Source organism: Siphateles boraxobius, unplaced genomic scaffold, assembly GCF_051911475.1.
Source record: "Siphateles boraxobius isolate OS27281-9 unplaced genomic scaffold, OSU_SipBor_1 269, whole genome shotgun sequence".
NCBI classification, from domain to species: domain Eukaryota; kingdom Metazoa; phylum Chordata; class Actinopteri; order Cypriniformes; family Leuciscidae; genus Siphateles; species Siphateles boraxobius.
Window position 1 is genome coordinate 481,846 of NW_027508886.1, and position 69,563 is coordinate 551,408.

At 44.1% G+C, this 69,563-nt stretch overlaps 29 non-coding genes across 29 annotated transcripts; all 29 read right to left on the reverse strand.

Annotated features, from left to right (window-relative positions):
- Nucleotides 1-5,102: 5,102 nt before the first annotated feature.
- On the reverse strand, nucleotides 5,103-5,175 carry trnaf-gaa (transfer RNA phenylalanine (anticodon GAA)). The gene has a single exon. It is a non-coding gene; the product is annotated as a tRNA-Phe (tRNA).
- Nucleotides 5,176-5,484: 309 nt separating this feature from the next.
- trnaq-uug (transfer RNA glutamine (anticodon UUG)) lies at nucleotides 5,485-5,556 on the reverse strand. Its single transcript has one exon. It is a non-coding gene; the product is annotated as a tRNA-Gln (tRNA).
- A 222-nt stretch (nucleotides 5,557-5,778) lies between these two features.
- On the reverse strand, nucleotides 5,779-5,852 carry trnai-aau (transfer RNA isoleucine (anticodon AAU)). The gene has a single exon. It is a non-coding gene; the product is annotated as a tRNA-Ile (tRNA).
- Nucleotides 5,853-5,940: 88 nt separating this feature from the next.
- On the reverse strand, nucleotides 5,941-6,012 carry trnas-aga (transfer RNA serine (anticodon AGA)). Its single transcript has one exon. It is a non-coding gene; the product is annotated as a tRNA-Ser (tRNA).
- Nucleotides 6,013-12,777: 6,765 nt separating this feature from the next.
- Nucleotides 12,778-12,849, reverse strand: trnaq-uug (transfer RNA glutamine (anticodon UUG)). Its single transcript has one exon. It is a non-coding gene; the product is annotated as a tRNA-Gln (tRNA).
- Nucleotides 12,850-13,073: 224 nt separating this feature from the next.
- On the reverse strand, nucleotides 13,074-13,147 carry trnai-aau (transfer RNA isoleucine (anticodon AAU)). The gene has a single exon. It is a non-coding gene; the product is annotated as a tRNA-Ile (tRNA).
- Nucleotides 13,148-13,235: 88 nt separating this feature from the next.
- On the reverse strand, nucleotides 13,236-13,307 carry trnap-agg (transfer RNA proline (anticodon AGG)). Its single transcript has one exon. It is a non-coding gene; the product is annotated as a tRNA-Pro (tRNA).
- Nucleotides 13,308-16,170: 2,863 nt separating this feature from the next.
- Nucleotides 16,171-16,242, reverse strand: trnaq-cug (transfer RNA glutamine (anticodon CUG)). Its single transcript has one exon. It is a non-coding gene; the product is annotated as a tRNA-Gln (tRNA).
- A 402-nt stretch (nucleotides 16,243-16,644) lies between these two features.
- Nucleotides 16,645-16,717, reverse strand: trnaf-gaa (transfer RNA phenylalanine (anticodon GAA)). The gene has a single exon. It is a non-coding gene; the product is annotated as a tRNA-Phe (tRNA).
- Nucleotides 16,718-16,972: 255 nt separating this feature from the next.
- On the reverse strand, nucleotides 16,973-17,044 carry trnap-agg (transfer RNA proline (anticodon AGG)). The gene has a single exon. It is a non-coding gene; the product is annotated as a tRNA-Pro (tRNA).
- A 14,637-nt stretch (nucleotides 17,045-31,681) lies between these two features.
- On the reverse strand, nucleotides 31,682-31,754 carry trnaf-gaa (transfer RNA phenylalanine (anticodon GAA)). The gene has a single exon. It is a non-coding gene; the product is annotated as a tRNA-Phe (tRNA).
- A 309-nt stretch (nucleotides 31,755-32,063) lies between these two features.
- trnaq-uug (transfer RNA glutamine (anticodon UUG)) lies at nucleotides 32,064-32,135 on the reverse strand. Its single transcript has one exon. It is a non-coding gene; the product is annotated as a tRNA-Gln (tRNA).
- A 70-nt stretch (nucleotides 32,136-32,205) lies between these two features.
- On the reverse strand, nucleotides 32,206-32,278 carry trnaf-gaa (transfer RNA phenylalanine (anticodon GAA)). Its single transcript has one exon. It is a non-coding gene; the product is annotated as a tRNA-Phe (tRNA).
- A 93-nt stretch (nucleotides 32,279-32,371) lies between these two features.
- trnai-aau (transfer RNA isoleucine (anticodon AAU)) lies at nucleotides 32,372-32,445 on the reverse strand. Its single transcript has one exon. It is a non-coding gene; the product is annotated as a tRNA-Ile (tRNA).
- Nucleotides 32,446-32,533: 88 nt separating this feature from the next.
- Nucleotides 32,534-32,605, reverse strand: trnap-agg (transfer RNA proline (anticodon AGG)). Its single transcript has one exon. It is a non-coding gene; the product is annotated as a tRNA-Pro (tRNA).
- A 6,382-nt stretch (nucleotides 32,606-38,987) lies between these two features.
- trnaf-gaa (transfer RNA phenylalanine (anticodon GAA)) lies at nucleotides 38,988-39,060 on the reverse strand. The gene has a single exon. It is a non-coding gene; the product is annotated as a tRNA-Phe (tRNA).
- Nucleotides 39,061-39,511: 451 nt separating this feature from the next.
- trnaf-gaa (transfer RNA phenylalanine (anticodon GAA)) lies at nucleotides 39,512-39,584 on the reverse strand. The gene has a single exon. It is a non-coding gene; the product is annotated as a tRNA-Phe (tRNA).
- A 93-nt stretch (nucleotides 39,585-39,677) lies between these two features.
- On the reverse strand, nucleotides 39,678-39,751 carry trnai-aau (transfer RNA isoleucine (anticodon AAU)). Its single transcript has one exon. It is a non-coding gene; the product is annotated as a tRNA-Ile (tRNA).
- Nucleotides 39,752-39,839: 88 nt separating this feature from the next.
- On the reverse strand, nucleotides 39,840-39,911 carry trnap-agg (transfer RNA proline (anticodon AGG)). Its single transcript has one exon. It is a non-coding gene; the product is annotated as a tRNA-Pro (tRNA).
- A 2,863-nt stretch (nucleotides 39,912-42,774) lies between these two features.
- On the reverse strand, nucleotides 42,775-42,846 carry trnaq-cug (transfer RNA glutamine (anticodon CUG)). Its single transcript has one exon. It is a non-coding gene; the product is annotated as a tRNA-Gln (tRNA).
- Nucleotides 42,847-43,248: 402 nt separating this feature from the next.
- On the reverse strand, nucleotides 43,249-43,321 carry trnaf-gaa (transfer RNA phenylalanine (anticodon GAA)). Its single transcript has one exon. It is a non-coding gene; the product is annotated as a tRNA-Phe (tRNA).
- Nucleotides 43,322-43,576: 255 nt separating this feature from the next.
- Nucleotides 43,577-43,648, reverse strand: trnap-agg (transfer RNA proline (anticodon AGG)). Its single transcript has one exon. It is a non-coding gene; the product is annotated as a tRNA-Pro (tRNA).
- A 14,917-nt stretch (nucleotides 43,649-58,565) lies between these two features.
- trnaq-cug (transfer RNA glutamine (anticodon CUG)) lies at nucleotides 58,566-58,637 on the reverse strand. Its single transcript has one exon. It is a non-coding gene; the product is annotated as a tRNA-Gln (tRNA).
- Nucleotides 58,638-59,290: 653 nt separating this feature from the next.
- trnaq-uug (transfer RNA glutamine (anticodon UUG)) lies at nucleotides 59,291-59,362 on the reverse strand. The gene has a single exon. It is a non-coding gene; the product is annotated as a tRNA-Gln (tRNA).
- A 4,185-nt stretch (nucleotides 59,363-63,547) lies between these two features.
- Nucleotides 63,548-63,619, reverse strand: trnaq-cug (transfer RNA glutamine (anticodon CUG)). The gene has a single exon. It is a non-coding gene; the product is annotated as a tRNA-Gln (tRNA).
- Nucleotides 63,620-64,597: 978 nt separating this feature from the next.
- Nucleotides 64,598-64,676, reverse strand: trnai-aau (transfer RNA isoleucine (anticodon AAU)). Its single transcript has one exon. It is a non-coding gene; the product is annotated as a tRNA-Ile (tRNA).
- A 10-nt stretch (nucleotides 64,677-64,686) lies between these two features.
- On the reverse strand, nucleotides 64,687-64,765 carry trnai-aau (transfer RNA isoleucine (anticodon AAU)). The gene has a single exon. It is a non-coding gene; the product is annotated as a tRNA-Ile (tRNA).
- Nucleotides 64,766-64,779: 14 nt separating this feature from the next.
- Nucleotides 64,780-64,854, reverse strand: trnai-aau (transfer RNA isoleucine (anticodon AAU)). Its single transcript has one exon. It is a non-coding gene; the product is annotated as a tRNA-Ile (tRNA).
- An 88-nt stretch (nucleotides 64,855-64,942) lies between these two features.
- trnap-agg (transfer RNA proline (anticodon AGG)) lies at nucleotides 64,943-65,014 on the reverse strand. The gene has a single exon. It is a non-coding gene; the product is annotated as a tRNA-Pro (tRNA).
- Between the last annotated feature and the right edge of the window lie 4,549 nt (nucleotides 65,015-69,563).

The following is a 69,563-nucleotide window of genomic DNA, read 5'->3' on the forward strand; positions in this document are numbered from 1 at the left end:
TTCTTTTCAGCATATCATGATGGAGCGGATCTTTGTCAAAAGTATGAAATATTGTCTTGTAACTTTTGTCAAAGTGGGTTGAGTATTGTCCAAGATGCCTAATAAATAATGTGCTTATAGTGGAACTCAAGACAAAGAGATAACTGAGTTGAATTGAGTAATTATAAGAGTACATTGAAATTTATTGTGAGAAAAATGCAAAAAGTTGCAAATAATGATCAAAAGTCAAATTTATGAAAAACAAATGAGAATATATGGATTAAAGTCCTGCTGTTAATGAAGGCAGAAAGGACACCACTCAGCCCACATGACCTTTCTACAGGTAACATCGAGAAGGACAATGGGACAGATGAGCAGATGATTGAAATTATATGTTGTTGTCACTAACAAAAATAATTAAGCTTTAATTTACAGATAGCAGCAGCTCAATTCCAGGAAGGATTCTGGGACGAGTCTGACAAAAAGAACCAGTAACTATGCTTTGTAATTTCAGAAGAAGTGATCAACAGTGTGACATTTGAGTCCATGCCTCTCAACTTAAAATAAACCAACTGACTTCAGCAAGCCCCCACAACTGAAGTGAGGGATCAAGGACATGCTGACAATGAGAGAAAGAGTCCATTGCAACGAACGACTCACTGCAGACACCCTGGTGAAAGATCTAATGATTGATGACAAGGTTAACAGAATAATCAAATCATGAATGGAAGAAAAGACAAACTTAACCAGAAACACAGGAATGAGAAGAACTGTGCAAAAGAGAGACCCAACAGAGATGAGTACAAGCTCAAACAATAGTCAACATCAACCAACTTTCCTATGATTGAATGTTCAGCCCTTGAATAGATTCAGTAGCAACTTAATAATAACCCCACCATAACAAAAATGATTGAAAGTAAAAATATATTAAAGCAACATAGAAAACAATGATAATGAAAAAAAGAAAAGAAACTAAAATAATGTTAACAATTAATTTAAGAAATTGATATAGCATAATGGGAATTAAGACAATACATGAAGGAAAATTTTAGAACTAAAAATAACTTTAAAATAAATCTTAATGGGTACTCAGATGTAACTTGTCAATACAAGGATATACTTAATTAATTTAAGGCTACAGTTGAAATTAAAGCAAGTATTAACACTGGGTATTAACAAATATTCAATGTCAAAATTGAATTTATAAGATTTGATTCAATATGCAATTGACTAATATTAAGTAGTACTTATAGAAAGTTTATAGACTTACAAGAAGTTATTGAAATTCAGTAACAAACAAGCCCTTGTGAACAATCTAAATGGCACCAGAGGGGGGTCAAAAATAGATATTTGGCATTTCACATGAAGGACAGATTGTCGAACCAATGAATACTTTTGAATATTCTCAGTCCAGATGCGCAATGGTTTTAAACCAGTGCGCAAAGGGGGGAGTAAGATAAGGAAATTAAAAATTAAAATGAAGATAAAATTAAAGGCATTTTAAATTAAAAGGCATTTTTGCAAAGTTTTGTGAAATTTGTGGCAAAAACAAAGTTAAGAAAAGAACAGCGACAAAAATAGGCCATATATCAGTATACCATGTGGACATGATATAGATGGGTAAAAGCAATGAAATCAACAGAGGAGGGCAGGAACAGAAATTAAATCTCTGACAGAGAAGTAATCCTTAGATTGGAAGTCTAAGCAAAAATAACGTCAGATAATGGGTCAACTAAACAGAAGTATTGAAGATTGAAAATAAATTGCATACGAATACAAGGAAGTTTTAATAATAATTAAGTTATAATGCTAATGGTTTAAAAGGATGATAGACAAACTTTTAGATTGTTAGATATAAAGAAAAAGAAATGTACATATAAGGAATATGTAAGAGTGCAAAAAGTTGTTCTCTAGAGTTATTTTTCTAATTGTCTAATAAGTTTATTGAATGACTTTTATGAGATAAATGTAACATTGCTCTGAAGCTTTCTTAGTTAGAGTGATTACATGACACATAATTAGTTTATTCATGATAGTTTATTTAGAAATTAGTAGAAACGAAGAAAATGTATTCAGTTTAGTCTTGAACTGAGGAGCTACAATGAGAATGAGAAGCAACACGCAAGATTAAAAAGGTCAAAATGGAATTTATTGTTTAAATTTGGTAATAAAATAGAAAGTAAGTGAAATGTATTGCAATTTATTAGATGGGTGTAAAGTGTTCTGTTCACTAAAATTGACTGACTAAAAGATGGATTCTTCGAATCTAAGAAATGATATTCTCTCATAAGAAGTGATAAAAATGAGAGAGTTATGTTTACCCAGCCATATTTTGAATTAATAGTCATATGGATCAAGTAGAACAAAAATGCATAATAAATCAATTAGACTACTATAATAAGCAGATATTTATTATAATGCTTTGTCTGCATTAGGAGAAAAACAATTATATAAAAAAAGTAGAATGACTTATGTTTGGTGATCAGTGTTGCACTTTTACTAAATAATATTGCGCAGGGAGGAAAATTTAGCGATTATGATCATGTTAAAAAACCTTAAGAGCAAAAGTTAAGGAAAACTTAATGTAAAGTCTGGAAAATTATGATTTTCTCAATTAGAGATATTGAAAGTGGGTTATTATTCTGTTTTGTACTTTGTATAGTAAGATCACTAGTTGGAAAACCACGGTTAAACGAATGAAAATGCGGAAAAAAGATAATGAAAACTAATTTGAGAGGGCAACCAAATTGATATTTACAAACCCTGGATGTTGATTCCATTAAATGAGGAATTGAGGACGAAGAAGATAATTGATGAGCCAGACCCTAGAGGACATCTGCACCGCAAGAAAACTTTCAATAGTATAAGAGACTTTTATGTTTGATATAGTCTACATAACTGTGACAAATACATGCAATGCAAGAACAAAGGTATACACACACTTATAACAATGTTTCAGTTTGTCTGACTAGGAGACCTCGATTCTTTTACTTTTTCCAATAAACAAAAAAGAAAGAACAACTAAAAGAAATAAAATGTATGGAAGAAGATGTTTGGCTCGAGTGCTCCTCCGGAGTGTGGTGGCTTAATCCAGTAATTGGAAAGGAGAATGAGTGACTCAAATTGAGTCACCAGGTAGCATAACTGAGGGAGCTGGATTTTGAAATTACACTCTGGAAAAAGCTAGTGAAAGTGAGGCTTAGATAAGCCTCAGAGGAGGGAATGTAGAAGATTTTATTATTTAGAAAACAAGTAATTTTGCTATATATTTGGACACAATTATTTCTTCTGTCTGTGACTTTGGATTTCCTCTGTGTATGTGAAAGACCTTGAATGGAATGTTGTTTGCTGCAGAAAATTCTATTCTGAGAAGTCACATGGTAAAAGACCTTTACCCAAAACTATCTATAGGGTGTGTTACCTTCTTTGGAAGAAGAAGTATGTATATAACTCTGAACCAAAATGTACTCGGGAGCGCACTGGAAGGCCAGAGGGCCAGAGAGCGTTAGAGCGCCGTTCTATGGAACGGGACGGCGTTCGAAAATAAAGTCTAATTATTTCTGGCATCAAAGATCTCTGTGAAGTTATTTTTCAGAAAGATTGAAAACCACAACATTGGCCCTCCCTGCCAACACGATCTTCCTCCTATTGGCCTCCTCAGTTGGCCCCATAAGGAGTCGACCCTCAGAGGTTCTTCGTAAAACCGGGTATGCATACATAATCTGAAAGGACACAGGCATAAACAGAACGTTACATAGCTGTCATATTCCAACTGAAAGTATTTTGCTACAGCATTTGTTTTTTATGTAATTAATTATTATAATATTATAATAATTAATGAATATTATTATTATTATTATGAGCATAAGCATTATTGTTTTTTATACAACTGTGAATCACTTTGAATTGCCTTGTGTACAAATTGTAAATAGTGTGATGAACTTATTAATAAGAAAATAAATAACACTTCTTGGTACAATCTTGCTGGTATCATGCCATGCTTAAATCGTTTTGTTTTGTTTAGCTTTTGTGGCAGAGATTACTAAGAAACACCAAATATAACATAAAGGCGTTTATGACAATTCATAATAATATGATCATCAAACAGATCTAAAACTTAAAATGGTATATCAAATCGTTTTGGTATATCTTTTATAACATAGTTGAGAGTCATTTGTTGAAACAAAAAAACACTTGTTTTTGCCTATTCATGTATTTTTAAATATGTATAACATAGTATTTAAAAAGATAAAATAAATATGTATACTGGTGTATAACATAGTATAGTATAACATGAATTAAACTTTTTTTTTAAAAGGTTTTAGTAAAAATCTTCTTGTGCTCAAAATAATGTAATGAATGACAAAAATGAGGATGGAGGAATCGAATGAAAGCTTTTTTATACATTGGAATACTTGATCACTCGAGCGTCACTTCATAGCGTCATCAGCAGCGCTCAAAGGATCTGCCCTCATGTTGTTGCAGTTTGTTTATTTAAGAAATTCATAATAAATAATAATAAAGCAAGATACCCTGTTGAAATATGTGTAATGTGTGGTTTATTTAAACTGCAAAGGTAAAGTACACTTTAAAACAGATTGTGACCGATGTGAAGGGGGAGGAGAATGTATACGTGCGTCACGTTTAGTCAATAAAACACTTCCGCATAGGATACACCTGTGTATCCTCGCTCATGACTCCTCTGAAAGCCTCCTCACTCCTCGATCCTCGCCTCCTCGCGGTGCAATTAGAGAATTGAGATGTCCTTCAAGATGGCTGAGCTCGATCGGTTTCCGGGTCATAGGATGGAGGACAGAGGAACGAGGAGACGAGGAGGGATATTGAGAAGCACCCTATGTTTCCCCAATTCCGACTCGGTTTGAGAGTGCCAATTTCACCGCCACGTCAGCAGTTGCGCATCACCTCTGTTTTTTCCCTCCCTTCCGCGAAGAACCTAAAAAATGTTCTACCGAGATTTGAACTCGGATCGCTGGATTCAAAGCCCAGAGTGCTAACCATTACACCATGGAACCAACACACCCTCCCAGCTGTCTGTCTGAGAGGCAGATAGCGATGAGGCTAGGTGGAATCAGGTAGCCTAAAGGAGGCGGGCGTGGTTCCTCTGCCGAAACCCGAGATTGAACCAGGGACCTTTAGATCTTCAGTCTAACACTCTCCCAACTGAGCTATTTCGGCCAGATACTCGTGCTGTTTAGCCTGGCAAATGAAGGTCCCACCGAGATTTGAATTCGGATCACTGGATTCAGAGCCCAGAGTGCTAACCCTTACACCATGGAACCTCGGCGTGTGTCAACTTTTCCCATGAGGTGCAGAGATTTAAGTCATTCAGTCCAGAAGCGCGATAGCAAGGAGCAAAAGAAGCCTTTGCCTTTTAAGCCCATGTTTCCCCAATTCCGACTCGGTTTGAGAGTGCCAATTTCACCGCTACGTCAACAGTTGCGCATCACCTCTGTTTTTCCCCTCCCTTCCGCAAAGATCCTAAAAAGGTTCCACCGAGATTTGAACTCGGATCGCTGGATTCAAAGCCCAGAGTGCTAACCATTACACCATGAAACCAAAACACCCTGCTAACTGGCTGTCTGAGAGGTGGAATAAGGTAGAGTAAAAGAGGCAGAGGTTGTTCCTCTGCCGAAACCCGGGATTTACGCTTTCAGTCTAACGCTCTCCCAACTGAGCTATTTCGGCCAGGTACTTGTGTGGTTTAGCCAGCATGGATGTATGGGAGACCGCCCGTCATTTTCGAGAAGAGCAGAACGAAGGTCACAGAGAGAAAATGAGTGGCCCGTACGGGGATCGAACCCGCGACCTTGGGGTTATTAGCACCACGCTCTAACCAACTGAGCTAACCGGCCTCTCTCTGGCACATTTTATCCCCAATTGCTCAGAAATATCCTGGTTGCCCTAATCAGGCTGAAGAGATTAAAAGCAAAGCCTAATAATGGGCTCGTCCGGGATTTGAACCCGGGACCTCTCGCACTCTAAGCGAGAATCATACCCCTAGACCAACGAGCCGAAACATACATCCTCCGTGCTGCTGTCGGGCCGCAAACATTTCAGCTTCCATGGCTTAAAGCGCAATTTTCTTATTAAATCAACAATTAAAAGGTAGCCAGTGCAAAGTTTCCAGCACAGAGGAAATGGGGCCTCTTTTTTTGTGGTCATTGGAAATCACGCTGCAGGACCTGCACACGAATAATGAGAAGCTTACTTACAGGAGCCTGGTCTGCAACACTAGACCCAGTTGATGTTGCAGGAGCAGAGGCAGCACTTGGCTGGACAGAAGGCTGTGGAGGAGACTGCAGAGGAGGCTGAGCAGGGCGCAGAGGAGGAGACTGCAGAGGAGGCTGGGCAGGGCGCAGAGGAGGAGACTGCAGAGGAGGCTGGGCAGGGTGCACAGGAGGAGACTGCAGAGGAGGCTGGGCAGGGTGCAGAGGAGGAGACTGCAGAGGAGGCTGGGCAGGGCGCTGCAGTCCTGTGGGTGGCTGTAGTGAGGATGGTCCTGGTGCAAAAGGACAGGGGTTGAAAGCCTTGCTGGAAAGATGGGAGATGCTCTTTCCAGTGGACAGGAAGCTCTGCAGGCGACTGGGACACCTGGCCAGGGGTCCACAATGCTGGAGGAGCAGGATAAGGGGCAGGAGCAGGGGCAGTAGCACGAGCCAGGGCAGGGGCAGGGCCTCTCGAGCCTGCAGTGGCTGGAGCGTAAAAAAACACAACAAAATTATCTTATTGTTTTAGACTTTCACTGCATGACTTTCTCAGCTCTGCTGGACAGCTACTGCGATTACAAGGTTTACTGCAAAGCATGTATGATTAGTAGAGAGATGACATGATGATGAAAAGATGGAAGGAAGCAGTGAAAATCATCCTGTTTTTCATCCAAGCACCATTAGAAGAAATACAAGAAGAAAAAAAGATGGGATCAGCCAAGTGTGAAGCGAAGCAGACCAAACACTACAACAGCCACTTATTCCAAGGGGAGTGTGAGATGACAAGAATGAGCTTTAGTCAGTGATTACGATAAAAAATGAAATAAAACCTTTTACATACACCTTTAAATTATCTTTTTTCCTATCTTTTTTCCACCTGAGAAGTGCCATTCCTCTGTGTTGTGAAATAAAATAATATGTCATTTAAAAAATACTGTTTTGTTTTATTTGTAATTGTTTGTAAAATATTGTTTAAGATTTACATACCTTGAGGAAGTTGTTCCTCAGCTTGCGAGGCTACAGTTGCCATCTCCAGGTCATCTTCCTCCTCAAAAAAATCCGTAGCAGCAGAGTCTGTAAAATAACATAAAACACTAAGCACATGTCACCAACACACTTGTATGCGTTAAGTGATACTCACCACATGTAAAGAGCTGTCTCCGGGCTGCGGACTCAGACGCAGGATGTACACGTGGTCCTGCAGCTGTTGAACACGTATTTTCGTTAGACATATATACTGCATAATATATAATGTAATGATTTTAAAGCTTGCAAATCACTTACAGGGTTTGGCTGGAGCCAAAATCTTCTGTGCCAGCTGTGAAGCAAATAAATGCTTCCCCCGCGCCAACAGGGCCTTCACATTGGTCGCCAGCAGTGGCCTGTTCTTAGTGGCAGTAGGTGGAGGAGGAACAGACACAGTGGCAGTGGGCACAGCAGCAGTGAGGACAGATGCAGTGGGCACAGTGGTGGTGGGCACGTGGGCTGGAGCCTGCCTCTTCAGCACGTATGCTTTGAAAAGGGCCATATTGGTGTTAGGCCTGGTCTTTGCCTTCTTCAGGTAGGTGATGAGAGCCTGGGCCTCCTTGCTTGGGTCCTCATACACCTCCTTCATTGACCTACCCTTAAAATCCCCAAACTCCACCATCAGACATCCAGAGTCTCCTGTCCTCTGGGCCTCCTGCAGCATGGCCTGTTTTATATGATACACCTCCACAGCCTCGCCTACCTCCCTGATCTGCGAGGTGTATCTGAGGAACAGGTGTTTGTTGTCCGACAGCGGGTTGTCCCTCTCCTCCTCCCCCAAAATGCTGCTGACCAGATAGCAGGCATACCCCAGTGAGTTCTCCAGCAGCCACAGGAACCTCTGACCCTGGTGTTTCCCAAACTGGATCTTGCAGTGAGCCAGAACCAGGAACTGGTCTCCAGGATTCCCTCCATTCTGCCTCACAAAGGCAGTGGCCTCAGCCAGGACCTCCTCCTTACACCTGGCCTTCCCTGCCAACACGATCTTCCTCCTATTGGCCTCCTCAGTTGGCCCCATAAGGAGTCGACCCTCAGAGGTTCTTCGTAAAACCGGGTATGCATACATAATCTGAAAGGACACAGGCATAAACAGAACGTTACATAGCTGTCATATTCCAACTGAAAGTATTTTACTACAGAATTTCTTTTTAATGTAATTAATTATTATAATATTATAATAATTAATGATTATTATTATTATGAGCATAAGCATTATTGTTTTTATACAACTGTGAATCACTTTGAATTGCCTTGTGTACAAATTGTAAATAGTGTGATGAACTAATTAATAAGAAAATAAATAACACTTCTTGGTACAATCTTGCTGGTATCATGCCATGCTTAACTCTCTGGGGTCGAGAAACGCGCCGGCGCGTTTTGCTGTTTTTTTTCCACATAGCAGCAACATAGACTTAAAATACTCCGTCATTTTTGGTCATATAAATAAAATCAACACATGATTATAAACTATAGAGGGTCTTCTTTTTTTTGTGTACACTCACATTAACATCAAAACCGTGTGCTTTTGTAAAATGAAGAAAATAAACAGGGTGTGCTTTCTGCCTCTCTGTCTCCGTTAAAAAAAATTCTGGTGCACGTCTCTAAACTTAAACAAAGCTCAGCGAATACTATTCACACAAGCACGAGCAATATATCTTTATTATCATTTAAGTTTGTACTTTTAAAATATCTAATTCAAAACTAAAATAAATATTCTCTGTTTATGTAATCTATTAAAAAAGAGAGAGGTGTCAGCCGATCTCATTATCGTTCTCTTAGCTCATTATTCTGCTAATCTGACACGCCCACGGAGAGCGCGTGTGGTATTCAAACGCAAATGATCTGAAGCAACACATGCAAAGTGTCAACGCCCCTCATAAACGCGATGACACAACAAATGTAATCATCAGATTAATGTACCCTATTTCTTCTTGCGAGGCTGTGTGAGGAATAATCCTGGGACATTTACCTCAGAACATGTACTGTTTTTTTTTCATTTCGAGGAGCAACGGATCCATCTGATAAGTAAGTTTTTTTTTATTATTGTTCTAATCGCGATATCATAGTGTATGTAAACCGCAAAAAGACTGTTTAAATATGAATCGCGTCTGTGTGTGAATGAATGAACTGAACAGTTTTTACCAAACCCTATTGCTATACTGAGATGAGTGAAAATCGACTGAAATATGTTGAAATAACGTTAAAATGTCTTTGTATTAGCAACGTATTAAACTGCAAATTAATATGTATGCCCTAATATAGGCTCATAAAAACAAAAAACGACATGCCTATGTTACAGACGAAATATGAAAGACAACATTTCGTCGACTAGTTTTGGATAGATTATTAACTGTTTACTGTAAACTAGACTACTGCCACATTGAATAAGCTTTTGTTCACCAATTTCTGCTCAAATGTTATATATTAGGCTATGTTTGTTTTGTCAGAAATAAAGTCATCAACTAGGATGCTATTATAGTCTTTGTTCCAATGTAGGCTTTATTCAAACTAATGAATCCTTAACTTTGAAATATGTATGATAAAATGTATACTTTAGTTTTTACAAAGAAATATGAAATATCCATCTGAGAAGTACGTTTTTTTATTAGTGTTCTAATTGCGATATCATAGTGTATGTAAACTGCAAAAAGACTGTTTAAATATGAATCGCGTCTGTGTGTGAATGAATGAACTGAACAGTTTTTACCAAACCCTATTGCTATACTGAGATGAGTGAAAATCGACTGAAATATGTTGAAATAACGTTAAAATGTCTTTGTATTAGCAACATATTAAACTGCAAATTAATATTTATATGCCCTAATATAGGCTATCATAAAAACAACAAACGATATGCCTATGTTACAGAAGAAATATGAAAGACAACATTTCGTTGACTAGTTTTTGGATAGATTATTAACTGTTTACTGTAGCCTAAACTATAGACTACTGCCACATTGAATAAGCTTTTGTTCACCAATTTCTGCTCAAATGTTAAATATATTAGGCTATGTTTGTTTTGTCAAAAATAAAGTCATCAACTAGGATGCTATTATAGTGTTTGTTCCAATGTAGGCTTTATTCAAACTAATGAATCCTTAACTTTGAAATATGTATGATAAAATGTATACTTTAGTTTTTACAAAGAAATATTACACTTGAAATATTGTTATTTTAATTGTTGCTGTAATTGTAACCTTTTTAATAAAATAGCAAATAATATATTTACAAGGTAGATGTAAACAAAATCTTAAAAGGTCAATATAAGCCTTCTCTTCAAATTATTTGTATTGTGTTTTATTAGTGACAAATTTGGGGAGAGGATACATATCCAAAACTTTCTGAAAATACAGTATGAGAATTAACTACACAATTACTAGAGATGTTCACCTTGGATATTATACAATTTGCAAGCAAAAATACAAGTGGAAAAATACTATTTTTTTATAGATTTTTCCAACTGTGAACCAATTTTGTAGTATATATACACATTTCTTTTCTTGTGTCCTTGTATTCTTTCTTGTGGCTCAGTGACACACCTGTGAAAAGCTCATTATGCAGGCTCATTAAGCAGGTCTTTTGTCTTCACAGGTGTGAATCAGACCATTATACATGAGTCACGCCCATTTCGCATATTGCCTTTCCAAACAAAAAGTGTTTTACTAAATTTAAATCAATGTGTTGTTTTATGTGAATGATTTGGAAGGATGATTTTCAGATCATTTTGAAGCAAAAATCCTAGGCGAGAACATCCATTAGTCAAAAGTCTTGTGGACACATATTTAGTATGTGTTTTGTGGCCTTATTTCAGAGATTTTAAGTTTTAGTTTTTTCAATAACCATGCATAAACAATATTCTCTCAAAAATACAAACATGTACATACATCTTGCTAACATATTATGGTAGCCCTGTTTGTGCTATATAGAGTGAATTTACACCTTTGCCATTAACATGTTTATAAATAACTGAAAAAGCACAAATGTTAGAGCATGTCAGAACACCTCCAGGACCCCAAAAACACATAGGACCCCAGAGGGTTAAATCGTTTTGTTTTGTTTAGCTTTTGTGGCAGAGATTACTAAGAAACACCAAATATAACATAAAGGCGTTTATGACAATTCATAATAATATGATCATCAAACAGATCTAAAACTTAAAATGGTATATCAAATCGTTTTGGTATATCTTTTATATCATAGTTGAGAATCATTTGTTGAAACAAAAAAACACTTGTTTTTGCCTATTCATGTCTTTTTAAATATGTATAACATAGTATTTAAAAAGATAACATAAATATGTATACTGGTGTATAACATAGTATAGTATAACATATATGAATTAAACTTTTTTTTTAAAGGTTTTAGTAAAAATCTTCTTGTGCTCAAAATAATGTAATGAATGACAAAAATGAGGATGGAGGAATCGAATGAAAGCTTTTTTATACATTGGAATACTTGATCACTCGAGCGTCACTTCATAGCGTCATCAGCAGCGCTCAAAGGATCTGCCCTCATGTTGTTGCAGTTTGTTTATTTAAGAAATTCATAATAAATAATAATAAAGCAAGATACCCTGTTGAAATATGTGTAATGTGTGGTTTATATAAACTGCAATGGTAAAGTATACTTTAAAACAGATTGTGACCGATGTGAAGGGGGAGGAGAATGTATACGTGCGTCACGTTTAGTCAATAAAACACTTCCGCATAGGATACACCTGTGTATCCTCGCTCATGACTCCTCTGAAAGCCTCCTCACTCCTCGATCCTCGCCTCCTCGCGGTGCAATTAGAGAATTGAGATGTCCTTCAAGATGGCTGAGCTCGATCGGTTTCCGGGTCAAAGGATGGAGGACAGAGGAACGAGGAGACGAGGAGGGATATTGAGAAGCACCCTATGTTTCCCCAATTCCGACTCGGTTTGAGAGTGCCAATTTCACCGCCACGTCAGCAGTTGCGCATCACCTCTGTTTTTTCCCTCCCTTCCGCGAAGAACCTAAAAAATGTTCTACCGAGATTTGAACTCGGATCGCTGGATTCAAAGCCCAGAGTGCTAACCATTACACCATGGAACCAACACACCCTCCCAGCTGTCTGTCTGAGAGGCAGATAGCGATGAGGCTAGGTGGAATCAGGTAGCCTAAAGGAGACGGGCGTGGTTCCTCTGCCGAAACCCGAGATTGAACCAGGGACCTTTAGATCTTCAGTCTAACACTCTCCCAACTGAGCTATTTCAGCCAGGTACTTGTGCTGTTTAGCCTGGCAAATGAAGGTCCCACCGAGATTTGAATTCGGATCACTGGATTCAGAGCCCAGAGTGCTAACTCTTACACCATGGAACCTCGGCGTGTGTCAACTTTTCCCATGAGGTGCAGAGATTTAAGTCATTCAGTCCAGAAGCGCGATAGCAAGGAGCAAAAGAAGCCTTTGTCTTTTAAGCCCATGTTTCCCCAATTCCGACTCGGTTTGAGAGTGCCAATTTCACCGCCACGTCAGCAGTTGCGCATCACCTCTGTTTTTCCCCTCCCTTCCACAAAGATCCTAAAAAGGTTCCACCGAGATTTGAACTCGGATCACTGGATTCAAAGCCCAGAGTGCTAACCATTACACCATGGAACCAAAACACCCTGCTAACTGGCTGTCTGAGAGGTGGAATATGGTAGACTAAAAGAGGCGGAGGTTGTTCCTCTGCCAAAACCCGGGACCTTTAAATCTTCAGTCTAACGCTTTCCCAACTGAGCTATTTCGGCCAGGTACTTGTGTGGTTTAGCCAGCATGGATGTATGGGAGACCGCCCGTCATTTTCGAGAAGAGCAGAACGAAGGTCACAGAGAGAAAATGAGTGGCCCGTACGGGGATCGAACCCGCGACCTTGGCGTTATTAGCACCACGCTCTAACCAACTGAGCTAACCGGCCTCTCTCTGGCACATTTTATCCCCAATTGCTCAGAAATATCCTGGTTGCCCTAATCAGGCTGAAGAGATTAAAAGCAAAGCCTAATAATAGGCTCGTCCGGGATTTGAACCCGGGATCTCTCGCACCCTGAGCGAGAATCATACCCCTAGACCAACGAGCCGAAACATACATCCTCCGTGCTGCTGTCGGGCCGCAAACATTTCAGCTTCCATGGCTTAAAGCGCAATTTTCTTATTAAATCAACAATTAAAAGGTAGCCGGTGCAAAGTTTCCAGCACAGAGGAAATGGGGCCTCTTTTTTTGTGGTCATTGGAAATCACGCTGCAGGACCTGCACACGAATAATGAGAAGCTTACTTACAGGAGCCTGGTCCGCAACACTGGACCCAGTTGATGTTGCAGGAGCAGAGGCAGCACTTGGCTGGACAGAAGGCTGTGGAGGAGACTGCAGAGGAGGCTGAGCAGGGCGCAGAGGAGGAGACTGCAGAGGAGGCTGGGCAGGGCGCAGAGGAGGAGACTGCAGAGGAGGCTGGGCAGGGTGCACAGGAGGAGACTGCAGAGGAGGCTGGGCAGGGTGCAGATGAGGAGACTGCAGAGGAGGCTGGGCAGGGCGCTGCAGTCCTGTGGGTGGCTGTAGTGAGGATAGTCCTGGTGCAAAAGGACAGGGGTTGAAAGCCTTGCTGGAAAGATGGGAGATGCTCTTTCCAGTGGACAGGAAGCTCTGCAGGCGACTGGGACACCTGGCCAGGGGTCCACAATGCTGGAGGAGCAGGATAAGGGGCAGGAGCAGGGGCAGTAGCACGAGCCGGGGCAAGAGCAGGGCCTCTCGAGCCTGCAGTGGCTGGAGAAAAAAGAAAAAACTTACCCACTTACAGGGTTTGGCTGGAGACAAAATCTTTTGTGCCAGCTGTGAAGCAAATAAATGCTTCCCCCGCGCCAACAGGGCCTTCACATTGGTCGCCAGCAGTGGGCTGTTCTTAGTGGCAGTAGGTGGAGGAGGAACAGACACAGTGGCAGTGGGCACAGCAGCAGTGAGGACAGATGCAGTGGGCACAGTGGCGGTGGGCACGTGGGCTGGAGCCTGCCTCTTCAGCACGTATGCTTTGAAAAGGGCCATATTGGTGTTAGGCCCGGCCTTTACCTTCTTCAGGTAGGTGATGAGAGCCTGGGCCTCCTTGCTTGGGTCCTCATACACCTCCTTTATTGACCTACCCTTAAAATCCCCAAACTCCACCATCAGACACCAAGAGTCTCCTGTCCTCTGGGCCTCCTGCAGCATGGCCTGTTTTTTTCTGATACACCTCTACAGCCTCGCCTACCTCCCTGATCTGCGAGGTGTATCTGAGGAACAGGTGTTTGTTGTCCGACAGCGGGTTGTCCCTCTCCTCCTCCCCCAAAATGCTGCTGACCAGATAGCAGGCATACCACAGTGAGTTCTTCAGCAGCCACAGGAACCTCTGACCCTGGTGTTTCCCAAACTGGATCTTGCAGTGAGCCAGAACCAGGAACTGGTCTCCAGGATTCCCTCCATTCTGCCTCACAAAGGCAGTGGCCTCAGCCAAGACCTCCTCTTTACACCTGGCCCTCCCTGCCAACACGATCTTCCTCCTATTGGCCTCCTCAGTTGGCCCCATAAGGAGTCGACCCTCAGAGGTTCTTCGTAAAACCGGGTATGCATACATAATCTGAAAGGACACAGGCATAAACAGAACGTTACATAGCTGTCATATTCCAACTGAAAGTATTTTACTACAGCATTTTTTTTATGTAATTAATTATTATAATATTATAATAATTAATGATTATTATTATTATGAGCATAAGCATTATTGTTTTTTATACAACTGTGAATCACTTTGAATTGCCTTGTGTACAAATTGTAAATAGTGTGATGAACTAATTAATAAGAAAATAAATAACACTTCTTGGTACAATCTTGCTGGTATCATGCCATGCTTAAATCGTTTTGTTTTGTTTAGCTTTTGTGGCAGAGATTACTAAGAAACACCAAATATAACATAAAGGCGTTTATGACAATTCATAATAATATGATCATCAAACAGATCTAAAACTTAAAATGGTATATCAAATCGTTTTGGTATATCTTTTATAACATAGTTGAGAATCATTTGTTGAAACAAAAAAACACTTGTTTTTGCCTATCCATGTCTTTTTAAATATGTATAACATAGTATTTAAAAAGATAACATAAATATGTATACTGGTGTATAACATAGTATAGTATAACATATATGAATTAAACTTTTTTTTTAACAGGTTTTAGTAAAAATCTTCCTGTGCTCAAAATAATGTAATGAATGACACAAAAAATACTAAATTAACAACAACAAAAAAATGGTTTAAGGAGGATATAGCTTAATTAGCGGTCGGCTAATTATCTTGACAGTAGTGACATGTTTTTAACTGTATATCATGGTAAAGTTGCAGGTTCACATGTACAGAAGAAAACGTGTGCTATTACACGCTAGCTGGCTTTATTGCCATGTTTAATTGTCTAAAAACAAACACTGTTTATGAATAAATAATGATCGATTATAGAGTCGTGAAGAATAGACTTACCTGTTGCAAAGATTGCAAAGATGACGATAATAACAGCGGTCGCCGATTGGTCAAAAGTAAGCCACAGGAGCAGAGCCAGGAGAGAAACGCGATTGGTCAAAAGTAAGCCACAGGAGAGAAAGGCGATTGGTCAAAAGTAAGCCACAGGAGAGAAACACGATTGGTCAAAAGTAAGCCACAGGAGAGAACGCGATTGGTCAAAGGTAAGCCACAGCAGAGAAACACAATTGGCTCACGTGGGCTTACTTTGGGCTTACTTTGGCTCAATCGGTAGGAAGCAGTAGGCGCAAGCGAGAGGTAGTGGGATCGATGCCTGCATTCTCCAGTGCTGTCCATCCTTTTTACGCCCCACTTCAAGGGGCACTACCTAGATGAGCTCTTGCGGCTCAGTGCTGCCGAAAAAGTTTTTTCGAACGAGGTACTGCACACATTCCTGGCAAAAGCAGGTCCCACCGAAATTTGAACTCGGATCGCTGGATTCAGAGCCCAGAGTGCTAACCATTACACCATGGAACCTTGGCGTGTGTCAACTTTTCCCATGAGCAGCAGAGATTTAAGTCATTGAGTCCAGAAGCACGATAGCAAGGATTTAAGTCATTGAGTCCAGAAGCACGATAGCAAGGAGCAAATGAAGCCTTTGCTTTTTAAGCTATGTTTCCCCAATTCCGACTCGGTTTGAGAGTGCCAATTTCACCGCCACGTCAGCAGTTGCGCATCACCTCTGTTTTTTCCCTCCCTTCCGCAAAAAACCTAAAAAGGTTCCACCGAGATTTGAACTCGGATTTCTGGATTCAAACCCCAGAGTGCTAATCATTACACCATGGAACCAACACACTCTGCTAGCTGGCTGTCTGAGAGGCAGATAGCGATGAGGCTAGGTGGAATCAGGTAGACTAAAAGAGGCGGAAGTGGTTCCTCTGCCGAAACCCGGTATTGAACCAGGGACCTTTAGATCTTCAGTCTAACGCTCTCCCAACTGAGCCATTTCGGACAGATACTTGCATGGTTTAGCCAGCAGGGATGTCTGGGAGACCGCCCGTCATTTTCGAGAAGAGCAGAGCGAAGGTCCCAGAGAGAAAATGAGTGGCCCGTACGGGGATGAAACCCGCGACCTTGGCGTTACTAGCACCACGCTCTAAGCAACTTAGCTAACCGGCCTCTCTCTGGCACATTTTATCCCCAATTTCTCACAAATATCCTGGTTGCCCTAATCAGGCTGACGAGATTAAAAGCAAAGCCTAATAATGGGCTCGTCTGGGATTTGAACCCGGGACCTCTCGCACCCTAAGCGAGAATCATACCCCTAGACCAACGAGCCAAAACATACATCCTCCCTGCTGCTGCCGGGCCGCAAACATTTCAGCTTCCATGGCTTAAAGCGCAATTTTTTGATTAAATCTACTATTAAAAGGTAGCCAGTGCAAAGTTTCCAGCACAGAGGAAATGCGGCCTCTTTTTTTGTGGTCATTGGAAATCACGCTGCAGGACCTGCACACGAATAATGAGAAGCTTACTTACAGGAGCCTGGTCTGCAACACTGGACCCAGTTGATGTTGCAGGAGCAGAGGCAGCACTTGGCTGGACAGAAGGCTGTGGAGGAGACTGCAGAGGAGGCTGAGCAGGGCGCAGAGGAGGAGACTGCAGAGGGGCTGGGCAGGGCGCAGAGGAGGAGACTGCAGAGGAGGCTGGGCAGGCCGCAGAGGAGGAGACTGCAGAGGAGGCTGGGCAGGGCGCAGAGGAGGAGACTGCAGAGGAGGCTGGGCAGGGCGCTGCAGTCCTGTGGGTGGCTGTAGTGAGGATGGTCCTGGTGCAGAGGGACAGGGGTTGAAGGCCTTGCTGGAAAGATTGGAGTTGCTCTTTCCAGTGGACAGGAAGCTCTGCAGGCAACTGGGACACCTGGCCAGGGGTCCACAATGCTGGAGGAGCAGGAAAAGGGGCAGGAGCAGGGGCAGTAGCACGAGCCGGGGCAGGAGCAGGGCCTCTCGAGCCTGCAGTGGCTGGAGAAAAAAGAAAAAACTTACCCCGGACCTCTCGCACCCTAAGCGAGAATCATACCCCTATACCAATGAGCCGAAACATACATCCTCCCTGCTGCTGCCGAGCCGCAAACATTCCAGCTTGCATGGCTTAAAGCGCAATTTTTTTATTAAATCTACAATTAAAAGGTAGCCAGTGCAAAGTTTCCAGCACAGAGGAAATGCGGCCTCTTTTGTTGTGGTCATTGGAAATCACGCTGCAGCACTTGCATACGAATAATGAGAAGCTTACTTACAGGAGCCTGGTCTGCAACACTGGACCCAGTTGATGTTGCAGGAGCAGAGGCAGCACTTGGCTGGACAGAAGGCTGTGGAGGAGACTGCAGAGGAGGCTGAACAGGGCGCAGAGGAGGAGACTGTAGAGGAGGCTGGGCAGGGCGCAGAGGAGGAGACTGCAGAGGAGGCTGGGCAGGGCGCAGAGGAGGAGACTGCAGAGGAGGCTGGGCAGGGCGCAGAGGAGGAGACTGCAGAGGAGGCTGGGCAGGGCGCTGCAGTCCTGTGGGTGGCTGTAGTGAGGATGGTCCTGGTGCAGAGGGACAGGGGTTGAAGGCCTTGCTGGAAAGATGGGAGTTGCTCTTTCCAGTGGACAGGAAGCTCTGCAGGCGACTGGGACACCTGGCCAGGGGTCCACATTGCTGGAGGAGCAGGACAAGGGGCAGGAGCAGGGGCAGTAGCACGAGCCGGGGCAGGAGCAGGGCCTCTCGAGCCTGCAGTGGCTGGAGCGTAAAAAAACACAACAAAATTATCTTATTGTTTTAGACTTTCACTGCATGACTTTCTCAGCTCTGCTGGACAGCTACTGCGATTACAAGGTTTACTGCAAAGCATGTATGATTAGTAGAGAGATGACATGATGATTAAAAGATGGAAGGAAGCAGTGAAAATCATCCTGTTTTTCATCCAAGCACCATTAGAAGAAATACAAGAAGAAAAAAAGATGGGATCAGCCAAGTGTGAAGCGAAGCAGACCAAACACTACAACAGCCACTTATTCCAAGGGGAGTGGGGGAAGTGTGAGATGACAAGAATGAGCTTTAGTCAGTGATTACGATAAAACATTAAATAAAACCTTTTACATACACCTTTAAATTATCTTTTTTCCTTTGAGGATGTTCACTCCAAGAGTGAATGTAGATTGACACCTGAGAAGTGCCATTCCTCTGTGTTGTGAAATAAAATAATATGTCATTTAAAAAATACTGTTTTGTTTTATTTGTAATTGTTTGTAAAATATTGTTTAAGATTTACATACCTTGAGGAAGTTGTTCCTCAGCTTGCGAGGCTACAGTTGCCATCTCCAGGTCATCTTCCTCCTCAAAAAAATCCGTAGCAGCAGAGTCTGTAAAATAACATAAAACACTAAGCACATGTCACCAACACACTTGTATGCGTTAAGTGATACTCACCACATGTAAAGAGCTGTCTCCGGGCTGCGGACTCAGACGCAGGTGGTACACGTGGTCCTGCAGCTGTTGAACACGTATTTTCGTTAGACATATATACTGCATAATATATACTGTAATGATTTTAAAGCTTGCAAATCACTTACAGGGTTTGGCTGGAGACAAAATCTTTTGTGCCAGCTGTGAAGCAGATAAATGCTTCCCCCACGCCAACAGGGCCTTCACATTGGTCGCCAGCAGTGGCCTGTTCTTAGTGGCAGTAGGTGGAGGAGGAACAGACACAGTGGCAGTGGGCACAGCAGCAGTGAGGACAGATGCAGTGGGCACAGTGGTGGTGGGCACGTGGGCTGGAGCCTGCCTCTAAAGGCACGTATGCTTTGAAAAGGGCCATATTGGTGTTAGGCCCGGCCTTTGCCTTCTTCAGGTAGGTGATGATAATAGCCTGGGCCTCCTTGCTTGGGTCCTCATACACCTCCTTCATTGACCTACCCCTAAAATCCCCAAACTCCACCATCAGACATCCAGAGTCTCCTGTCCTCTGGGCCTCCTGCAGCATGGCCTGTTTTATATGACACACCTCCACAGCCTCGCCTACCTCCCTGATCTTCGAGGTGTATCTGAGGAACAGGTGTTTGTTGTCAGACAGCGGGTTGTCCCTCTCCTCCTCCCCCAAAATGCTGCTGACCAGATAGCAGGCATACCCCAGTGAGTTCTCCAGCAGCCACAGGAACCTCTGACCCTGGTGTTTCCCAAACTGGATCTTGCAGTGAGCCAGAACCAGGAACTGGTCTCCAGGATTCCCTCCATTCTGCCTCACAAAGGCAGTGGCCTCAGCCAGGACCTCCTCCTTACACCTGGCCCTCCCTGCCAACACGATCTTCCTCCTATTGGCCTCCTCAGTTGGCCCCATAAGGAGTCGACCCTCAGAGGTTCTTCGTAAAACCGGGTATGCATACATAATCTGAAAGGACACAGGCATAAACAGAACGTTACATAGCTGTCATATTCCAACTGAAAGTATTTTACTACAGCATTTCTTTTTTATGTAATTAATTATTATAATATTATAATAATTAATGATTATTATTATTATGCGCATAAGCATTATTGTTTTTACACAACTGTGAATCACTTTGAATTGCCTTGTGTACAAATTGTAAATAGTGTGATGAACTTTTTATTAAGAAAATCAATAACACTTCTTGGTACAATCTTGCTGGTATCATGCCATGCTTAAATCGTTTTGTTTTGTTTAGCTTTTGTGGCAGAGATTACTAAGAAACACCAAATATAACATAAAGGCGTTTATGACAATTCATAATAATATGATCATCAAACAGATCTAAAACTTAAAATGGTATATCAAATCGTTTTGGTATATCTTTTATAACATAGTTGAGAATCATTTGTTGAAACAAAAAAACACTTGTTTTTGTCAGGAATCAATCAGATTCATTCCCATCCACCACTCAAAGGTCACTCTCCCCGGAATATTAACCAGTCACACCTGTTCACAATCAGTCACCTCGTTACCCAGCCCTATAAAACACTCACGCACACCCCAGTCATTGTCAAGCCTCCAACAGGAGAAGACCGTTACCCACGATTTCCCGAAGTTTCCAAGTCTGCCAACGAAGATCCATCACGTAACTATACTCACCCCTGAATATACTCACCTTTGTCTCCCTGTCTTGCTGTCTCCAGTATTCCAGTCTGGTTCCCTGTTTCCCGAGTCCTGCCATTTGAATCCAAGTGCTCCACGTGTCCACCGAGATCTCCCTGTTCCTCCCTGGATCTGAAACAGAAAAGTATTCGTATCACTGGACATTGTCTACCCACGTCCAACTCTCTGAAGAAGGGTCTGCTCACCTGGGATCCTCTGCACGACGTGATCGTCAACGCACATGAACTTTGTCTCTGCACATATATCACTGTAAATAAACTCACGTTTGCTTTCACTTACCTCCGCCTCTGTGCCTGTATCCTGACAGAAGGCTTGACCAGAACAGAAAAGTTAAACAGCGCGATGGAAGCTACCCGCCATGGTGATAACCCTGTACAGTCTACAGCCGCTGTTCAAAATTCCGGTCAGTCTACGCTCAGCACTTCCGCAGACTCCACTTCTTCGATGATATGCTTCGCTAACCAAGCATCACGTCCAGCGCCATTCTCCGGACGGGTGGAGGATTGCAACGGGTTCCTGCTTCAGTGTTCGCTTGCTCTGGAACAGCAAAATCAGTTATATCCCACAGAAAGATCGAAAATCGCTTTTATCATCCAACAGTTATCCGGGGCTGCTTTGAGATGGGCTGAAACCATGTGGTTACAGGAGTCCACTACAACCTCATCGGTACAAGGGTTTGTAAACCATTTTAAAGAAGTTTTCGGACGACCAGTTGATGATTCTTCCACCAGTGACAAACTACTGCAACTATACCAAGGTCGAAGATCGGTTTCTGAGTATTCGTTGGAATTTCGCACTTTAGCCTCTGCAAGTGGGTGGAACGAGAAGGCGCTCATTTCTGTTTACTGACGTGGTCTGAATCCTGCTCTCCGTCTGCAAATGGCGATATATGATGACAGTCTGGGTGTTGAAAAATTTATCCAACAAGCTCTCCGTGTGCATCAACGATCTCAGGGCTGTTATCTAGAAAATCGCCGACCCACTAGTAATTCTCAGTATCCCACGGAAGCTCCGCCCGAAGCAGATGGAGAAAAGATGCAATTGGATACTTACCGACTGTCCCCAGCGGAACGTGCCCGGCGCCGTGAACTCAGGTTATGTCTGTATTGTGGAATGGGAGGACACTTTCGTCAGTCATGTCCGACTCGACCCCCCAGAATGCTTGTGAGTTCTGTCTTTACGGCCGATTCGGTATCAGCCCCACTAACTATTTCAGTGATCTTAAAATCCACGACTCTCCATGTTTCTGCCACAGCCATAGTGGACTCCGGGTCGGCAGGAAACTTCATTTCCGGAAGGCTCTGCCAAAAACTCCAGCTCGAGAAATCAGCCACCGCCAGACCATACTCCATCCATGCAGTGACGGGTGAAACCATAAATAAGGGGTATGTCACAGCTCAGATTAAACCCATCATCCTGGGTGTTGAAAATACACATCACGAACTTTTTGAACCTTTCATATTAGAGAACAGTCAGACTGATCTAATTCTGGGTCGCCCATGGCTTATTCGACATCAACCCAATATCAACTGGTCATCTGGTAAGATCCTGAACTGGGGGTGTAGGTGTGCATCCAGAACTGCCGAGTTGGCGACCACATCCATCGTTGATGCACCTAACATTGTCCCAGTAAACTCAACCTCCATCGAAAGCCCCACTGAGAGTCTGTCCGTTTCCATACCTACCTGTTATTCCTCGTTTGCAGATGTGTTCAATCCTGTCGAGGCTGCTAAATTACCCCCTCATCGAGCTTGGGATTGTGCGATCGACCTTGTTCCAGGAGAACCCATTCCTAAGGGACGAATCTACTCCCTGTCTATTCCCGAACAGAAAGCCATGCAACAGTACATTGAAGAGGCTCTGAAACAGGGGTATATCCGTTCCTCCACGTCACCTGCTGCTGCCAGCTTTTTCTTTGTTCCTAAGAAGGATGGCGGACTACGTCCTTGTATCGACTATCGAACCCTGAACAGAATAACCTTGAAGTTCAGCTATCCACTACCGTTGGTTCCTTCCTCACTGGAGCAGCTGCGTGAGGCCAAGATGTTCACTAAACTGGACTTGAGGAGCGCATATAACCTCATCCGAATTCGAGAAGGCGACGAATGGAAAACCGCGTTCATCACCCCTGCTGGCCACTACGAATATTTGGTTATGCCGTATGGACTGGTCAACGCTCCTTCCATCTTTCAAAGCTTTATGGACGAGGTACTCCGAGATTATCTGAACCGATTCGTAATAATCTACATCGATGACATTTTAATCTATTCCAAGGATCCAGTGGAACACCAACGACACGTCTCCTTAGTCCTCCAACGGCTACGTGAGTTCTCTTTGTTCCTAAAAGCAGAAAAATGCTCATTTCACCAAACTTCAGTCGAATTCCTAGGCTATCAACTCAGTGAAAGAGGAGTACAGATGGACGATCGCAAGACCAAGGCGATCACTTCCTGGCCAACCCCACAGACGGTAAAAGAATTGCAAAGATTCCTTGGCTTTGCCAACTTTTATCGGAGGTTCGTTCACCAGTACAGCCTGCTAACAGCTCCTCTAACGTCACTCCTAAAGGGAAAGCCAAAATCGCTGCTCTGGACTGAGGAAGCCGACCACGCATTCCAGTCTTTGAAAACCGCCTTCACCACTGCCCCTCTACTCCGACATCCTAATCCCGAAGAGATGTTCATCGTAGAAGTCGATGCCTCCACCACTGGAGTAGGAGCAGTGTTGTCTCAGTATTCCAATTTGTCACCCAAACCTATGCCATGTGCGTTCTTCTCCCACAAGTTGTCACCCGCCGAAGTAAACTATGATATCGGCAATCGGGAACTCCTGGCGGTAAAACTTGCGCTTGAAGAATGGCGACACTGGTTGGAGGGCGCCAAACACCCGTTCCTGGTTCTCACCGACCATAAGAACCTCCAGTATCTGAAAGAAGCAAAACGACTCAATCCACGCCAGGCTAGATGGGCGCTTTTCTTCACTCGATTTCACTTCCAGATCTCCTATCGTCCAGGCTCCAAGAACGTCCGAGCGGATGCTCTGTCTCGTCTCCATGCTCCTGAAACTCACCATGAAGAACCCGAGAACATCTTTCCAGAGAAAATCTTTGTCAATCCCATTCAGTGGGACTTAAACGAACAACTGATGGAATTGTCTCGAAACCAACCCAGTCCTACGGAATGCCCAGCTGGGAAAATCTACGTACCCGATGAATTCCGTATATCACTTATCTCCTCAGCGCACTCCTCCGTTGGTACGGGTCACCCAGGAGTCACCAAAACCTGCTCCATTCTCCAAAACTGCTACTGGTGGCCCAACATGCTCCGAGACGTCAAATCATTCATCAAGGGGTGCATCCTATGTGCAATGAACAAAAACCCTCGTCATTTGCCCGCAGGAAAACTCATGCCTCTGCCCGTTCCCCAAAGACCCTGGTCGCACATTGGGGTGGATTTTGTGACTGATCTTCCACCCTCCGAAGAGAACACCTGCATCCTGGTGGCCGTCGACCGCTTTTCGAAAGCGTGTAAGCTGATTCCCCTGAGAAACTTACCCACAGCATTTGCAACCGCAGAACTTTTAATGGAACATGTCTTCCAGAATTTCGGCCTCCCAGAGGACATTGTATCAGATAGGGGGCCTCAATTCATTTCAAAAGTTTGGCGAGCCTTCTTTGCACTGATGAATGTCACCGTAAGTCTCACTTCAGGGTATCACCCACAGGCTAATGGTCAGGCAGAACGAAAAATCCAGGATGTCAGCCGTTTCCTCCGAACTTTCTGCCATGCCAATCAGCACCTCTGGAGTCGTTACCTCGTGTGGGCAGAGTATGCCCAAAATTCCCTTAGACAAACCTCCACCAACCTGACTCCGTTCCAATGCATTCTGGGTTACCAACCTCCACTGTTCCCGTGGTCCGGGGAACCCTCAGAAGTCCCAGCAGTTAACGCCTGGTTCCGGGACAGTGAGAGAATATGGAACCAAGCTCACCATCACCTCCAACAAGCCATAAACCGTCACAGTCACTTTGCAGACACTCACCGAAGCAACACCCCCGAATACCAACCTGGACAATTGGTTTGGCTCTCAACAAAAGATATCCGTTTGAGACTACCCTGTCGCAAGTTAAGTCCAAGATACATCGGTCCGTTTCCCATAACAAGACAAATCAATCCAGTTACCTACCAGCTCCGTCTGCCAAGTCACTACCGCATCCACCCCTCATTCCATGTTTCCCTCCTGAAGCCCCATCACTCACCTGTTCCAGTCCCCTCTACAGATCTAGCACAAGATGAAAATCCTCCGGTACCCCCCATTGAAACAGAATCCATCTTCGCTGTAAGAGAGATCCTGGACTCCCGACGTCGGGGTGGTCTACTCGAGTATCTGGTTGACTGGGAAAATGATGGACCGGAAGAGAGGTGTTGGATACCTCGTAAGGACATCCTTGATCCCATGCTACTCACTGCCTTCCACGAACAACACCCTGACAAACCTGCTCCTCGACCTCGAGGTAGACCCCCACGACGTCGGGGTCCTAGGTCCGCTGGCGCGGACGCTGGAGGAGGGGGTAGTGTCAGGAGTCAATCAGATTCATTCCCATCCACCACTCAAAGGTCACTCTCCCCGGAATATTAACCAGTCACACCTGTTCACAATCAGTCACCTCGTTACCCAGCCCTATAAAACACTCACGCACACCCCAGTCATTGTCAAGCCTCCAACAGGAGAAGACCGTTACCCACGATTTCCCGAAGTTTCCGAGTCTGCCAACGAAGATCCATCACGTAACTATACTCACCCCTGAATATACTCACCTTTGTCTCCCTGTCTTGCTGTCTCCAGTATTCCAGTCTGGTTCCCTGTTTCCCGAGTCCTGCCATTTGAATCCAAGTGCTCCACGTGTCCACCGAGATCTCCCTGTTCCTCCCTGGATCTGAAACAGAAAAGTATTCGTATCACTGGACATTGTCTACCCACATCCAACTCTCTGAAGAAGGGTCTGCTCACCTGGGATCCTCTGCACGACGTGATCGTCAACGCACATGAACTTTGTCTCTGCACATATATCACTGTAAATAAACTCACGTTTGCTTTCACTTACCTCCGCCTCTGTGCCTGTATCCTGACAGTTTTTGCCTATTCATGTCTTTTTAAATATGTATAACATAGTATTTAAAAAGATAACATAAATATGTATACTGGTGTATAACATAGTATAGTATAACATATATGAATTAAACTTTTTTTTTAAAGGTTTTAGTAAAAATCTTCTTGTGCTCAAAATAATGTAATGAATGACACAAAAAAATACTAAATTAACAACAACAAAAAAAATGGTTTAAGGAGGATATAGCTTAATTAGCGGTCGGCTAATTATCTTGACAGTAGTGGCATGTTTTTTACTGTATATCATGGTAAAGTTGCAGGTTCACATGTACAGAAGAAAACGTGTGCTATTACACGCTAGCTAGCTTTATTGGCATGTTTAATTGTCTAAAAACAAACACTGTTTATTAATAAATAATGATCGATTATACAGTCGTGAAGAATAGACTTACCTGTTGCAAAGATGACGATAATTACTACTGATGACGACTACTTCCTGCTCAGCTACTGTTCGGACGCTCTCGCTTACTGCTCCGCGCTTTGCTCTATCGCTTTTATATTTCTATATTTTATCTCCTTTTATCACCTAATTTTAACTTCAGCAAATCAGCACAGTGCTCAAACGCTTGGATTACTACAAAAAAAAAGCAGAATTATTTTATTCGACCAGCCTCCCACTGAAAGCTTACATTCCGGGGAAGAGAAAACACAACTGCCTACATTCATAAGGATAAGAAAATGCCTCCTCTGGAATCTACTTGCTGCTCCAACTGCCACAGACTTTTACAAAGGATTGCAATTCTTGAAACAAAGTTAATTGCGGGACCACCAAACCAGACGGAACACACAACAGAGTTTCGTCATGGACGTCCTCAGCATACAGCCGGTGAGTCCCATGAATCTAGTGCTTCTCGACCGGCCATACTGAGTGTAGAGAAACAAGCCGATCGTTTTACTAATCGATGGCACAAACAGGGTGCGAGACCCAAAGGCACTCGAGACATCAGATTGTCACGAGCATCACATATTACTGCAGTAGCATCCTCTACCCCAGATACGGCTCTGACAAGGACTGCAAACACTGGTCTCCTACCACCGCCTATACATCTTGAGAACAGATTTGAAGTATTAATGAATGAGGAATCCCCAAATTTGATGAATGTGATCGCACACAGACAGAATCAGCCAGTAGCTAACACTGATGCTAACTGGGGCTCAAGGTCGAGCAGACAGCGGCACTCAGCTCACAGTGCAGCCGAGCCCAGGACTCTGATAGTGGGCGACTCCGTAATCAGAAACATTAATAGCAGGGATACAACAACGTGCTGCCTTCCACAAGCAACAACTTCTGATGTAAACAGGGAACTTCAGAACATTCTGATGAAACATAAGACTGCAAATCGACTCATCATTCATGTGGGGAAGAATGATATTCATAAAGAGCAGTCGGAACTTCTTAAAAAGGATTTCAATGAACTTTTTGAAACACTTAAAAGACTGAAAGTTCAAACATTCATCAGTGGACCACTCCCAGCAAGAGGAACAAACAGGTTTTCACGGTTGCTTGGGCTTAATACATGGCTGCAAAAAACCTGCAATATAAAAGGAGTGAACTTTATTGACAACTTCAATCTTTTCTGGAGTCAGAGGCAACTGTTTCAACAGGATGGCCACCACCCAAACAAACTTGGTTCAAGAGTGCTAAAGGACAATATCTACTTCTCCCTCCGTCATCCTTCTGCAATGTGTGCCAATCCACTCAACCTGAATGGCACACACACACCTGGATACAGTATGAATGACCACAGGATTTCACTTCAGCACCTGCATGGACATGCGGTTGACACATCACACAAGGACAGTGATAACACCACTCAGCCACAACAACCTCTGCTCACGGACACAATCTCAGCTGAGCCCTGCCCACAGAGCTCACCACAGACAGACTGTGACATACCAGCACTGCTCCAAGATACAGCACCCATAGACGACTTTCTGGAAAACAGCCAGGGAAACCAGGACAGCATATTACAGCCTCCAATAACACCAGAGCAAAAATCCCTCTCACCGGAAACATTATCACTCTCTCCAGCATCTCCACTTCTGTGCTTCTCAGAGAAAATGGAACAACTGGTGCATGCTGGAACTAGACTATCCCACTCTTTTGCTGCGAGCCCCCAGATACCAACCAAAAAACGCCAGGCCCCACAACCACCAAAGCCTGCGGGCCCAGCTCGCCCTCCCCCTCCCCCTCCTCCTCCTCCTCCCCCTCCTCCTGTGAGAGCTCTTCGGCCTCTGCCACAGTGCCAGGGCCCACACCCTCCTCCAGCGGCTCGAGGTGAACCAAAAACAACTGATACCAGCTCTCAGTGATATGTGTCGGGTCCCCGCTATGATAACAATAACTTTCTCAAATGTTTACAGAACAAGCGGGAACCCAGTGTGCCTGTATCTTTTTCTATTGCTGTTCGATTACATGATAGAAAGTCTAAGGCCTTCAAAAGCCGTACAGCAAACCCATCTAATCTGGTGCCTATTACACGACATACCAAGATTGCTGTGGGGACAAAAAGTAAGACTGTTAAGTTAGCACTTTTAAACATCCGCTCACTTAAAAATAAATCACTTTTAGTCAACGACTTAATAACCACATACAACCTGGATTTTATGTTGCTAAATGAAACTTGGCTAGAAGAAAGTTGCAGTGCAACAGTCCTCAATGAAACAGCCCCTCCTAACTTTACTTGTATGAGTATCTGCAGAGCTGTCAGAAGAGGCGGAGGTTTAGCTGCTCTTTATAAAGATGTCTATCAATGTAAGCAAATATCATTTGGGAATTACCCGTCTTTCGAGTATCTGGGTATTGTGTTAAAAGGTGCTCCACGCATTTTACTTATCATTGTTTACAGGCCTCCAAAATACTCTCCAGCTTTTGCTTAGAACTTAACAGAACTGTTATCAACAATTTCCTCAGAGTTTGACTGCTTTGCCATTGCTGGAGATTTTAACATTCACATAGATAATGCAGAAAACAATATGGCAAAAGAAATCAAAACTGTTTTAAAAACTTTTGATCTGACTCAGCATGTACATGGACCCACACATAATCGTGGACACACTCTAGATTTACTTATCAGTAAGGATCTAAACATTTCATCAATTGTTATTAAGGATGTAGCACTGTCTGATCATTTTTGTATTTTCTTTGATATATTGATCTCTCCTGCCATTGAAGCTAGATCTGTGTCTGTCAAGAAGAGATGCTTAAATGAGAACACTAGTGTACTATTTATGAAGGCTATATCTTTAACACCAAGCATATCTGCTGACTCTGTTGATTTTCTCCTTGATTCTTTTAACTCAAAAGTTAAGAGTGTAATTGATGATATTGCTCCTGTGAAAGTCAGGAAGAAGAGTGGCAGACAAAAAGCACCTTGGAGAAACTCAACAGCAGTGCAAAATATGAAAAGACAATGCAGAAAAGCAGAGCGCATGTGGCGGAAGACAAAACTTGTAGTCCATTATAACATCTACAAAGACAGCATCCATGCTTTCAATAAGGAACTAAGCAAAGCTAGACAGACTTTTTCTCGAATATTATAAACAGCAATATAAACAACACGCGCACTCTTTTTGCTACTGTAGAGAGACTGACAACCCCCCCAAGCCAGATTCCCAGTGAAATGCTCTCAGTGAGAAAGTGCAGTGAGTTTACTTCTTTCTTCTCTGAGAAAATCAATAATATCAGAAAGGTGATCAGCTCATCCTTGAGTTGCGCTGGGGTCAGGCAGATCAGACAACAGCACGAGAAAGTAGCCACTATGTCTGATTTCGAAGAAATTGATGGCAAAATTTTGGAAGAAACCGTACAGCAACTAAAAACATCAACCTGCGCCCTTGACGCACTTCCCACATCTTTTTTCAAAAATGTGTTACACAGCTTAGAAGCAGATCTCCTGGAAGTGGTAAATGCCTCACTTCTCTCTGGGAGTTTTCCGACCTCCCTGAAAACTGCTGTCGTCAAGCCCCTCCTGAAAAAGAGCAATCTGGATAAGACCATATTAAACAACTATAGACCGATATCAAATCTTCCTTTCATAGGCAAGATCATTGAAAAAGTTGTCTTCAATCAGCTGAACAAATTCTTAAGCTCGAATGGATACTTTGACCATTTTCAATCTGGTTTCCGACCGCACCACAGTACAGAGGCCGCGCTCATAAAGATAATAAATGATATTCGCTTAAATACTGATACAGGCAAATTATCAGTGCTGGTACTACTCGACCTCAGTGCTGCATTTGACACTGTCGATCACAAAATACTTCTTGACAGGCTGGAAAACTGGGTCGGGCTTTCTGGGATAGTCCTAAAATGGTTCAGGTCATACTTAGGAGGCAGAGGTTATTATGTGAGTATAGGAGACCATAAGTCTGAGTGGACATCCATGACATGCGGAGTCCCTCAAGGCTCAATTCTTGCGCCACTCCTATTCAACCTGTACATGCTCCCAATGAACCAAATAATGAGAAAGAACCAAATGGCTTACCATAGCTATGCAGACGACACACAGCTCTACTTATCCCTATCGCCTAACGATTACAGCCCCATTGACTCCCTTTGCCAATGCATTGATGAAGTAAACAATTGGATGTGCCAAAACTTTCTTCAGTTAAACAAAGACAAAACTGAAGTCATTGCGTTTGGAAACAAAGATGAAGTTCTCAAGGTGAACGCATACCTTCAGTCTAGGGGTCAAACAACTAAAAATCAAGTCAGGAATCTGGGTGTGTCTCTAGAGTCAGACCTTAGTTTCAGTAGTCATGTCAAAGCAATAACTAAATCAGCATATTATCACCTGAAAAATATTGCAAGAATTTGATGCTTTGTTTCCAGTCAAGACTTAGAAAAACTTGTGCATGCTTTCATCACCAGTAGGGTGGATTATTGTAATGGGCTTCTCACTGGCCTTCCCAAAAAGACCATAAGACAGTTGCAGCTCATACAGAACACTGCTGCTAGGATTCTGAGCAGAACCAGAAAATATGAACACATCACACCAGTCCTCAGGTCTTTACACTGGCTGCCAGTTACATTTAGGATTGATTTTATAAATAATAATAAAGCAAGATACCCTGTTGAAATATGTGTAATGTGTGGTTTATATAAACTGCAAAGGTAAAGTACACTTTAAAACAGATTGTGACCGATGTGAAGGGGGAGGAGAATGTATACGTGCGTCACGTTTAGTCAATAAAACACTTCCGCATAGGATACACCTGTGTATCCTCGCTCATGACTCCTCTGAAAGCCTCCTCACTCCTCGATCCTCGCCTCCTCGCGGTGCAATTAGAGAATTGAGATGTCCTTCAAGATGGCTGAGCTCGATCGGTTTCCGGGTCATAGGATGGAGGACAGAGGAACGAGGAGACGAGGAGGGATATTGAGAAGCACCCTATGTTTCCCCAATTCCGACTCGGTTTGAGAGTGCCAATTTCACCGCCACGTCAGCAGTTGCGCATCACCTCTGTTTTTTCCCTCCCTTCCGCGAAGAACCTAAAAAATGTTCTACCGAGATTTGAACTCGGATTGCTGGATTCAAAGCCCAGAGTGCTAACCATTACACCATGGAACCAACACACCCTCCCAGCTGTCTGTCTGAGAGGCAGATAGCGATGAGGCTAGGTGGAATCAGGTAGCCTAAAGGAGGCGGGCGTGGTTCCTCTGCCGAAACCCGAGATTGAACCAGGGACCTTTAGATCTTCAGTCTAACACTCTCCCAACTGAGCTATTTCGGCCAGATACTCGTGCTGTTTAGCCTGGCAAATGAAGGTCCCACCGAGATTTGAATTCGGATCACTGGATTCAGAGCCCAGAGTGCTAACCCTTACACCATGGAACCTCGGCGTGTGTCAACTTTTCCCATGAGGTGCAGAGATTTAAGTCATTCAGTCCAGAAGCGCGATAGCAAGGAGCAAAAGAAGCCTTTGCCTTTTAAGCCCATGTTTCCCCAATTCCGACTCGGTTTGAGAGTGCCAATTTCACCGCTACGTCAGCAGTTGCGCATCACCTCTGTTTTTCCCCTCCCTTCCGCAAAGATCCTAAAAAGGTTCCACCGAGATTTGAACTCGGATCGCTGGATTCAAAGCCCAGAGTGCTAACCATTACACCATGAAACCAAAACACCCTGCTAACTGGCTGTCTGAGAGGTGGAATAAGGTAGAGTAAAAGAGGCAGAGGTTGTTCCTCTGCCGAAACCCGGGATTGAACCAGGGACCTTTAGATCTTCAGTCTAACGCTCTCCCAACTGAGCTATTTCGGCCAGGTACTTGTGTGGTTTAGCCAGCATGGATGTATGGGAGACCGCCCGTCATTTTCGAGAAGAGCAGAACGAAGGTCACAGAGAGAAAATGAGTGGCCCGTACGGGGATCGAACCCGCGACCTTGGGGTTATTAGCACCACGCTCTAACCAACTGAGCTAACCGGCCTCTCTCTGGCACATTTTATCCCCAATTGCTCAGAAATATCCTGGTTGCCCTAATCAGGCTGAAGAGATTAAAAGCAAAGCCTAATAATGGGCTCGTCCGGGATTTGAACCCGGGACCTCTCGCACCCTAAGCGAGAATCATACCCCTAGACCAACGAGCCGAAACATACATCCTCCGTGCTGCTGTCGGGCCGCAAACATTTCAGCTTCCATGGCTTAAAGCGCAATTTTCTTATTAAATCAACAATTAAAAGGTAGCCGGTGCAAAGTTTCCAGCACAGAGGAAATGGGGCCTCTTTTTTTGTGGTCATTGGAAATCACGCTGCAGGACCTGCACACGAATAATGAGAAGCTTACTTACAGGAGCCTGGTCTGCAACACTGGACCCAGTTGATGTTGCAGGAGCAGAGGCAGCACTTGGCTGGACAGAAGGCTGTGGAGGAGACTGCAGAGGAGGCTGAGCAGGGCGCAGAGGAGGAGACTGCAGAGGAGGCTGGGCAGGGCGCAGAGGAGGAGACTGCAGAGGAGGCTGGGCAGGGTGCACAGGAGGAGACTGCAGAGGAGGCTGGGCAGGGTGCAGAGGAGGAGACTTCAGAGGAGGCTGGGCAGGGCGCTGCAGTCCTGTGGGTGGCTGTAGTGAGGATGGTCCTGGTGCAAAAGGACAGGGGTTGAAAGCCTTGCTGGAAAGATGGGAGATGCTCTTTCCAGTGGACAGGAAGCTCTGCAGGCGACTGGGACACCTGGCCAGGGGTCCACAATGCTGGAGGAGCAGGATAAGGGGCAGGAGCAGGGGCAGTAGCACGAGCCGGGGCAGGGGCAGGGCCTCTCGAGCCTGCAGTGGCTGGAGCGTAAAAAAACACAACAAAATTATCTTATTGTTTTAGACTTTCACTGCATGACTTTCTCAGCTCTGCTGGACAGCTACTGCGATTACAAGGTTTACTGCAAAGCATGTATGATTAGTAGAGAGATGACATGATGATGAAAAGATGGAAGGAAGCAGTGAAAATCATCCTGTTTTTCATCCAAGCACCATTAGAAGAAATACAAGAAGAAAAAAAGATGGGATCAGCCAAGTGTGAAGCGAAGCAGACCAAACACTACAACAGCCACTTATTCCAAGGGGAGTGTGAGATGACAAGAATGAGCTTTAGTCAGTGATTACGATAAAAAATGAAATAAAACCTTTTACATACACCTTTAAATTATCTTTTTTCCTATCTTTTTTCCACCTGAGAAGTGCCATTCCTCTGTGTTGTGAAATAAAATAATATGTCATTTAAAAAATACTGTTTTGTTTTATTTGTAATTGTTTGTAAAATATTGTTTAAGATTTACATACCTTGAGGAAGTTGTTCCTCAGCTTGCGAGGCTACAGTTGCCATCTCCAGGTCATCTTCCTCCTCAAAAAAATCCGTAGCAGCAGAGTCTGTAAAATAACATAAAACACTAAGCACATGTCACCAACACACTTGTATGCGTTAAGTGATACTCACCACATGTAAAGAGCTGTCTCCGGGCTGCGGACTCAGACGCAGGATGTACACGTGGTCCTGCAGCTGTTGAACACGTATTTTCGTTAGACATATATACTGCATAATATATAATGTAATGATTTTAAAGCTTGCAAATCACTTACAGGGTTTGGCTGGAGCCAAAATCTTCTGTGCCAGCTGTGAAGCAAATAAATGCTTCCCCCGCGCCAACAGGGCCTTCACATTGGTCGCCAGCAGTGGCCTGTTCTTAGTGGCAGTAGGTGGAGGAGGAACAGACACAGTGGCAGTGGGCACAGCAGCAGTGAGGACAGATGCAGTGGGCACAGTGGTGGTGGGCACGTGGGCTGGAGCCTGCCTCTTCAGCACGTATGCTTTGAAAAGGGCCATATTGGTGTTAGGCCTGGTCTTTGCCTTCTTCAGGTAGGTGATGAGAGCCTGGGCCTCCTTGCTTGGGTCCTCATACACCTCCTTCATTGACCTACCCTTAAAATCCCCAAACTCCACCATCAGACATCCAGAGTCTCCTGTCCTCTGGGCCTCCTGCAGCATGGCCTGTTTTATATGATACACCTCCACAGCCTCGCCTACCTCCCTGATCTGCGAGGTGTATCTGAGGAACAGGTGTTTGTTGTCCGACAGCGGGTTGTCCCTCTCCTCCTCCCCCAAAATGCTGCTGACCAGATAGCAGGCATACCCCAGTGAGTTCTCCAGCAGCCACAGGAACCTCTGACCCTGGTGTTTCCCAAACTGGATCTTGCAGTGAGCCAGAACCAGGAACTGGTCTCCAGGATTCCCTCCATTCTGCCTCACAAAGGCAGTGGCCTCAGCCAGGACCTCCTCCTTACACCTGGCCTTCCCTGCCAACACGATCTTCCTCCTATTGGCCTCCTCAGTTGGCCCCATAAGGAGTCGACCCTCAGAGGTTCTTCGTAAAACCGGGTATGCATACATAATCTGAAAGGACACAGGCATAAACAGAACGTTACATAGCTGTCATATTCCAACTGAAAGTATTTTACTACAGAATTTCTTTTTAATGTAATTAATTATTATAATATTATAATAATTAATGATTATTATTATTATGAGCATAAGCATTATTGTTTTTATACAACTGTGAATCACTTTGAATTGCCTTGTGTACAAATTGTAAATAGTGTGATGAACTAATTAATAAGAAAATAAATAACACTTCTTGGTACAATCTTGCTGGTATCATGCCATGCTTAACTCTCTGGGGTCGAGAAACGCGCCAGCACGTTTTGCTGTTTTTTTTCCACATAGCAGCAACATAGACTTAAAATACTCCGTCATTTTTGGTCATATAAATAAAATCAACACATGATTATAAACTATAGAGGGTCTTCTTTTTTTTGTGTACACTCACATTAACATCAAAACCGTGTGCTTTTGTAAAATGAAGAAAATAAACAGGGTGTGCTTTCTGCCTCTCTGTCTCCGTTAAAAAAAATTCTGGTGCACGTCTCTAAACTTAAACAAAGCTCAGCGAATACTATTCACACAAGCACGAGCAATATATCTTTATTATCATTTAAGTTTGTACTTTTAAAATATCTAATTCAAAACTAAAATAAATATTCTCTGTTTATGTAATCTATTAAAAAAGAGAGAGGTGTCAGCCGATCTCATTATCGTTCTCTTAGCTCATTATTCTGCTAATCTGACACGCCCACGGAGAGCGCGTGTGGTATTCAAACGCAAATGATCTGAAGCAACACATGCAAAGTGTCAACGCCCCTCATAAACGCGATGACACAACAAATGTAATCATCAGATTAATGTACCCTATTTCTTCTTGCGAGGCTGTGTGAGGAATAATCCTGGGACATTTACCTCAGAACATGTACTGTTTTTTTTTCATTTCGAGGAGCAACGGATCCATCTGATAAGTAAGTTTTTTTTTATTATTGTTCTAATCGCGATATCATAGTGTATGTAAACCGCAAAAAGACTGTTTAAATATGAATCGCGTCTGTGTGTGAATGAATGAACTGAACAGTTTTTACCAAACCCTATTGCTATACTGAGATGAGTGAAAATCGACTGAAATATGTTGAAATAACGTTAAAATGTCTTTGTATTAGCAACGTATTAAACTGCAAATTAATATGTATGCCCTAATATAGGCTCATAAAAACAAAAAACGACATGCCTATGTTACAGACGAAATATGAAAGACAACATTTCGTCGACTAGTTTTGGATAGATTATTAACTGTTTACTGTAAACTAGACTACTGCCACATTGAATAAGCTTTTGTTCACCAATTTCTGCTCAAATGTTATATATTAGGCTATGTTTGTTTTGTCAGAAATAAAGTCATCAACTAGGATGCTATTATAGTCTTTGTTCCAATGTAGGCTTTATTCAAACTAATGAATCCTTAACTTTGAAATATGTATGATAAAATGTATACTTTAGTTTTTACAAAGAAATATGAAATATCCATCTGAGAAGTAAGTTTTTTTATTAGTGTTCTAATTGCGATATCATAGTGTATGTAAACTGCAAAAAGACTGTTTAAATATGAATCGCGTCTGTGTGTGAATGAATGAACTGAACAGTTTTTACCAAACCCTATTGCTATACTGAGATGAGTGAAAATCGACTGAAATATGTTGAAATAACGTTAAAATGTCTTTGTATTAGCAACATATTAAACTGCAAATTAATATTTATATGCCCTAATATAGGCTATCATAAAAACAACAAACGATATGCCTATGTTACAGAAGAAATATGAAAGACAACATTTCGTTGACTAGTTTTTGGATAGATTATTAACTGTTTACTGTAGCCTAAACTATAGACTACTGCCACATTGAATAAGCTTTTGTTCACCAATTTCTGCTCAAATGTTAAATATATTAGGCTATGTTTGTTTTGTCAAAAATAAAGTCATCAACTAGGATGCTATTATAGTGTTTGTTCCAATGTAGGCTTTATTCAAACTAATGAATCCTTAACTTTGAAATATGTATGATAAAATGTATACTTTAGTTTTTACAAAGAAATATTACACTTGAAATATTGTTATTTTAATTGTTGCTGTAATTGTAACCTTTTTAATAAAATAGCAAATAATATATTTACAAGGTAGATGTAAACAAAATCTTAAAAGGTCAATATAAGCCTTCTCTTCAAATTATTTGTATTGTGTTTTATTAGTGACAAATTTGGGGAGAGGATACATATCCAAAACTTTCTGAAAATACAGTATGAGAATTAACTACACAATTACTAGAGATGTTCACCTTGGATATTATACAATTTGCAAGCAAAAATACAAGTGGAAAAATACTATTTTTTTATAGATTTTTCCAACTGTGAACCAATTTTGTAGTATATATACACATTTCTTTTCTTGTGTCCTTGTATTCTTTCTTGTGGCTCAGTGACACACCTGTGAAAAGCTCATTATGCAGGCTCATTAAGCAGGTCTTTTGTCTTCACAGGTGTGAATCAGACCATTATACATGAGTCACGCCCATTTCGCATATTGCCTTTCCAAACAAAAAGTGTTTTACTAAATTTAAATCAATGTGTTGTTTTATGTGAATGATTTGGAAGGATGATTTTCAGATCATTTTGAAGCAAAAATCCTAGGCGAGAACATCCATTAGTCAAAAGTCTTGTGGACACATATTTAGTATGTGTTTTGTGGCCTTATTTCAGAGATTTTAAGTTTTAGTTTTTTCAATAACCATGCATAAACAATATTCTCTCAAAAATACAAACATGTACATACATCTTGCTAACATATTATGGTAGCCCTGTTTGTGCTATATAGAGTGAATTTACACCTTTGCCATTAACATGTTTATAAATAACTGAAAAAGCACAAATGTTAGAGCATGTCAGAACACCTCCAGGACCCCAAAAACACATAGGACCCCAGAGGGTTAAATCGTTTTGTTTTGTTTAGCTTTTGTGGCAGAGATTACTAAGAAACACCAAATATAACATAAAGGCGTTTATGACAATTCATAATAATATGATCATCAAACAGATCTAAAACTTAAAATGGTATATCAAATCGTTTTGGTATATCTTTTATATCATAGTTGAGAATCATTTGTTGAAACAAAAAAACACTTGTTTTTGCCTATTCATGTCTTTTTAAATATGTATAACATAGTATTTAAAAAGATAACATAAATATGTATACTGGTGTATAACATAGTATAGTATAACATATATGAATTAAACTTTTTTTTTAAAGGTTTTAGTAAAAATCTTCTTGTGCTCAAAATAATGTAATGAATGACAAAAATGAGGATGGAGGAATCGAATGAAAGCTTTTTTATACATTGGAATACTTGATCACTCGAGCGTCACTTCATAGCGTCATCAGCAGCGCTCAAAGGATCTGCCCTCATGTTGTTGCAGTTTGTTTATTTAAGAAATTCATAATAAATAATAATAAAGCAAGATACCCTGTTGAAATATGTGTAATGTGTGGTTTATATAAACTGCAAAGGTAAAGTATACTTTAAAACAGATTGTGACCGATGTGAAGGGGGAGGAGAATGTATACGTGCGTCACGTTTAGTCAATAAAACAATTCCGCATAGGATACACCTGTGTATCCTCGCTCATGAATCCTCTGAAAGCCTCCTCACTCGTCGATCCTCGCCTCCTCGCGGTGCAATTAGAGAATTGAGATGTCCTTCAAGATGGCTGAGCTCGATCGGTTTCCGGGTCATAGGATGGAGGACAGAGGAACGAGGAGACGAGGAGGGATATTGAGAAGCACCCTATGTTTCCCCAATTCCGACTCGGTTTGAGAGTGCCAATTTCACCGCCACGTCAGCAGTTGCGCATCACCTCTGTTTTTTCCCTCCCTTCCGCGAAGAACCTAAAAAGGTTCTACCGAGATTTGAACTCGGATCGCTGGATTCAAAGCCCAGAGTGCTAACCATTACACCATGGAAACAACACACCCTCCCAGCTGTCTGTCTGAGAGCCAGATAGCGATGAGGCTTGGTGGAATCAGGTAGCCTAAAGGAGGCGGGAGTGGTTCCTCTGCCGAAACCCGAGATTGAACCAGGGACCTTTAGATCTTCAGTCTAACACTCTCCCAACTGAGCTATTTCGGCCAGGTACTTGTGCTGTTTAGCCTGGCAAATGAAGGTTCCACCGAGATTTGAATTCGGATCACTGGATTCAGAGCCCAGAGTGCGAACCCTTACACCATGGAACCTCGGCGTGTGTCAACTTTTCCCATGTGGTGCAGAGATGTAAGTCATTCAGTCCAGAAGCGCGATAGCAAGGAGCAAAAGAAGCCTTTGCTTTTTAAGCCCATGTTTCCCCAATTCCGACTCGGTTTGAGAGTGCCAATTTCACCGCCACGTCAGCAGTTGCGCATCACCTCTGTTTTTCCCCTCCCTTCCGCAAAGATCCTAAAAAGGTTCCACAGAGATTTTAACTCGAATCGCTGGATTCAAAGCCCAGAGTGCTAACTATTACACCATGGAACCAAAACACCCTGCTAACTGGCTGTCTGAGAGGTGGAATCAGGTAGACTAAAAGAGGCGGAGGTTGTTCCTCTGCCGAAACCCGGGATTGAACCAGGGACCTTTAAATCTTCAGTCTAACGCTCTCCCAACTGAGCTATTTCGGCCAGGTACTTATGTGGTTTAGCCAGCATGGATGTATGGGAGACCGCCCGTCATTTTCGAGAAGAGCAGAGCGATGGTCACAGAGAGAAAATCAGTGGCCCGTACGGGGATCGAACCCGCGACCTTGGCGTTATTAGCACCACGCTCTAACCAACTGAGCTAACCGGCCTCTCTCTGGCACATTTTATCCCCAATTGCTCAGAGATATCCTGGTTGCCCTAATCAGGCTGAAGAGATTAACAGCAAAGCCTAATTATGGGCTCGTCCGGGATTTGAACCCGGGACCTCTCGCACCCTAAGCGAGAATCATACCCCTAGACCAACGAGCCGAAATATACATCCTCCCTGCTGCTGTCGGGCCGCAAACATTTCAGCTTCCATGGCTTAAAGCGCAATTTTTTGATTAAATCAACAATTAAAAGGTAGCCAGTGCAAAGTTTCCAGCACAGAGGAAATGGGGCCTCTTTTTTTGTGGTCATTGGAAATCACGCTGCAGGACCTGCACAAGAATAATGAGAAGCTTACTTATAGGAGCCTGGTCTGCAACACTGGACCCAGTTGATGTTGCAGGAGCAGAGGCAGCACTTGGCTGGACAGAAGGCTGTGGAGGAGACTGCAGAGGAGGCTGAGCAGGGCGCAGAGGAGGAGACTGCAGAGGAGGCTGGGCAGGGCGCAGAGGAGGAGACTGCAGAGGAGGCTGGGCAGGGCGCAGAGGAGGAGACTGCAGAGGAGGCTGGGCAGGGTGCAGATGAGGAGACTGCAGAGGAGGCTGGGCAGGGCGCTGCAGTCCTGTGGGTGGCTGTAGTGAGGATGGTCTTGGTGCAGAGGGACAGGGGTTGAAAGCCTTGCTGGAAAGATGGGAGTTGCTCTTTCCAGTGGACAGGAAGCTCTGCAGGCGACTGGGACACCTGGCCAGGGGTCCACAATGCTGGAGGAGCAGGATAAGGGGCAGGAGCAGGGGCAGTAGCACGAGCCGGGGCAGGAGCAGGGCCTCTCGAGCCTGCAGTGGCTGGAGAAAAAAGAAAAAACTTACCCACTTACAGGGTTTGGCTGGAGACAAAATCTTTTGTGCCAGCTGTGAAGCAAATAAATGCTTCCCCCGCGCCAACAGGGCCTTCACATTGGTCGCCAGCAGTGGGCTGTTCTTAGTGGCAGTAGGTGGAGGAGGAACAGACACAGTGGCAGTGGGCACAGCAGCAGTGAGGACAGATGCAGTGGGCACAGTGGCGGTGGGCACGTGGGCTGGAGCCTGCCTCTTCAGCACGTATGCTTTGAAAAGGGCCATATTGGTGTTAGGCCCGGCCTTTGCCTTCTTCAGGTAGGTGATGAGAGCCTGGGCCTCCTTGCTTGGGTCCTCATACACCTCCTTTATTGACCTACCCTTAAAATCCCCAAACTCCACCATCAGACACCAAGAGTCTCCTGTCCTGTGGGCATCCTGCAGCATGGCCTGTTTTTTTCTGATACACCTCTACAGCCTCGCCTACCTCCCTGATCTGCGAGGTGTATCTGAGGAACAGGTGTTTGTTGTCCGACAGCGGGTTGTCCCTCTCCTCCTCCCCCAAAATGCTGCTGACCAGATAGCAGGCATACCACAGTGAGTTATTCAGCAGCCACAGGAACCTCTGACCCTGGTGTTTCCCAAACTGGATCTTGCAGTGAGCCAGAACCAGGAACTGGTCTCCAGGATTCCCTCCATTCTGCCTCACAAAGGCAGTGGCCTCAGCCAAGACCTCCTCTTTACACCTGGCCCTCCCTGCCAACACGATCTTCCTCCTATTGGCCTCCTCAGTTGGCCCCATAAGGAGTCGACCCTCAGAGGTTCTTCGTAAAACCGGGTATGCATACATAATCTGAAAGGACACAGGCATAAACAGAACGTTACATAGCTGTCATATTCCAACTGAAAGTATTTTACTACAGCATTTTTTTTATGTAATTAATTATTATAATATTATAATAATTAATGATTATTATTATTATGAGCATAAGCATTATTGTTTTTTATACAACTGTGAATCACTTTGAATTGCCTTGTGTACAAATTGTAAATAGTGTGATGAACTAATTAATAAGAAAATAAATAACACTTCTTGGTACAATCTTGCTGGTATCATGCCATGCTTAAATCGTTTTGTTTTGTTTAGCTTTTGTGGCAGAGATTACTAAGAAACACCAAATATAACATAAAGGCGTTTATGACAATTCATAATAATATGATCATCAAACAGATCTAAAACTTAAAATGGTATATCAAATCGTTTTGGTATATCTTTTATAACATAGTTGAGAATCATTTGTTGAAACAAAAAAACACTTGTTTTTGCCTATCCATGTCTTTTTAAATATGTATAACATAGTATTTAAAAAGATAACATAAATATGTATACTGGTGTATAACATAGTATAGTATAACATATATGAATTAAACTTTTTTTTAAAAAGGTTTTAGTAAAAATCTTCCTGTGCTCAAAATAATGTAATGAATGACACAAAAAATACTAAATTAACAACAACAAAAAAATGGTTTAAGGAGGATATAGCTTAATTAGCGGTCGGCTAATTATCTTGACAGTAGTGACATGTTTTTAACTGTATATCATGGTAAAGTTGCAGGTTCACATGTACAGAAGAAAACGTGTGCTATTACACGCTAGCTGGCTTTATTGCCATGTTTAATTGTCTAAAAACAAACACTGTTTATGAATAAATAATGATCGATTATAGAGTCGTGAAAAATAGACTTACCTGTTGCAAAGATTGCAAAGATGACGATAATAACAGCGGTCGCCGATTGGTCAAAAGTAAGCCACAGGAGCAGAGCCAGGAGAGAAACGCGATTGGTCAAAAGTAAGCCACAGGAGAGAAAGGCGATTGGTCAAAAGTAAGCCACAGGAGAGAAACACGATTGGTCAAAAGTAAGCCACAGGAGAGAACGCGATTGGTCAAAGGTAAGCCACAGCAGAGAAACACAATTGGCTCACGTGGGCTTACTTTGGGCTTACTTTGGCTCAATCGGTAGGAAGCAGTAGGCGCAAGCGAGAGGTAGTGGGATCGATGCCTGCATTCTCCAGTGCTGTCCATCCTTTTTACGCCCCACTTCAAGGGGCACTACCTAGATGAGCTCTTGCGGCTCAGTGCTGCCGAAAAAGTTTTTTCGAACGAGGTACTGCACACATTCCTGGCAAAAGCAGGTCCCACCGAAATTTGAACTCGGATCGCTGGATTCAGAGCCCAGAGTGCTAACCATTACACCATGGAACCTTGGCGTGTGTCAACTTTTCCCATGAGCAGCAGAGATTTAAGTCATTGAGTCCAGAAGCACGATAGCAAGGATTTAAGTCATTGAGTCCAGAAGCACGATAGCAAGGAGCAAATGAAGCCTTTGCTTTTTAAGCTATGTTTCCCCAATTCCGACTCGGTTTGAGAGTGCCAATTTCACCGCCACGTCAGCAGTTGCGCATCACCTCTGTTTTTTCCCTCCCTTCCGCAAAGAACCTAAAAAGGTTCCACCGAGATTTGAACTCGGATTTCTGGATTCAAACCCCAGAGTGCTAATCATTACACCATGGAACCAACACACTCTGCTAGCTGGCTGTCTGAGAGGCAGATAGCGATGAGGCTAGGTGGAATCAGGTAGACTAAAAGAGGCGGAAGTGGTTCCTCTGCCGAAACCCGGTATTGAACCAGGGACCTTTAGATCTTCAGTCTAACGCTCTCCCAACTGAGCCATTTCGGACAGATACTTGCATGGTTTAGCCAGCAGGGATGTCTGGGAGACCGCCCGTCATTTTCGAGAAGAGCAGAGCGAAGGTCCCAGAGAGAAAATGAGTGGCCCGTACGGGGATGAAACCCGCGACCTTGGCGTTACTAGCACCACGCTCTAAGCAACTTAGCTAACCGGCCTCTCTCTGGCACATTTTATCCCCAATTTCTCACAAATATCCTGGTTGCCCTAATCAGGCTGAAGAGATTAAAAGCAAAGCCTAATAATGGGCTCGTCTGGGATTTGAACCCGGGACCTCTCGCACCCTAAGCGAGAATCATACCCCTAGACCAACGAGCCAAAACATACATCCTCCCTGCTGCTGCCGGGCCGCAAACATTTCAGCTTCCATGGCTTAAAGCGCAATTTTTTGATTAAATCTACTATTAAAAGGTAGCCAGTGCAAAGTTTCCAGCACAGAGGAAATGCGGCCTCTTTTTTTGTGGTCATTGGAAATCACGCTGCAGGACCTGCACACGAATAATGAGAAGCTTACTTACAGGAGCCTGGTCTGCAACACTGGACCCAGTTGATGTTGCAGGAGCAGAGGCAGCACTTGGCTGGACAGAAGGCTGTGGAGGAGACTGCAGAGGAGGCTGAGCAGGGCGCAGAGGAGGAGACTGCAGAGGGGCTGGGCAGGGCGCAGAGGAGGAGACTGCAGAGGAGGCTGGGCAGGCCGCAGAGGAGGAGACTGCAGAGGAGGCTGGGCAGGGCGCAGAGGAGGAGACTGCAGAGGAGGCTGGGCAGGGCGCTGCAGTCCTGTGGGTGGCTGTAGTGAGGATGGTCCTGGTGCAGAGGGACAGGGGTTGAAGGCCTTGCTGGAAAGATTGGAGTTGCTCTTTCCAGTGGACAGGAAGCTCTGCAGGCGACTGGGACACCTGGCCAGGGGTCCACAATGCTGGAGGAGCAGGAAAAGGGGCAGGAGCAGGGGCAGTAGCACGAGCCGGGGCAGGAGCAGGGCCTCTCGAGCCTGCAGTGGCTGGAGAAAAAAGAAAAAACTTACCCCGGACCTCTCGCACCCTAAGCGAGAATCATACCCCTATACCAATGAGCCGAAACATACATCCTCCCTGCTGCTGCCGAGCCGCAAACATTCCAGCTTGCATGGCTTAAAGCGCAATTTTTTTATTAAATCTACAATTAAAAGGTAGCCAGTGCAAAGTTTCCAGCACAGAGGAAATGCGGCCTCTTTTGTTGTGGTCATTGGAAATCACGCTGCAGCACTTGCATACGAATAATGAGAAGCTTACTTACAGGAGCCTGGTCTGCAACACTGGACCCAGTTGATGTTGCAGGAGCAGAGGCAGCACTTGGCTGGACAGAAGGCTGTGGAGGAGACTGCAGAGGAGGCTGAACAGGGCGCAGAGGAGGAGACTGCAGAGGAGGCTGGGCAGGGCGCAGAGGAGGAGACTGCAGAGGAGGCTGGGCAGGGCGCAGAGGAGGAGACTGCAGAGGAGGCTGGGCAGGGCGCAGAGGAGGAGACTGCAGAGGAGGCTGGGCAGGGCGCTGCAGTCCTGTGGGTGGCTGTAGTGAGGATGGTCCTGGTGCAGAGGGACAGGGGTTGAAGGCCTTGCTGGAAAGATGGGAGTTGCTCTTTCCAGTGGACAGGAAGCTCTGCAGGCGACTGGGACACCTGGCCAGGGGTCCACATTGCTGGAGGAGCAGGACAAGGGGCAGGAGCAGGGGCAGTAGCACGAGCCGGGGCAGGGCCTCTCGAGCCTGCAGTGGCTGGAGCGTAAAAAAACACAACAAAATTATCTTATTGTTTTAGACTTTCACTGCATGACTTTCTCAGCTCTGCTGGACAGCTACTGCGATTACAAGGTTTACTGCAAAGCATGTATGATTAGTAGAGAGATGACATGATGATTAAAAGATGGAAGGAAGCAGTGAAAATCATCCTGTTTTTCATCCAAGCACCATTAGAAGAAATACAAGAAGAAAAAAAGATGGGATCAGCCAAGTGTGAAGCGAAGCAGACCAAACACTACAACAGCCACTTATTCCAAGGGGAGTGGGGGAAGTGTGAGATGACAAGAATGAGCTTTAGTCAGTGATTACGATAAAACATTAAATAAAACCTTTTACATACACCTTTAAATTATCTTTTTTCCTTTGAGGATGTTCACTCAAAGAGTGAATGTAGATTGACACCTGAGAAGTGCCATTCCTCTGTGTTGTGAAATAAAATAATATGTCATTTAAAAAATACTGTTTTGTTTTATTTGTAATTGTTTGTAAAATATTGTTTAAGATTTACATACCTTGAGGAAGTTGTTCCTCAGCTTGCGAGGCTACAGTTGCCATCTCCAGGTCATCTTCCTCCTCAAAAAAATCCGTAGCAGCAGAGTCTGTAAAATAACATAAAACACTAAGCACATGTCACCAACACACTTGTATGCGTTAAGTGATACTCACCACATGTAAAGAGCTGTCTCCGGGCTGCGGACTCAGACGCAGGTGGTACACGTGGTCCTGCAGCTGTTGAACACGTATTTTCGTTAGACATATATACTGCATAATATATACTGTAATGATTTTAAAGCTTGCAAATCACTTACAGGGTTTGGCTGGAGACAAAATCTTTTGTGCCAGCTGTGAAGCAGATAAATGCTTCCCCCACGCCAACAGGGCCTTCACATTGGTCGCCAGCAGTGGCCTGTTCTTAGTGGCAGTAGGTGGAGGAGGAACAGACACAGTGGCAGTGGGCACAGCAGCAGTGAGGACAGATGCAGTGGGCACAGTGGTGGTGGGCACGTGGGCTGGAGCCTGCCTCTAAAGGCACGTATGCTTTGAAAAGGGCCATATTGGTGTTAGGCCCGGCCTTTGCCTTCTTCAGGTAGGTGATGATAATAGCCTGGGCCTCCTTGCTTGGGTCCTCATACACCTCCTTCATTGACCTACCCCTAAAATCCCCAAACTCCACCATCAGACATCCAGAGTCTCCTGTCCTCTGGGCCTCCTGCAGCATGGCCTGTTTTATATGACACACCTCCACAGCCTCGCCTACCTCCCTGATCTTCGAGGTGTATCTGAGGAACAGGTGTTTGTTGTCAGACAGCGGGTTGTCCCTCTCCTCCTCCCCCAAAATGCTGCTGACCAGATAGCAGGCATACCCCAGTGAGTTCTCCAGCAGCCACAGGAACCTCTGACCCTGGTGTTTCCCAAACTGGATCTTGCAGTGAGCCAGAACCAGGAACTGGTCTCCAGGATTCCCTCCATTCTGCCTCACAAAGGCAGTGGCCTCAGCCAGGACCTCCTCCTTACACCTGGCCCTCCCTGCCAACACGATCTTCCTCCTATTGGCCTCCTCAGTTGGCCCCATAAGGAGTCGACCCTCAGAGGTTCTTCGTAAAACCGGGTATGCATACATAATCTGAAAGGACACAGGCATAAACAGAACGTTACATAGCTGTCATATTCCAACTGAAAGTATTTTACTACAGCATTTCTTTTTTATGTAATTAATTATTATAATATTATAATAATTAATGATTATTATTATTATGCGCATAAGCATTATTGTTTTTACACAACTGTGAATCACTTTGAATTGCCTTGTGTACAAATTGTAAATAGTGTGATGAACTTTTTATTAAGAAAATCAATAACACTTCTTGGTACAATCTTGCTGGTATCATGCCATGCTTAAATCGTTTTGTTTTGTTTAGCTTTTGTGGCAGAGATTACTAAGAAACACCAAATATAACATAAAGGCGTTTATGACAATTCATAATAATATGATCATCAAACAGATCTAAAACTTAAAATGGTATATCAAATCGTTTTGGTATATCTTTTATAACATAGTTGAGAATCATTTGTTGAAACAAAAAAACACTTGTTTTTGTCAGGAATCAATCAGATTCATTCCCATCCACCACTCAAAGGTCACTCTCCCCGGAATATTAACCAGTCACACCTGTTCACAATCAGTCACCTCGTTACCCAGCCCTATAAAACACTCACGCACACCCCAGTCATTGTCAAGCCTCCAACAGGAGAAGACCGTTACCCACGATTTCCCGAAGTTTCCAAGTCTGCCAACGAAGATCCATCACGTAACTATACTCACCCCTGAATATACTCACCTTTGTCTCCCTGTCTTGCTGTCTCCAGTATTCCAGTCTGGTTCCCTGTTTCCCGAGTCCTGCCATTTGAATCCAAGTGCTCCACGTGTCCACCGAGATCTCCCTGTTCCTCCCTGGATCTGAAACAGAAAAGTATTCGTATCACTGGACATTGTCTACCCACGTCCAACTCTCTGAAGAAGGGTCTGCTCACCTGGGATCCTCTGCACGACGTGATCGTCAACGCACATGAACTTTGTCTCTGCACATATATCACTGTAAATAAACTCACGTTTGCTTTCACTTACCTCCGCCTCTGTGCCTGTATCCTGACAGAAGGCTTGACCAGAACAGAAAAGTTAAACAGCGCGATGGAAGCTACCCGCCATGGTGATAACCCTGTACAGTCTACAGCCGCTGTTCAAAATTCCGGTCAGTCTACGCTCAGCACTTCCGCAGACTCCACTTCTTCGATGATATGCTTCGCTAACCAAGCATCACGTCCAGCGCCATTCTCCGGACGGGTGGAGGATTGCAACGGGTTCCTGCTTCAGTGTTCGCTTGCTCTGGAACAGCAAAATCAGTTATATCCCACAGAAAGATCGAAAATCGCTTTTATCATCCAACAGTTATCCGGGGCTGCTTTGAGATGGGCTGAAACCATGTGGTTACAGGAGTCCACTACAACCTCATCGGTACAAGGGTTTGTAAACCATTTTAAAGAAGTTTTCGGACGACCAGTTGATGATTCTTCCACCAGTGACAAACTACTACAACTATACCAAGGTCGAAGATCGGTTTCTGAGTATTCGTTGGAATTTCGCACTTTAGCCTCTGCAAGTGGGTGGAACGAGAAGGCGCTCATTTCTGTTTACTGACGTGGTCTGAATCCTGCTCTCCGTCTGCAAATGGCGATATATGATGACAGTCTGGGTGTTGAAAAATTTATCCAACAAGCTCTCCGTGTGCATCAACGATCTCAGGGCTGTTATCTAGAAAATCGCCGACCCACTAGTAATTCTCAGTATCCCACGGAAGCTCCGCCCGAAGCAGATGGAGAAAAGATGCAATTGGATACTTACCGACTGTCCCCAGCGGAACGTGCCCGGCGCCGTGAACTCAGGTTATGTCTGTATTGTGGAATGGGAGGACACTTTCGTCAGTCATGTCCGACTCGACCCCCCAGAATGCTTGTGAGTTCTGTCTTTACGGCCGATTCGGTATCAGCCCCACTAACTATTTCAGTGATCTTAAAATCCACGACTCTCCATGTTTCTGCCACAGCCATAGTGGACTCCGGGTCGGCAGGAAACTTCATTTCCGGAAGGCTCTGCCAAAAACTCCAGCTCGAGAAATCAGCCACCGCCAGACCATACTCCATCCATGCAGTGACGGGTGAAACCATAAATAAGGGGTATGTCACAGCTCAGATTAAACCCATCATCCTGGGTGTTGAAAATACACATCACGAACTTTTTGAACCTTTCATATTAGAGAACAGTCAGACTGATCTAATTCTGGGTCGCCCATGGCTTATTCGACATCAACCCAATATCAACTGGTCATCTGGTAAGATCCTGAACTGGGGGTGTAGGTGTGCATCCAGAACTGCCGAGTTGGCGACCACATCCATCGTTGATGCACCTAACATTGTCCCAGTAAACTCAACCTCCATCGAAAGCCCCACTGAGAGTCTGTCCGTTTCCATACCTACCTGTTATTCCTCGTTTGCAGATGTGTTCAATCCTGTCGAGGCTGCTAAATTACCCCCTCATCGAGCTTGGGATTGTGCGATCGACCTTGTTCCAGGAGAACCCATTCCTAAGGGACGAATCTACTCCCTGTCTATTCCCGAACAGAAAGCCATGCAACAGTACATTGAAGAGGCTCTGAAACAGGGGTATATCCGTTCCTCCACGTCACCTGCTGCTGCCAGCTTTTTCTTTGTTCCTAAGAAGGATGGCGGACTACGTCCTTGTATCGACTATCGAACCCTGAACAGAATAACCTTGAAGTTCAGCTATCCACTACCGTTGGTTCCTTCCTCACTGGAGCAGCTGCGTGAGGCCAAGATGTTCACTAAACTGGACTTGAGGAGCGCATATAACCTCATCCGAATTCGAGAAGGCGACGAATGGAAAACCGCGTTCATCACCCCTGCTGGCCACTACGAATATTTGGTTATGCCGTATGGACTGGTCAACGCTCCTTCCATCTTTCAAAGCTTTATGGACGAGGTACTCCGAGATTATCTGAACCGATTCGTAATAATCTACATCGATGACATTTTAATCTATTCCAAGGATCCAGTGGAACACCAACGACACGTCTCCTTAGTCCTCCAACGGCTACGTGAGTTCTCTTTGTTCCTAAAAGCAGAAAAATGCTCATTTCACCAAACTTCAGTCGAATTCCTAGGCTATCAACTCAGTGAAAGAGGAGTACAGATGGACGATCGCAAGACCAAGGCGATCACTTCCTGGCCAACCCCACAGACGGTAAAAGAATTGCAAAGATTCCTTGGCTTTGCCAACTTTTATCGGAGGTTCGTTCACCAGTACAGCCTGCTAACAGCTCCTCTAACGTCACTCCTAAAGGGAAAGCCAAAATCGCTGCTCTGGACTGAGGAAGCCGACCACGCATTCCAGTCTTTGAAAACCGCCTTCACCACTGCCCCTCTACTCCGACATCCTAATCCCGAAGAGATGTTCATCGTAGAAGTCGATGCCTCCACCACTGGAGTAGGAGCAGTGTTGTCTCAGTATTCCAATTTGTCACCCAAACCTATGCCATGTGCGTTCTTCTCCCACAAGTTGTCACCCGCCGAAGTAAACTATGATATCGGCAATCGGGAACTCCTGGCGGTAAAACTTGCGCTTGAAGAATGGCGACACTGGTTGGAGGGCGCCAAACACCCGTTCCTGGTTCTCACCGACCATAAGAACCTCCAGTATCTGAAAGAAGCAAAACGACTCAATCCACGCCAGGCTAGATGGGCGCTTTTCTTCACTCGATTTCACTTCCAGATCTCCTATCGTCCAGGCTCCAAGAACGTCCGAGCGGATGCTCTGTCTCGTCTCCATGCTCCTGAAACTCACCATGAAGAACCCGAGAACATCTTTCCAGAGAAAATCTTTGTCAATCCCATTCAGTGGGACTTAAACGAACAACTGATGGAATTGTCTCGAAACCAACCCAGTCCTACGGAATGCCCAGCTGGGAAAATCTACGTACCCGATGAATTCCGTATATCACTTATCTCCTCAGCGCACTCCTCCGTTGGTACGGGTCACCCAGGAGTCACCAAAACCTGCTCCATTCTCCAAAACTGCTACTGGTGGCCCAACATGCTCCGAGACGTCAAATCATTCATCAAGGGGTGCATCCTATGTGCAATGAACAAAAACCCTCGTCATTTGCCCGCAGGAAAACTCATGCCTCTGCCCGTTCCCCAAAGACCCTGGTCGCACATTGGGGTGGATTTTGTGACTGATCTTCCACCCTCCGAAGAGAACACCTGCATCCTGGTGGCCGTCGACCGCTTTTCGAAAGCGTGTAAGCTGATTCCCCTGAGAAACTTACCCACAACATTTGCAACCGCAGAACTTTTAATGGAACATGTCTTCCAGAATTTCGGCCTCCCAGAGGACATTGTATCAGATAGGGGGCCTCAATTCATTTCAAAAGTTTGGCGAGCCTTCTTTGCACTGATGAATGTCACCGTAAGTCTCACTTCAGGGTATCACCCACAGGCTAATGGTCAGGCAGAACGAAAAATCCAGGATGTCAGCCGTTTCCTCCGAACTTTCTGCCATGCCAATCAGCACCTCTGGAGTCGTTACCTCGTGTGGGCAGAGTATGCCCAAAATTCCCTTAGACAAACCTCCACCAACCTGACTCCGTTCCAATGCATTCTGGGTTACCAACCTCCACTGTTCCCGTGGTCCGGGGAACCCTCAGAAGTCCCAGCAGTTAACGCCTGGTTCCGGGACAGTGAGAGAATATGGAACCAAGCTCACCATCACCTCCAACAAGCCATAAACCGTCACAGTCACTTTGCAGACACTCACCGAAGCAACACCCCCGAATACCAACCTGGACAATTGGTTTGGCTCTCAACAAAAGATATCCGTTTGAGACTACCCTGTCGCAAGTTAAGTCCAAGATACATCGGTCCGTTTCCCATAACAAGACAAATCAATCCAGTTACCTACCAGCTCCGTCTGCCAAGTCACTACCGCATCCACCCCTCATTCCATGTTTCCCTCCTGAAGCCCCATCACTCACCTGTTCCAGTCCCCTCTACAGATCTAGCACAAGATGAAAATCCTCCGGTACCCCCCATTGAAACAGAATCCATCTTCGCTGTAAGAGAGATCCTGGACTCCCGACGTCGGGGTGGTCTACTCGAGTATCTGGTTGACTGGGAAAATGATGGACCGGAAGAGAGGTGTTGGATACCTCGTAAGGACATCCTTGATCCCATGCTACTCACTGCCTTCCACGAACAACACCCTGACAAACCTGCTCCTCGACCTCGAGGTAGACCCCCACGACGTCGGGGTCCTAGGTCCGCTGGCGCGGACGCTGGAGGAGGGGGTAGTGTCAGGAGTCAATCAGATTCATTCCCATCCACCACTCAAAGGTCACTCTCCCCGGAATATTAACCAGTCACACCTGTTCACAATCAGTCACCTCGTTACCCAGCCCTATAAAACACTCACGCACACCCCAGTCATTGTCAAGCCTCCAACAGGAGAAGACCGTTACCCACGATTTCCCGAAGTTTCCGAGTCTGCCAACGAAGATCCATCACGTAACTATACTCACCCCTGAATATACTCACCTTTGTCTCCCTGTCTTGCTGTCTCCAGTATTCCAGTCTGGTTCCCTGTTTCCCGAGTCCTGCCATTTGAATCCAAGTGCTCCACGTGTCCACCGAGATCTCCCTGTTCCTCCCTGGATCTGAAACAGAAAAGTATTCGTATCACTGGACATTGTCTACCCACATCCAACTCTCTGAAGAAGGGTCTGCTCACCTGGGATCCTCTGCACGACGTGATCGTCAACGCACATGAACTTTGTCTCTGCACATATATCACTGTAAATAAACTCACGTTTGCTTTCACTTACCTCCGCCTCTGTGCCTGTATCCTGACAGTTTTTGCCTATTCATGTCTTTTTAAATATGTATAACATAGTATTTAAAAAGATAACATAAATATGTATACTGGTGTATAACATAGTATAGTATAACATATATGAATTAAACTTTTTTTTTAAAGGTTTTAGTAAAAATCTTCTAGTGCTCAAAATAATGTAATGAATGACACAAAAAAATACTAAATTAACAACAACAAAAAAAATGGTTTAAGGAGGATATAGCTTAATTAGCGGTCGGCTAATTATCTTGACAGTAGTGGCATGTTTTTTACTGTATATCATGGTAAAGTTGCAGGTTCACATGTACAGAAGAAAACGTGTGCTATTACACGCTAGCTAGCTTTATTGGCATGTTTAATTGTCTAAAAACAAACACTGTTTATTAATAAATAATGATCGATTATACAGTCGTGAAGAATAGACTTACCTGTTGCAAAGATGACGATAATTACTACTGATGACGACTACTTCCTGCTCAGCTACTGTTCGGACGCTCTCGCTTACTGCTCCGCGCTTTGCTCTATCGCTTTTATATTTCTATATTTTATCTCCTTTTATCACCTAATTTTAACTTCAGCAAATCAGCACAGTGCTCAAACGCTTGGATTACTACAAAAAAAAAGCAGAATTATTTTATTCGACCAGCCTCCCACTGAAAGCTTACATTCCGGGGAAGAGAAAACACAACTGCCTACATTCATAAGGATAAGAAAATGCCTCCTCTGGAATCTACTTGCTGCTCCAACTGCCACAGACTTTTACAAAGGATTGCAATTCTTGAAACAAAGTTAATTGCGGGACCACCAAACCAGACGGAACACACAACAGAGTTTCGTCATGGACGTCCTCAGCATACAGCCGGTGAGTCCCATGAATCTAGTGCTTCTCGACCGGCCATACTGAGTGTAGAGAAACAAGCCGATCGTTTTACTAATCGATGGCACAAACAGGGTGCGAGACCCAAAGGCACTCGAGACATCAGATTGTCACGAGCATCACATATTACTGCAGTAGCATCCTCTACCCCAGATACGGCTCTGACAAGGACTGCAAACACTGGTCTCCTACCACCGCCTATACATCTTGAGAACAGATTTGAAGTATTAATGAATGAGGAATCCCCAAATTTGATGAATGTGATCGCACACAGACAGAATCAGCCAGTAGCTAACACTGATGCTAACTGGGGCTCAAGGTCGAGCAGACAGCGGCACTCAGCTCACAGTGCAGCCGAGCCCAGGACTCTGATAGTGGGCGACTCCGTAATCAGAAACATTAATAGCAGGGATACAACAACGTGCTGCCTTCCACAAGCAACAACTTCTGATGTAAACAGGGAACTTCAGAACATTCTGATGAAACATAAGACTGCAAATCGACTCATCATTCATGTGGGGAAGAATGATATTCATAAAGAGCAGTCGGAACTTCTTAAAAAGGATTTCAATGAACTTTTTGAAACACTTAAAAGACTGAAAGTTCAAACATTCATCAGTGGACCACTCCCAGCAAGAGGAACAAACAGGTTTTCACGGTTGCTTGGGCTTAATACATGGCTGCAAAAAACCTGCAATATAAAAGGAGTGAACTTTATTGACAACTTCAATCTTTTCTGGAGTCAGAGGCAACTGTTTCAACAGGATGGCCACCACCCAAACAAACTTGGTTCAAGAGTGCTAAAGGACAATATCTACTTCTCCCTCCGTCATCCTTCTGCAATGTGTGCCAATCCACTCAACCTGAATGGCACACACACACCTGGATACAGTATGAATGACCACAGGATTTCACTTCAGCACCTGCATGGACATGCGGTTGACACATCACACAAGGACAGTGATAACACCACTCAGCCACAACAACCTCTGCTCACGGACACAATCTCAGCTGAGCCCTGCCCACAGAGCTCACCACAGACAGACTGTGACATACCAGCACTGCTCCAAGATACAGCACCCATAGACGACTTTCTGGAAAACAGCCAGGGAAACCAGGACAGCATATTACAGCCTCCAATAACACCAGAGCAAAAATCCCTCTCACCGGAAACATTATCACTCTCTCCAGCATCTCCACTTCTGTGCTTCTCAGAGAAAATGGAACGACTGGTGCATGCTGGAACTAGACTATCCCACTCTTTTGCTGCGAGCCCCCAGATACCAACCAAAAAACGCCAGGCCCCACAACCACCAAAGCCTGCGGGCCAAGCTCGCCCTCCCCCTCCCCCTCCTCCTCCTCCTCCCCCTCCTCCTGTGAGAGCTCTTCGGCCTCTGCCACAGTGCCAGGGCCCACACCCTCCTCCAGCGGCTCGAGGTGAACCAAAAACAACTGATACCAGCTCTCAGTGATATGTGTCGGGTCCCCGCTATGATAACAATAACTTTCTCAAATGTTTACAGAACAAGCGGGAACCCAGTGTGCCTGTATCTTTTTCTATTGCTGTTCGATTACATGATAGAAAGTCTAAGGCCTTCAAAAGCCGTACAGCAAACCCATCTAATCTGGTGCCTATTACACGACATACCAAGATTGCTGTGGGGACAAAAAGTAAGACTGTTAAGTTAGCACTTTTAAACATCCGCTCACTTAAAAATAAATCACTTTTAGTCAACGACTTAATAACCACATACAACCTGGATTTTATGTTGCTAAATGAAACTTGGCTAGAAGAAAGTTGCAGTGCAACAGTCCTCAATGAAACAGCCCCTCCTAACTTTACTTGTATGAGTATCTGCAGAGCTGTCAGAAGAGGCGGAGGTTTAGCTGCTCTTTATAAAGATGTCTATCAATGTAAGCAAATATCATTTGGGAATTACCCGTCTTTCGAGTATCTGGGTATTGTGTTAAAAGGTGCTCCACGCATTTTACTTATCATTGTTTACAGGCCTCCAAAATACTCTCCAGCTTTTGCTTAGAACTTAACAGAACTGTTATCAACAATTTCCTCAGAGTTTGACTGCTTTGCCATTGCTGGAGATTTTAACATTCACATAGATAATGCAGAAAACAATATGGCAAAAGAAATCAAAACTGTTTTAAAAACTTTTGATCTGACTCAGCATGTACATGGACCCACACATAATCGTGGACACACTCTAGATTTACTTATCAGTAAGGATCTAAACATTTCATCAATTGTTATTAAGGATGTAGCACTGTCTGATCATTTTTGTATTTTCTTTGATATATTGATCTCTCCTGCCATTGAAGCTAGATCTGTGTCTGTCAAGAAGAGATGCTTAAATGAGAACACTAGTGTACTATTTATGAAGGCTATATCTTTAACACCAAGCATATCTGCTGACTCTGTTGATTTTCTCCTTGATTCTTTTAACTCAAAAGTTAAGAGTGTAATTGATGATATTGCTCCTGTGAAAGTCAGGAAGAAGAGTGGCAGACAAAAAGCACCTTGGAGAAACTCAACAGCAGTGCAAAATATGAAAAGACAATGCAGAAAAGCAGAGCGCATGTGGCGGAAGACAAAACTTGTAGTCCATTATAACATCTACAAAGACAGCATCCATGCTTTCAATAAGGAACTAAGCAAAGCTAGACAGACTTTTTCTCGAATATTATAAACAGCAATATAAACAACACGCGCACTCTTTTTGCTACTGTAGAGAGACTGACAACCCCCCCAAGCCAGATTCCCAGTGAAATGCTCTCAGTGAGAAAGTGCAGTGAGTTTACTTCTTTCTTCTCTGAGAAAATCAATAATATCAGAAAGGTGATCAGCTCATCCTTGAGTTGCGCTGGGGTCAGGCAGATCAGACAACAGCACGAGAAAGTAGCCACTATGTCTGATTTCGAAGAAATTGATGGCAAAATTTTGGAAGAAACCGTACAGCAACTAAAAACATCAACCTGCGCCCTTGACGCACTTCCCACATCTTTTTTCAAAAATGTGTTACACAGCTTAGAAGCAGATCTCCTGGAAGTGGTAAATGCCTCACTTCTCTCTGGGAGTTTTCCGACCTCCCTGAAAACTGCTGTCGTCAAGCCCCTCCTGAAAAAGAGCAATCTGGATAAGACCATATTAAACAACTATAGACCGATATCAAATCTTCCTTTCATAGGCAAGATCATTGAAAAAGTTGTCTTCAATCAGCTGAACAAATTCTTAAGCTCGAATGGATACTTTGACCATTTTCAATCTGGTTTCCGACCGCACCACAGTACAGAGGCCGCGCTCATAAAGATAATAAATGATATTCGCTTAAATACTGATACAGGCAAATTATCAGTGCTGGTACTACTCGACCTCAGTGCTGCATTTGACACTGTCGATCACAAAATACTTCTTGACAGGCTGGAAAACTGGGTCGGGCTTTCTGGGATAGTCCTAAAATGGTTCAGGTCATACTTAGGAGGCAGAGGTTATTATGTGAGTATAGGAGACCATAAGTCTGAGTGGACATCCATGACATGCGGAGTCCCTCAAGGCTCAATTCTTGCGCCACTCCTATTCAACCTGTACATGCTCCCAATGAACCAAATAATGAGAAAGAACCAAATGGCTTACCATAGCTATGCAGACGACACACAGCTCTACTTATCCCTATCGCCTAACGATTACAGCCCCATTGACTCCCTTTGCCAATGCATTGATGAAGTAAACAATTGGATGTGCCAAAACTTTCTTCAGTTAAACAAAGACAAAACTGAAGTCATTGCGTTTGGAAACAAAGATGAAGTTCTCAAGGTGAACGCATACCTTCAGTCTAGGGGTCAAACAACTAAAAATCAAGTCAGGAATCTGGGTGTGTCTCTAGAGTCAGACCTTAGTTTCAGTAGTCATGTCAAAGCAATAACTAAATCAGCATATTATCACCTGAAAAATATTGCAAGAATTTGATGCTTTGTTTCCAGTCAAGACTTAGAAAAACTTGTGCATGCTTTCATCACCAGTAGGGTGGATTATTGTAATGGACTTCTCACTGGCCTTCCCAAAAAGACCATAAGACAGTTGCAGCTCATACAGAACGCTGCTGCTAGGATTCTGAGCAGAATCAGAAAATATGAACACATCACACCAGTCCTCAGGTCTTTACACTGGCTGCCAGTTACATTTAGGATTGATTTTAAAGTATTATTACTGGTATATAAATCATTCAATGGCCTAGGATATGCTCAGTGAATATAAACCCAACAGATCACTCAGATCATTTGGATCACATCGGCTAGAAATACCAAGGGTTCACTCTAAGCATGGCGAGTCTGTTTTTAGCTACTATGCCAGCCGCAGCTGGAACCAGCTTCCAGAAGAGATCAGATGTGCTCCTACAGTAGTCACATTCAAATCCAGACTCAAAACACATCTGTTTAACTGTGCATTTACTGAATGAGCACTGTGCCACTGTTCGTCCGACTGTTTGCACTGTATTTTATTTTATGTTTTAATTATTCTGATTTCATTTGATTATTTCTGTATTTTATCTTTTATTCCAAACTGTTTTAATTATTCTGATTTCTTTTGATTATTTTAATTTCTTCTATGTAAAGCACTTTGAATTACCATTGTGTATGAAATGTGCTATATAAATAAACTTGCCTTGCCTTGCCTTGCCTAATAATAGCGGTCGCCGATTGGTCAAAAGTAAGCCACAGGAGCAGAGCCAGGAGAGAAACGCGATTGGTCAAAAGTAAGCCACAGGAGAGAAAGGCGATTGGTCAAAAGTAAGCCACAGGAGAGAAACACGATTGGTCAAAAGTAAGCCACAGGAGAGAACGCGATTGGTCAAAAGTAAGCCACAGCAGAGAAACACGATTGGCTCACGTGGGCTTACTTTGGGCTTACTTTGGCTCAATCGGTAGGAAGCAGTAGGCGCAAGCGAGAGGTAGTGGGATCGATGCCTGCATTCTCCAGTGCTGTCCATCCTTTTTACGCCCCCCTACAAGGGGCACTACCTAGATGAGCTCTTGCGGCTCAGTGCTGCCGAAAAAGTTTTTTCGAACGAGGTACTGCACACATTCCTGGCAATAGCAGGTCCCACCGAGATTTGAACTCGGATCGCTGGATTCAGAGCCCAGAGTGCTAACCATTACACCATGGAACCTTGGCGTGTGTCAAATTTTCCCATGAGCAGCAGGATTTAAGTCATTGAGTCCAGAAGCACGATAGCAAGGATTTAAGTCATTGAGTCCAGAAGTACGATAGCAAGGAGCAAATGAAGCCTTTGCTTTTTAAGCCCATGTTTCCCCAATTCCGACTCGGTTTGAGAGTGCCAATTTCACCGCCACGTCAGCAGTTGCGCATCACCTCTGTTTTTTCTCTCCCTTCCGCAAAGAACCTAAAAAGGTTCCACCGAGATTTGAACTCGGATCGCTGGATTCAAAGCGCAATTTTTTGATTTATTCTACAATTAAAAGGTAGCCAGTGCAAAGTTGCCAGCAGAGAGGAAATGCGTCCTGTTTTTTTGTGGTCATTGGAAATCACGCTGCAGCACCTGCACACGTGCTAGGGATCGCGCATCGTCTTTGTCTTTGAGAGCGATGGACACATTCTCTCCATCATCGAGGGGAATTAGCTCAAATGGTAGAGCGCTTGCTTAGCATGCGAGAGGTAGCAGGATCGATGCCTGCATTCTCCAGGGCTGTCCATCCTTTTTGCGCCCCCCCTTCAAGGGGCACTACCTAGATGAGCTCTTGCGGCTCAGTGCTGCCGAAAAAGTTTTTTTGAACGAGGTACTGCACACATTCCTGGAAAAGCAGGTCCCACCGAGATTTGAACTCGGATCGCTGGATTCAAAGCCCAGAGTGCTAACCATTACACCATGGAACAAACACACCCTGATAGCTGGCTGTCTGAGAGGCAGATAGCGATGAGGCTAGGTGGAATCAGGTAGATAAGAGCTGGCGTTTGGTCAATAGACCGCCTCGACTCAGACGTGGTTCCTCTGCCGAAACCCAGGATTGAACCAGGGACCTTTAGATCTTCAGTCTAACCCTCTCACAACTGAGCTATTTCGGCCAGGTACTTGTGTGGTCTAGCCAGCAGCCATGTCTGGGAGACCGCCAGTCATTTTCGAGAAGAGCAGAGCGAAGGTCCCAGAGAGAAAATGAGTTGCCCGTACGGGGATCGAACCCTTGACCTTGGCACTATTAGCACCACGCTCTAACCAACTGAGCTAACCGGCCTCTCTCTGGCTCATTTTATCCCCAATTTCTCAGAAATATCCTGGTTGCCCTAATCAGACTGAAGAGATTAAAAGCAAAGCCTGATAATGGGCTCGTCCGGGATTTGAACCCGGGACCTCTCGGGATTCAAGAGATTTAAGTCATTGAGTCCAAAAGCACGATAGCAAGGAGCAAATGAAGCCTTTGCTTTTTAAGCCCATGTTTCCCCAATTCCGACTCTGTTTGAGATTGCCAATTTCACTGCCACGTCAGCAGTTGCGCATCACCTCTGCTTTTTCCCACCCTTCCGCAAAGAACCTAAAAAGGTTCTACCGAGATTGGAACTTGGATCGCTGGATTCAAAGCCCAAAGTGCTAACCATTACACCATGGAACCAACACTTCCTGATAGCTGGCTGTCTGAGAGGCAGATAGCGATGAGGCTAGGTGGAATCAGGTAGACTAAAAGAGGCGGACGTGGTTCCTCTGCCGAAACCCGGGATATAAATATCCTGGTTGCCCTAATCAGGCTGAAGAGATTAAAAGCAAAGCCTAATAATGGGCTCGTAATCGCAAAGCCTAATAATCCTTTTTTGTGGTCATTGGAAATCACGCTGCAGGACCTGCACACGAATAATGAGAAGCTTACTTACAGGAGCCTGGTCTGCAACACTGGACCCAGTTGATGTTGCAGGAGCAGAGGCAGCACTTGGCTGGACAGAAGGCTGTGGAGGAGACTGCAGAGGAGGCTGAGCAGGGCGCAGAGGAGGAGACTGCAGAGGGGCTGGGCAGGGCGCAGAGGAGGAGACTGCAGAGGACAGTAGCACGAGCCGGGGCAGGAGCAGGGCCTCTCGAGCCTGCAGTGGCTGGAGCGTAAAAAAACACAACAAAATTATCTTATTGTTTTAGACTTTCACTGCATGACTTTCTCAGCTCTGCTGGACAGCTACTGCGATTACAAGGTTTACTGCAACGCATGTATGATTAGTAGAGAGATGACATGATGATGAAAACATGGAAGGAAGCAGTGAAAATCATCCTGTTTTTCATCCAAGCACCATTAGAAGAAATACAAGAAGAAAAAAAGATGGGATCAGCCAAGTGTGAAGCGAAGCAGACCAAACACTACAACAGCCACTTATTCCAAGGGGAGTGGGGGAAGTGTGAGATGACAAGAATGAGCTTTAGTCAGTGATTACGATAAAAAATGAAATAAAACCTTTTACATACACCTTTAAATGATCTTTTTTCCTTTGAGGATGTTCACTCAAAGAGTGAATGTAGATTGACACCTGAGAAGTGCCATTCCTCTGTGTTGTGAAATAAAATAATATGTCATTTAAAAAATACTGTTTTGTTTTATTTGTAATTGTTTGTAAAATATTGTTTAAGATTTACATACCTTGAGGAAGTTGTTCCTCAGCTTGCGAGGCTACAGTTGCCATCTCCAGGTCATCTTCCTCCTCAAAAAAATCCGTAGCAGCAGAGTCTGTAAAATAACATAAAACACTAAGCACATGTCACCAACACACTTGTATGCGTTAAGTGATACTCACCACATGTAAAGAGCTGTCTCCGGGCTGCGGACTCAGACGCAGGATGTACACGTGGTCCTGCAGCTGTTGAACACGTATTTTCGTTAGACATATATACTGCATAATATATACTGTAATGATTTTAAAGCTTGCAAATCACTTACAGGGTTTGGCTGGAGCCAAAATCTTTTGTGCCAGCTGTGAAGCAAATAAATGCTTCCCCCGCGCCAACAGGGCCTTCACATTGGTCGCCAGCAGTGGCCTGTTCTTAGTGGCAGTAGGTGGAGGAGGAACAGACACAGTGGCAGTGGGCACAGCAGCAGTGAGGACAGATGCAGTGGGCACAGAGGTGGTGGGCACGTGGGCTGGAGCCTGCCTCTTCAGCACGTATGCTTTGAAAAGGGCCATATTGGTGTTAGGCCTGGCCTTTGCCTTCTTCAGGTAGGTGATGAGAGCCTGGGCCTCCTTGCTTGGGTCCTCATACACCTCCTTCATTGACCTACCCTTAAAATCCCCAAACTCCACCATCAGACATCCAGAGTCTCCTGTCCTCTGGGCCTCCTGCAGCATGGCCTGTTTTATATGATACACCTCCACAGCCTCGCCTACCTCCCTGATCTGCGAGGTGTATCTGAGGAACAGGTGTTTGTTGTCCGACAGCGGGTTGTCCCTCTCCTCCTCCCCCAAAATGCTGCTGACCAGATAGCAGGCATACCCCATTGAGTTCTCCAGCAGCCACAGGAAAATCTGACCCTGGTGTTTCCCAAACTGGATCTTGCAGTGAGCCAGAACCAGGAACTGGTCTCCAGGATTCCCTCCATTCTGCCTCACAAAGGCAGTGGCCTCAGCCAGGACCTCCTCCTTACACCTGGCCCTCCCTGCCAACACGATCTTCCTCCTATTGGCCTCCTCAGTTGGCCCCATAAGGAGTCGACCCTCAGACGTTCTTCGTAAAACCGGGTATGCATACATAATCTGAAAGGACACAGGCATAAACAGAACGTTACATAGCTGTCATATTCCAACTGAAAGTATTTTACTACAGCATTTCTTTTTTATGTATTTAATTATTATAATAGTATAATAATTAATGATTATTATTATTATGAGCATAAGCATTATTGTTTTTATACAACTGTGAATCACTTTGAATTGCCTTGTGTACAAATTGTAAATAGTGTGATGAACTTATTAATAAGAAAATCAATAACACTTCTTGGTACAATCTTGCTGGTATCATGCCATACTTAAATCGTTTTGTTTTGTTTAGCTTTTGTGGCAGAGATTACTAAGAAACACCAAATATAACATAAAGGCGTTTATGACAATTCATAATAATATGATCATCAAACAGATCTAAAACTTAAAATGGTATATCAAATCGTTTTGGTATATCTTTTATAACATAGTTGAGAATCATTTGTTGAAACAAAAAAACACTTGTTTTTGCCTATTCATGTCTTTTTAAATATGTATAACATAGTATTTAAAAAGATAACATAAATATGTATACTGGTGTATAACATAGTATAGTATAACATATATGAATTAAACTTTTTTTTTTAAAGGTTTTAGTAAAAATCTTCTTGTGCTCAAAATAATGTAATGAATGACACAAAAAAATACTAAATTAACAACAACAAAAAAATGGTTTAAGGAGGATATAGCTTAATTAGCGGTCGGCTAATTATCTTGACAGTAGTGGCATGTTTTTTACTGTATATCATGGTAAAGTTGCAGGTTCACATGTACAGAAGAAAACGTGTGCTATTACACGCTAGCTAGCTTTATTGGCATGTTTAATTGTCTAAAAACAAACACTGTTTATGAATAAATAATGATCGATTATACAGTCGTGAAGAATAGACTTACCTGTTGCAAAGATTGCAAAGATGACGATAATAATAGCGGTCGCCGATTGGTCAAAAGTAAGCCACAGGAGCAGAGCCAGGAGAGAAACGCGATTGGTCAAAAGTAAGCCACAGGAGAGAAAGGCGATTGGTCAAAAGTAAGCCACAGGAGAGAAACACGATTGGTCAAAAGTAAGCCACAGGAGAGAACGCGATTGGTCAAAAGTAAGCCACAGCAGAGAAACACGATTGGCTCACGTGGGCTTACTTTGGGCTTACTTTGGCTCAATCGGTAGGAAGCAGTAGGCGCAAGCGAGAGGTAGTGGGATCGATGCCTGCATTCTCCAGTGCTGTCCATCCTTTTTACGCCCCCCTACAAGGGGCACTACCTAGATGAGCTCTTGCGGCTCAGTGCTGCCAAAAAAGTTTTTTCGAACGAGGTACTGCACACATTCCTGGCAAAAGCAGGTCCCACCGAGATTTGAACTCGGATCGCTGGATTCAGAGCCCAGAGTGCTAACCATGACACCATGGAACCTTGGCGTGTGTCAACTTTTCCCATGAGCAGCAGAGATTTAAGTCATTGAGTCCAGAAGCACGATAGCAAGGATTTAAGTCATTGAGTCCAGAAGCACGATAGCAAGGAGCAAATGAAGCCTTTGCTTTTTAAGCCCATGTTTCCCCAATTCCGACTCGGTTTGAGAGTGCCAATTTCACCGCCACGTCAGCAGTTGCGCATCACCTCTGTTTTTTCCCTCCCTTCCGCAAAGAACCTATAAAGGTTCCACCGAGATTTGAACTCGGATCGCTGGATTCAAAGCGCAATTTTTTGATTAAATCTACAATTAAAAGGTAGCCAGTGCAAAGTTGCCAGCACAGAGGAAATGCGGCCTCTTTTTTTGTGGTCATTGGAAATCACGCTGCAGCACCTGCACACGTGCTAGGGATCGCGCCTCGTCTTTGTCTTTGAGAGCGATGGACACCTTCGCTCCATCATCGAGGGGAATTAGCTCAAATGGTAGAGCGCTCGCTTAGCATGCGAGAGGTAGCGGGATCGATGCCTGCATTCTCCAGTGCTGTCCATCCTTTTTACGCCCCCCTTCAAGGGGCACTACCTAGATGAGCTCTTGCGGCTCAGTGCTGCCGAAAAAGTTTTTTCGAACGAGGTACTGCACACATTCCTAGCAAATGCAGGTCCCACCGAGATTTGAACTCGGATCGCTGGATTCAAAGCACAGAGTGCTAACCATTACACCATGGAACCAACACACTCTGTTAGCTGGCTGTCTGAGAGGCAGATAGCGATGAGGCTAGGTGGAATCAGGTAGACTAAAAGAGGCGGACGTGGTTCCTCTGCCGAAACCCGGGATTGAACCAGGGACCTTCACATCTTCAGTCAAACTGTCTCCCAACTGAGCTATTTTGGCCAGGTACTTGTATGGTTTAGCCAGCAGTGATGTCTGGGAGACCGCCCGTCATTTTCGAGAAGAGCAGAGCGAAGGTCCCAGAGAGAAAATGAGTGGCCCGTAACGGGGATCGAACCCGCGACCTTGGCGTTATTAGCACCACGCTCTAACCAACTGAGCGAAGGTCCCAGAGAGAAAATGAGTGGCCCGTAACGGGGATCGAACCCGCGACCTTGGCGTTATTAGCACCACGCTCTAACCAACTGAGCGAAGGTCCCAGAGAGAACATGAGTGGCCCGTAACGGGGATCGAACCCGCGACCTTGGCGTTATTAGCACCACGCTCTAACCAACTGAGCTAACCGGCCTCTCTCTGGCACATTTTATCCCCAATTTCTCAGAAATATCCTGGTTGCCCTAATCAGGCTGAAGAGATTAAAAGCAAAGCCTAATAATGGGCTCGTCCGGGATTTGAACCCGGGACCTCTCGCACCCTAAGCGAGAATCATAACCCTAGACCAACGAGCCGATACATACATCCTCCCTGCTGCTGCCGGGCCGCAAACATTTCAGCTTGCATGGCTTAAAGCTCAATTTTTTGATTAAATCTACAATTAAAAGGTAGCCAGTGCAAAGTTTCCAGCACAGAGGAAATGCGGCCTCTTTTTTTGTGGTCATTGGAAATCACGCTGCAGCACCTGCACACGAATAATGAGAAGCTTACTTACAGGAGCCTGGTCTGCAACACTGGACCCAGTTGATGTTGCAGGAGCAGAGGCAGCACTTGGCTGGACAGAAGGCTGTGAAGGAGACTGCAGAGGAGGCTGAACAGGGCGCAGAGGAGGAGACTGCAGAGGAGGCTGGGCAGGGCGCAGAGGAGGAGACTGCAGAGGAGGCTGGGCAGGGCGCAGAGGAGGAGACTGCAGAGGAGGCTGGGCAGGGCGCAGAGGAGGAGACTGCAGAGGAGGCTGGGCAGGGCGCTGCAGTCCTGTGGGTGGCTGTAGTGAGGATGGTCCTGGTGCAGAGGGACAGGGGTTGAAGGCCTTGCTGGAAAGATAGGAGTTGCTCTTTCCAGTGAACAGGAAGCTCTGCAGGCGACTGGGACACCTGGCCAGGGGTCCACAATGCTGGAGGAGCAGGATAAGGGGCAGGAGCAGGGGCAGTAGCACGAGCCGGGGCAGGAGCAGGGCCTCTCGAGCCTGCAGTGGCTGGAGCGTAAAAAAACACAACAAAATTATCTTATTGTTTTAGACTTTCACTGCATGACTTTCTCAGCTCTGCTGGACAGCTACTGCGATTACAAGGTTTACTGCAAAGCATGTATGATTAGTAGAGAGATGACATGATGATGAAAAGATGGAAGGAAGCAGTGAAAATCATCCTGTTTTTCATCCAAGCACCATTAGAAGAAATACAAGAAGAAAAAAAGATGGGATCAGCCAAGTGTGAAGCGAAGCAGACCAAACACTACAACAGCCACTTATTCCAAGGGGAGGGGGGGAAGTGTGAGATGACAAGAATGAGCTTTAGTCAGTGATTACGATAAAAAATGAAATAAAACCTTTTACATACACCTTTAAATGATCTTTTTTCCTTTGAGGATGTTCACTCAAAGAGTGAATGTAGATTGACACCTGAGAAGTGCCATTCCTCTGTGTTGTGAAATAAAATAATATGTCATTTAAAAAATACTGTTTTGTTTTATTTGTAATTGTTTGTAAAATATTGTTCAAGATTTACATACCTTGAGGAAGTTGTTCCTCAGTTTGCGAGGCTACAGTTGCCATCTCCAGGTCATCTTCCTCCTCAAAAAAATCCGTAGCACAGAGTCTGTAAAATAACATGAAACACTAAGCACATGTCACCAACACACTTGTATGCGTTAAGTGATACTCACCACATGTAAAGAGCTGTCTCCGGGCTGCGGACTCAGACGCAGGATGTACACGTGGTCCTGCAGCTGTTGAACACGTATTTTCGTTAGACATATATACTGCATAATATATACTGTAATGATTTTAAAGATTGCAAATCACTTACAGGGTTTGGCTGGAGCCAAAATCTTTTGTGCCAGCTGTGAAGCAAATAAATGCTTCCCCCGCGCCAACAGGGCCTTCACATTGGTCGCCAGCAGTGGCCTGTTCTTAGTGGCAGTAGGTGGAGGAGGAAGAGACACAGTGGCAGTGGGCACAGCAGCAGTGAGGACAGATGCAGTGGGCACAGTGGTGGTGGGCACGTGGGCTGGAGCCTCCCTCTTCAGCACGTATGCTTTGAAAAGGGCCATATTGGTGTTAGGCCTGGCCTTTGCCTTTTTCAGGTAGGTGATGAGAGCCTGGGCCTCCTTGCTTGGGTCCTCATACACCTCCTTCATTGACCTACCCTTAAAATCCCCAAACTCTACCATCAGACATCCAGAGTCTCCTGTCCTCTGGGCCTCCTGCAGCATGGCCTGTTTTATATGATACACCTCCACAGCCTCGCCTACCTCCCTGATCTGCGAGGTGTATCTGAGGAACAGGTGTTTGTTGTCAGACAGCGGGTTGTCCCTCTCCTCCTCCCCCAAAATGCTGCTGACCAGATAGCAGGCATACCCCAGTGAGTTCTCCAGCAGCCACAGGAACCTCTGACCCTGGTGTTTCCCAAACTGGATCTTGCAGTGAGCCAGAACCAGGAACTGGTCTCCAGGATTCCCTCCATTCTGCCTCACAAAGGCAGTGGCCTCAGCCAGGACCTCCTCCTTACACCTGGCCCTCCCTGCCAACACGATCTTCCTCCTATTGGCCTCCTCAGTTGGCCCCATAAGGAGTCGACCCTCAGAGGTTCTTCGTAAAACCGGGTATGCATACATAATCTGAAAGGACACAGGCATAAACAGAACGTTACATAGCTGTCATATTCCAACTGAAAGTATTTTACTACAGCATTTCTTTTTTATGTAATTAATTATTATATTATTATAATAATTAATGATTATTATTATTATGAGCATAAGCATTATTGTTTTTTATACAACTGTGAATCACTTTGAATTGCCTTGTGTACAAATTGTAAATAGTGTGATGAACTTATTAATAAGAAAATAAATAACACTTCTTGGTACAATCTTGCTGGTATCATGCCATGCTTAAATCGTTTTGTTTTGTTTAGCTTTTGTGGCAGAGATTACTAAGAAACACCAAATATAACATAAAGGCGTTTATGACAATTCATAATAATATGATCATCAAACAGATCTAAAACTTAAAATGGTATATCAAATCGTTTTGGTATATCTTTTATAACATAGTTGAGAATCATTTGTTGAAACAAAAAAACACTTGTTTTTGCCTACTCATGTCTTTTTAAATATGTATAACATAGTATTTAAAAAGATAACATAAATATGTATACTGGTGTATAACATAGTATAGTATAACATATATGAATTAAACTTTTTTTTTAAAGGTTTTAGTAAAAATCTTCTTGTGCTCAAAATAATGTAATGAATGACACAAAAAAATACTAAATTAACAACAACAAAAAAATGGTTTAACGAGGATATAGCTTAATTAGCGGTCGGCTAATTATCTTGACAGTAGTGGCATGTTTTTTACTGTATATCATGGTAAAGTTGCAGGTTCACATGTACAGAAGAAAACGTGTGCTATTACACGCTAGCTAGCTTTATTGGCATGTTTAATTGTCTAAAAACAAACACTGTTTATTAATAAATAATGATCGATTATACAGTTGTGAAGAATAGACTTACCTGTTGCAAAGATGACGATAATTACTACTGATGACGACTACTTCCTGCTCAGCTACTGTTCGGACGCTCTCGCTTACTGCTCCGCGCTTTGCTCTATCGCTTTTATATTTCTATATTTTATCTCCTTTTATCACCTAATTTTAACTTCAGCAAATCAGCACGGTGCTCAAACGCTTGGATTACTACAAAAAAAAGCAGAATTATTTTATTCGACCAGCCTCCCACTGAAAGCTTACATTCCGGGGAAGAGAAAACACAACTGCCTACATTCATAAGGATAAGAAAATGCCTCCTCTGGAATCTACTTGCTGCTCCAACTGCCACAGACTTTTACAAAGGATTGCAATTCTTGAAAAAAAGTTAATTGCGGGACCACCAAACCAGACGGAACACACAACAGAGCTTCGTCATGGACGTCCTCAGCATACAGCCGGTGAGTCCCATGAATCTAGTGCTTCTCGACAGGCCATACTGAGTGTAGAGAAACAAGCCGATCGTTTTACTAATCGATGGCACAAACAGGGTGCGAGACCCAAAGGCACTCGAGACATCAGATTGTCACGAGCATCACATATTACTGCAGTAGCATCCTCTACCCCAGATACGGCTCTGACAAGGACTGCAAACACTGGTCTCCTACCACCGCCTATACATCTTGAGAACAGATTTGAAGTATTAATGAATGAGGAATCCCCAAATTTGATGAATGTGATCGCACACAGACAGAATCAGCCAGTAGCTAACACTGATGCTAACTGGGGCTCAAGGTCGAGCAGACAGCGGCACTCAGCTCACAGTGCAGTCGAGCCCAGGACTCTGATAGTGGGCGACTCCGTAATCAGAAACATTAATAGCAGGGATACAACAATGTGCTGCCTTCCACAAGCAACAACTTCTGATGTAAACAGGGAACTTCAGAACATTCTGATGAAACATAAGACTGCAAATCGACTCATCATTCATGTGGGGAAGAATGATATTCATAAAGAGCAGTCGGAACTTCTTAAAAAGGATTTCAATGAACTTTTTGAAACACTTAAAAGACTGAAAGTTCAAACATTCATCAGTGGACCACTCCCAGCAAGAGGAACAAACAGGTTTTCACGGTTGCTTGGGCTTAATACATGGCTGAAAAAACCTGCAATATAAAAGGAGTGAACTGTATTGACAACTTCAATCTTTTCTGGAGTCAGAGGCAACTGTTTCAACAGGATGGCCACCACCCAAACAAACTTGGTTCAAGAGTGCTAAAGGACAATATCTACTTCTCCCTCCGTCATCCTTCTGCAATGTGTGCCAATCCACTCAACCTGAATGGCACACACACAC